The 72,089-nt window shown below is 42.6% G+C and overlaps 2 pseudogenes; both read right to left on the reverse strand.

Moving 5' to 3' along the window:
• Positions 1-36,093: 36,093 nt before the first annotated feature.
• On the reverse strand, positions 36,094-45,495 carry LOC149149999 (putative eukaryotic translation initiation factor 5-1; annotated as a pseudogene).
• Positions 45,496-50,104: 4,609 nt separating this feature from the next.
• LOC149150000 (uncharacterized protein At2g39910 pseudogene) lies at positions 50,105-51,373 on the reverse strand (annotated as a pseudogene).
• Positions 51,374-72,089: the final 20,716 nt, after the last annotated feature.

Raw genomic sequence — 72,089 nt, forward strand, 5'->3', positions numbered from 1 at the left:
ATGTATGGTTGCTTTTACTAGATTTCACGCTTGCGTTTGTTTCCTCTTCGTGTGTGCAGGTATCTATTCGCGGAGATCGCGAGGGATCGTGACCAGCTAAAGCGAAGGAGCGAAGGCAGCATCTCTTCTTCAAACGACAACGCTGGAATCCAAGTAGGTGCTCTTTACCTCTTGTTTAATTGTAATTAGGAACATGCATAGCAGCATTGTTTGATTGTTGCTAGACCCTTGCTGGGCTAGTAGGGATTGCCTCTATCCGTAGAGGGGATTTACCTCTCCAACAATTTGGCGACTCCACTGGGGATCAGCCTTTTTGTCTCTTGAGTCCACTTTTGTGTTTGACTTTGATTGGTCTTTTTTCCGAGATTCTGGGATTGTCTCTCTGCTTATAAACTTTCTGGGTACATCTGGGAAGTGTCTTGATTGTTAGAAGGTTTTTGCTTTTGGTTTGGGAAGTTTTTGCTTTGGCTTTGCTTGTTTTTTATCCTCAGCGCGTTTTAATTCAGAACAGTCGCGCTGACATCGCGCCCCTGTTCCTTTGGTATCCTTTTCATCGCGCCCTTACGTCTAACAGTCGCGCTGACCTCGTTTTTAGAGACAGCGCGCTTTATTCGTGTCCTTCCGCGCTGGCATCGCGTCCCCGCTTCTTTGTGATCTGTGTCATCGCGTCTGTGTGGTTTCTTTCCGCGCTGACCTCGTTTTTCTGAGACAGCGCGCTTTATCCTTGTCCTTCCGCGCTGACGTCGCAAAGTTGCTACAGGGCTCCTCCTGTCAGCGCCGAGTTGCTGAAGGCTACCCGCGCTGGTCCTGTAAAGTTCATTTTTGACCAAATTAGCCTCCTGAACCTCTTGCTTTGACTATCCCTTCTTCTCTCCACCTGCTTTGTGACTTTCTTTTCACTGTCTGAACTCTGAACTCCTTGATTGCGAATTCTGGATCCATAGGGTTCCGTTTTTGCTTAGTTTTTGGTTTTGTGAACACCTTCCCTTTTGCTTTCGCTGCTTGGTTTGTGTTTACACTGTCACTTTTTCGATTGCTGAATGGTTTTGAGTCTCTAATTGACTGGTTGTAACTCTCATCCTTCGGGTGTTTGCCCTTTTTTGTTGATTTTGCACTCTAGCCCTAGGGTATCTAATGGCCGTGTGCGTGTCAAGCCTTCCGTAGGGATCTTGTTTGCTTGTTTGATCAGCCAACTTCAGATTCGTTTGTGCACTTGTTCAGTGATTGTTGAAGTGCTTTGGGTTGTGTTTCCGAGTGTTTTTCGCTCTCTCCTTGCTTGCAATCCTTGCTTGATTTTCCGAGCTTAGATCACATAGCTCGTGCAGAACTTGATTTTCTCGTCGATTTGGAAATCTTTGTTGGGTGTTTTGGGAACTTTGTGTGCTTTCATTAGGCAATTACATTTTGCTTGGTGTTCTAGTTCCTCCAAATTATTTTAGATGCTTTGTGTCACTGAAAGAAAATCAAACTAGTGGCTTTGCTTTTAAAAATTGAAAAGGAAAAGAATGTTTCATTGATTTGCATTTTCAAAAGAAAATGTTTCCTTTCCTCGCTTTTAGTTGCATTAGGCTGTTTGATTGATTGATTGTGTTCGTTTTGTTTGATTGAAATCTCTTTACCCTTCTATAGCTAGAATTCATCGAACAAAATGATTCTCTTTGACATGTAGTTTGCATCTAGGTAATTGTGAGAGAACATACGATAGGACCTAAAATCGAAACTTAATCTCAAGATCAACTATAAAATGAACCGAATGAATCTAAAAATGCATTGGAACTAAACGCAAATATCTAGAGGTCTAGGTTAGAGACGTGTTCTGGAGTCTTTAAACATAGTCACTGTTGTTTCACATTACGGTTGGGTGATTCCTCCTTCTGTGACTCGATAGTGGTCTAACACGGACTGTGCTCCCACGTACCGTCGCGTATATAGGGAGACCCCACTAGGCTTTTATCCTTGATCCATAGGAAGCCGAGTCTGCCGCCTTACGATTCGCAATGTAGTGAACACAGCATTCACAAAGATTGACCACCCGTACCCTAAAAAGTATTCTGTGGTTTTGCGAAAAGTCTGGCACACCTTTTACCTAGAATCTCCAGAGCAGTCACTTTTGATCCTTTTCGGACTCCCTAAATGAAAAGGTGTAAGTGAGCGTCTTGTCACTTCGTGCTCATTAAATATTCGAAGGAGACTGGAGTCATCTTTTCGTCCTTTTCTCGACTCCTGAAACATGAAAAGGTCAAGTTTGGTTCTTGTGTCTTAAAATTAATTCGGCCACGATAACACCACCTGATTAGATCTTGTGTGCGTTAGTTTTGAGTAGGGTCTTTATCGTTAGTTTGCTTTAGGTTTTCTAAGGGGTCTTGTCATCCTGGCTGACCCGTCAACTCTCGGTCCGAGTGATCAAGGTTCTCCATCTTCTGTTGCTCCAGAGGTACCAGTTGTAAGCGGTACTCTTCCCATTGTTCCGAGTATCCAGCCTATCAACGTGCGTGCCCCAGGCGACGAAGACTATATAGAAGATTGGAATCCTATCTGGGAGCCCGATTATACCCCTCGTACCCCTCGTACTCCTCTTGGTATGTCATCTCCAATGTCTACTTCCCCCATGGATGAGACAGCTTCCAGCACCGGTGAGACGCCCGTGGTGACGGACATTGAGACTCCGATCCTGGCTTCCTCCCCGCTCCCTCCACGATATCAATCAGTGAGGGATAGGATAGCCGCTAGGACTACTTCTACGACTATATGGGATCCTAGTCTCATCGCCTCCACCGGGCCCTTCGTTTCGCAACCCCTTAGTACACCCCTTACGTCAGGGCTTAACACGCCCGTTACCTCAGTTCCCACTAGACCCACCGTCTGTGTAGCACGTTCGACTCCGGTCGTCAGTGTTGTACCGGCGTCCTCATCTACAAACCCTGAAGCTGGTCCCTTTTCTGGTGGCATTCCAGGAGCAGGACCGTATGATGCTTTTGGGCAACCCATTACGGACCCGGATTACGAAGGTCCCCTCTTTTATTATGATGAGAATGGTGAGTACCTCGAGAGCATTTCAGTCCTTCCTCATCGTCCTTTCGACGAAAATGAGGAACCTTTGAACATGAGGTACGACCCCACCTCTCATGTTTTTTATGGGAACCGGGATCCTCCCGTACAGCCTCACGGACCACCCAATCAAGGCCAGCCGCCTTATGTGCAAACCCCTCAAGGGCAACCACTTTATGGCCCGCCTTACCCAGGACAATCTGGGGGCCCACAGGGACAACCCTACCAGGGACAACCCTCGGCCATTGGAGGTCCGTCGTATTCGTATCAAGGTCAACCTACTGGGTATCCAGGGCAACCTGGTACTCAGCAAGGTTACCCGACTGGACAACCAGGGCAGCCTTACGTTCAGCAAGGCCAACCCGGTTTCCAGCAAGGGTACCCATCTGGACAAACTGGGTCAGCTTATAATCCTCAAAATCAACCAGCAGTCCAGCAGGGATATCCTCTTGGGCAGGGTGGGCAACCCTATGTTCAGCAGGGTCAACCCACTGCTCAATCCATGAATCCTTCTGGGCAAGGGGGGCAACCTGCTATACAGCAAGGCCAACCCTCTGCTCAGCCTATGCACCAAGGAGGGCAGCCTGCTATGCAGCAAGCCCGGCCCTCTGCTCAGTCTGGTCACCCTGGGGGGCAAACGGGCCAACCTTCTATGCAGCAAGGTCAACCCGCTGTCCGCCCTAATCGTCCAGCTGGACAAGCTGGCCAACCTCGGCGTCAACCAGCTATCCAGCCGGATCAGTCATTCGTTCCGCAAAGACCACCCTTGGTGGCGCATGGACAACCTGGTGCCCAGCAAGTTTATCCTGCTGGCCAACCAGGCCCATCTCAAATCCAACCAAGTCAACCTTCGGGACAGATGGTTCAACCCCAGCCGGTTCAAGGACATTACCCTGGGCCTCAAACTCAAGCAGGTTATCAACCTCCTTACCAAACGTAACCTGCCTATCAGGCTCCGTATGGGGCCCAGCAACCATATGGCTACCAGCAACCCCAGGGGCAGAATCAGTTTGCTCCTTATCAAAATTATCAGCAACCACAGGTCACTTCTTACCAAAACTATCAATATGGTGCACCTGCGGGCCAAGCTGCTAATACATGGGGTGCTGGGGGGCAGTATCAGGGTCAATCGTCTGCATATGGACAAAATCCGTATGGACAGAACCCCTCTGGACAAGGACCCTACGCGCCCGGCCCTTTTGGGCCAGGCCCGTCGGGAGAAGGTCCTTATACGCCTGGCCCTTTTGGGCCAGGCCCGTCGGGACAAAGTTCTTATGCTCCAGGCCCTTTCGGGCCAGGTCCATCTGGACAAGATCCCTGGGGGCAACCACCATCTGGTTGGAACCCTAATACTGCTTCGAACCCTCAGCCTCGGATGTCCTTTAATCCTCAGCTGCCATTTTTAGCGACGTTGGAACTTCCGGATGTGTCCAAGTTAACAAATGATCCCATTTTGCATAATCCATATTGGCCGCCGGTTCCAACTAAAATACCTGGTGATTGTCCAAAGTTTGACGGTAAGGCAGGAGAGGATCCTCAAGCACATGTTATGACTTATCATCTTTGGTGTTCATCGAACTCATGGCTTGATGACTCTATCCGGCTTCGCCTCTTTCAGAGGACTCTCACCGGTGCAGCTGCGAAATGGTATATTGAGCTGAATCGCAGTATGTTTCAAGACTTCAACTCGTTAGCTATGGCATTCTTAACCCATTTTCAGTTGCCCATTCGGTACGAGACCGGGACTAATCTCCTCATGTCTTTGAAACAGGACACGGCTACGCATATCTCTAATCATATACATGAATGGAGAAGGCGTCATCGTTTGATCAAATTCTAGATTCCTGATCAACTCCTGACCGACTGGTTTACAACCTCCTTTGTGCCCAAAATTGCAAAAGATATTGCCATGGGAGCTTGTGTAACTGAAGAGCAAGCGATCGCGCGAGCTCAGTACCTAGACTTAGTCTATTCTCAGTCAGGTACTCTATATGAGTATTTGCCAGACGCTCCGAGGCCTGGGCAGACCAAGGCTCCGCCGAAACCATCAGTAGATGGAGTCATTGGCTCTGTCAATTCGTCGTCAAAGAAATCCTCCGCAAACCCTGGAAAGCAAAAGCAAAATGCTTCCAATGAAAATGCTTCTCAGGGCCCATCAAATTCTGTTAGTACCTCAGAGGTTAACGTCGTTCAGTCCACCGCGGCGGACAAATCCTCGAAAGGGAATGGAAAAGGAAAACCGAAAAATGAGAATAAACAACCCCAGCAGGAACCTTCTAAAAATTCATCTGAAGATGGAGCCAAGCGAAAACCTAAGTACCCTTGCCTCATCTGTGAGGAGGATCACTATACCAAAGACTGCCCTAGGCGGTCCGAGGTTAGTCGGTTATTGAAAGGCGCTCCTGGACCTCCTGCCATGTTGAAAGAACCTTTCCCTTCCCAACAGACACATCAGGTGGCTGACCCCTCTCAGTCCTCTTCCTCGTTCAGTTCTCAAGTGTTCATGGCTGGCACCATTCCCATCCATGTTTCGACTCGAGCAAAAGATTATCCTTCTTCAGCCGGGAAAGAGCCGGAGATTCCCTCCAGCGCTCCTCCGTCCAGTTCTGGTCCCCTTCACATCGAATGGCCCAGCGCTGAGACGATCCCCCGACCCCCTCCTAAAGGAGTACTCAGGAAGTCATCCTATAACCCCAATGCTCGTGCCGCCCAGCACTATAGCATTGTCGAGGACTTAGCTCAGGCTCCGTCTGCTATGTCCGCATTAGAAGTCCTCCAGAGCTGCCCCTCACAGAGGAAGTCCCTGCTATCAGCCATTGGTGGCATCGACCCGGCAGATTCGGATTTGATTACTTTTGACCTCGAGGGTTTTTCCCAGAGGCTGCCTCACCAAGTAGCATTCCTTATCCAGGTCATCATTAATAGCAAAACGATTCACCGTACCGTTATTGATGAAGGTGCCTCAACCTGTATCATGTCAGTCGCTTGCTAGAAGGCTATTGGTTCCCCCGCTCTGAGTCAGTCTCCTACGACCCTAGCAGCGTTCGATGGAAGAGAATCTCGCCCTTACGATATTCTCCAACGATTACCCATTTCCTTAGAAGGTAAGACAGTCGAAGTAGAGGTAGAGGTCGTTGACGCAAATCTCACGTACAACCTCCTCCTCGGCCGCAGCTGGACTTATGCCATGCAGGCCGTAGCGTCCTCCTTATTCCGTGTCATTCGTTTCCCTCACCAAGGAAAGATTGTCACGGTGGACCAGCTCTCTTTCTTCGCCTCTTCCTCCGAAGGTAATGTGCCATTTGTGGAGCATACCTCCAAGTCCTTAGAATGTGTGGGAGCCGGACTTTTCAAAGATCCTACTTTGATGGGAGTTTTTCCCCTCCCATCTCCCAATTTCGCCTCTGTCAATATGATCTCTGTACGTTCAGATCCATGGGTTCTTCCTCCCCCAAATCAGGAAGACTCTTGGGGCGATATGATGCCATTGAGTCCTGCCGAGCTCAATTACATCGAGATTGTCGCTGCATCGGCTCCACCCCCTGAACCTGCTTTTTCAAGCCGTGTTCCCGATTCATATGATCATTTCCCATGGTTAGGAGATGAGCCTACTTCGGACCCTTTGAAAGAGATTTTCTCGTCCGATGAGGCCATTATAGAGATTATGTCTCTAGAAGAGCTCCCTTGGTCAGATCACCACCATCGCTCTTCGTTTCTCCCTCCCCATCCGGAAATGGCCGCATGTCTCGAGCGGTTTGCTTCATGTGTCCCATCTCCGCCTCTCCAAACACCTATCCAGCTATATCAAGTGTCGTCGGAGGGAAATTTGGGAAATATAACGCAAACCCAGCCAATCGACATCTCTGTCAAACCAGGGATTGTCGAGCATATTCATATTGGAGTCACTTGTACTCCAGAGGAAGTTCAGCTTTATACCGCTTTATTTCGTGAATTCCGGGATGTCTTTGCATGGTCTTACGAGGAAATGCCCGGCATCGACCCTAGTATTGTGGTGCACGAAATTCCTACTTATCCAGGCGCTAAGCCTGTTCGTCAGCGCTTACGTCCAGTGCACCCTCGAAAGGCTACAGCCATCAAGGCCGAAGTTGAAAAGCTTCTTCGGGCTGGTTTCATTTATGCCATTCCCCTCACGGAATGGGTATCCAATATAGTCCCTGTAAATAAAAAGCAGGGTACTATTCGGGTCTGTGTTGACTACCGCGATATCAACCGCGCCTGTCCAAAAGATAATTTTCCTATGCCTTTTATTGAGCAGCTTATTGACGACTGCGCAGGAAGTGAGATTTATTCCTTTATGGACGGCTTCTCTGGTTACAACCAGATCAACATAGCCCCAGCAGACCAGCACAAGACAGCTTTCATTTGTCCTTGGGGTACCTTCGCTTATAAGAAGCTCCCTTTCGGTCTCAAAAATGCCGGTGCCACTTTCCAGCGTGCGATGTCGTATGCTTTTCATGATATCCGACACATCGTACAGCCTTACCTGGATGACCTCCCAGCTCATTCAGCTAAACGTCAAGACCATCCATCTCATTTACGCGAAATCTTCCTCCGCTGTCGACACTACCGTATTCGACTTAATCCGCACAAGTGTGTCTTCTGCGTGGAAGCTGGCCAACTACTCGGGTTCATCGTCTCCCGAGAAGGCATCCGCTTGGATCCCCTCAAAGTTGAGGCCATTTTGAATCTTCCTCCCCCTGCCTCTTTGCAGCAATTGCAGAGCTTGCAGGGAAAAGCTAATTTTCTCAGACGATTTATCCCGAATTATGCCGAGGTGGCTAAAGGCTTCACGCGATTATTAAAGCGAGACACACCCTTTCGTTGGGATGCCATCGCCCAGGAGTCTTTTGAGCGCCTTAAAGACCTTCTTGTCTCAGCTCCGCTCTTAAGACCTCCGAACTATCACCGCGACTATATTCTCTATTTAGCTGCCGCTGACACCACCATCGGTATGGTTCTAGTGCAGGATGATGATGCTGGCACCGAGCATGTTATCTATTATCTTAGCCGCAACCTTCTGGATACAGAAACTCGCTACGCATACGTCGAAAAGTTGGCATTGGCAGCTATCTGTGCCGTCCAACGATTCCGGCATTATATCCTGTTGCGCACAACGACCGTGATCTCTGATTGCAACCCCATGACCTACATTTTGTCACGTTAGCTGCTGGGGGGCAAATACTCGAAGTGGATTGTAATCCTCCAAGAGTTCGACTTGGAATTCACTGCAGCCAAGTCTAAGAAATCTCTGGTCTTTGCTGAACTGCTCTGTTCCTTACCATCTCACTCTGCACCATCCCCCTCAGAGGAGCATATTCCGGATGAAACTTTGTTTCTCATCAGCACCCTCGACCCGTGGTACGGGGATATTATCGTATATTTACAGACGTCTTCGTTCCGTCCCAACGTATCGAAAGATGCTCGACGACGAATTCGTCACCAAGCTCAACCATATCGTATCTTGGGCGATACCCTGTACCACCTCGGCGTCGATTCTGTTCTTCGCCGATGCTTAACTCTCTAGGAGGCTGAGCGAGTCTTGAATGACTGCCACTCCGGCACTTGTGGTGGCCATATGTCCGGATATGCTACCGCCCAGAAGATCCTCCGGGCTGGTTATTTCTGGCCTTCCATCTTCAAGGATTGCATCCTTGTTGTACGTGCATGTCACGAATGCCAGGTTTACCACCGGAAGATGCGTGCACCTGTTGCACCACTGCACCCTGTTGTAACCGTAGGTCCATTTGCCAAATGGGGCATCGATTATACATCCTGTAACCCTCGTTCGGCCGGGGGGCATGGGTACATTATCGTTGTTGTGGATTATTTCACCAAGTGGGCCGAAGCGATGCCTACATTGAACGAAGACGGTCACACAGTGGCGCAGTTTTTATTCAATCATGTTATCACTCGTTTCGGAGTCCCTCAGGCTATCGTTACAGATCATGGAAAGCATTTCCGAAATCATATGATGACGGAGCTAACGACCCAACTAGGCTTGCGCCAAGATAGTTCGTCACCGTACTATCCACAATCTAACGGTCAAGTTGAAGCCGTGAACAAAGTTTTGATCACCATGCTTCAGCGCACCGTCAATACGCACAAGTCTAACTGGCACCTTATGCTTTTCCCAGCCTTGTGGGCCTACCGGACTTCTGTGAAGGATGCCACCGGTTTCACTCCTTTCCAGTTGGTTTATGGACTGGAGGCTACCCTTCCCATCGAATGCGAGATTCCTTCATTAAAATTAGCTGTCGAGTTACTTCCCAACACCACTTCGATGGAGGAACGGCTTCTTTACCTAGAACGGTTAGACGAGACTCGTCGTTTGGCTTCTCTGGCTATCGAAGCATAGAAGAAGAGAGTCAAGGCTCACTTCGACCAGAATATTCATCCTTGTTCCTTTGTTGAGGGAGATTTAGTACTGCTCTACGATCAAGCTAAGGATAAGCTGGGGGCAGGGAAACTCGAATCTATGTGGTTAGGTCCCTACATCGTGAAAAGAGTTTTACAAAAGGGCGCATATGAGTTGATTGATTATGAAGGAAATCCTCTTGACAAGCCCCGCAACGGGCTGTATCTGAAGAAATATTATGCATGACTTCGCGCACTCACTTTGTATATACGTGTGTTTTGTGTGTTGTGCATGATTCCGTTTTTGCTTTGGTGTGAAGGCGTGTTTTGCCTCTTATTGTGCTCTCTTTTTCTTGTGCAGATGTCTAGTGCACCCTATGTTGGTTTCGCTGATGGCACCTGCCGCAGCACTTGCAATTTGTCATCTGCGGCGTGGGTGATCTACGATCCTCACGGAGAATTGTTAGACCTTCAGGGTGTCTGCCTAGGTCGTACCACTAACAACGTTGCCGAATACAGCGCTGTAATTGAATTACTTGCCGAAGCGGTTGACCTCGGCATCCGAGAATTAGTGGTGAACCTGGATTCCCAGCTGGTCGTCCATCAGCTTAACGGGCGATATTTCGTCAGAGACCAATGCATACTAAGGTTGTACCTACGTGTAAGATTGTTGGAACGGAACTTTGATTACATTACTTATCAACACATTCCAAGACGATTGAATACGTTGACTGATGCATTGGCAAATCATGTGTTAGATAGACATTTGCGTAACAGATAACATCATACAAGAAGACATAGAAAGCATAATAGAGTAAAGCATATGTAAATAAATCATTTCAAGCATAGTTTGCATGTGTGTGCCTTTAAGCTTGTTTAAAAATATAAAATACATGGGTCATGTGTCGTGCAAATTCATACATAAGATCACAGTTGTACTGAACAATTGCATAACATAAACAAAACATCATCACATGTAACCATGATCCATCCAAAAAGCCGGTATGTATATATATATATATATCGTGTGGCGCACTAAGGCGCTCAAAAATAAGTGTATATGTCCAAAATCAGTGCATCTGAGTCATGTGTCTCAAAATAACAGTGGAAATAAAGCCTAGGCGACTATTGATCCGGGTGGTGCTCTCTGTAGTACACAGCCGCTCGTGCTACCCGCCTCAGAAGGCGGTGCACCCTGGGTTCCACCCCCACTGTATGGATCTGGTGCCCTAAAGGGACCTCCTCGACCCCCTGGTAGTCAGGCACTCCCTCCAGCAACCCCTCAAGGTTGCGAGCTACAGTCTCTGACGTGTCAACCCCTGGAGGGACTAAGGCCAGGGCTCCAGCTCCCTGTCCCTCTCTCCGTGCCTCGGCAGCCAGGCCAATCGGTCTAGTGGGCCCCACATCTGCACACCATGACATTTATTAGGACATGTACATGAAAAATTCAAAAACATTACAAAACTCAAAAAGTCAAGTGTTATACCTGCATCATCCCACTGTTCCCCTGGGGGCAGCACCATATCAGGGTCATTGCGGAAATCCATACCCGCGTATGGCTAGTCCTCCACGAAGACAACCTGCTGATCTAGCCAGTCCCGGAAGAATGCCCCCCAGGCATGTGGCCAGCCACCACCTCCGCGTGGCATGATGCGAGCCCATCGTGTGGCCCTCGTCTCCCGAGGATCCCTAGGAGCATCCACGACCATCGTCTGCAGCCGCATGGCTGGCACTCGCTCTAGGATAAGTGGGACTAAGATAGACCCGTAGCCAAACTGCTTCGTCTCTCCGCGACGACAGTTGCTGAGCTGCCTCTTCATGTTGTTGGTCACCGCTGTGGCCCAATCGAACACAGTAGGCTCAAGGCAATCGAGAGCTAGCATAAGGTGAGTCTTCGAGGCCTCGTGGTTGGCCATGCTTCCCGCTGCCCGGGTCACCATGAACAGGATGGTGCGAAGGACTATGTTTCTCACCGTGGGGATTGCCACTTTCCCACTCTGTGTCTTCTCGGCTTCTGGACATACTCGAGCCATGAGATCGTCTAGAGGACTGCCGCCAGGTCATTGTCCCTCTATGATGGGCCTTGCACCCCGGCGTGACAACCCAGTCAGAAAGAAAATGTCCATATGGTCGAATTCAATGTCTTGGCCCCGGATGGTGAATTTCCCATCCACCGGGTTCCATGCCCTGATCAGTAGCTCGAGGAGATCATGCTGGGCCCTTAGGCGCGGTGTGAAGAAGAACTTCATGAACCCGCATGCCCGCATGGCATTGCAGCACTCCACACTTGCAAATGCAGCTATGTCCTCAACCTCGTGCACTCTTTCCTGCCATTGGAAAGCCATTGCGTCCTGCACAAGCCATGAAAAGAAATTAGAAGTGCTGGCATGAAATTTTTCACGTTCAAATTGAAACAAAAAAAAATTTCCGCGCCAGCGCGGCTGTTTTAAAAACAGTCGCGCTGTCCATGACAGCCCTGTGTTATTTTTCAAGGTCAGCACGGAAGCGCTGACCCGAAGTTGGGTGCGTTTTGTCCTAATTCGGCCAGCGCGGACCCGCGTGGGAAATCCGCGCTGACCGAGAGCGCATCCATGCGCCAAGAATTTGTCCGATTGGGCAAATTCGACCGTTAAAATCCTAAAAAATATGATCAAAATGCAGGGCAAGGAGAGGAGAACCTACCTGGAAGAAACGGTTCGAAGAATGGTGTCCGTACGAGCTGGAAATCGCTCCGTCAACTTTCTGGCTTCTCCACGTCCTTCACGTCCAGAAATGGTAAAATGGTAAAATGATCTTTCACCCCCCCCTATTTATAGTAAAAACTCATAAATGTCCATATTTTTGGGTTTCTACCATCTTTTGCCATAAATTTAGCCCTAGATTTATCAAATACATGTTTTAATATGTTTTTTTACACATATCGAATGGATTTATGCGGGTAGTGCTCTTGTGCAGGTTCGAATAAAAGGTGAAAATCATCATGGTCCTGAAATCACTTGGTCCCAACAATGTCGTCTTTGAGCTCTTTTCCGACATAAAACAAGAAAAGATGGCCGAGCCTCCTTTCAGCTCATTAAAGGGAACGAGAGGCGGTCACTTTAAGCTCTTTTTCCGACCGTGTAACTTAAAAAGATTGCCGGGTGTTTGTCGTTTCGCACTCGTTATTGGCCCTAAAACGACGTGTTTTCGACCGCTTTTTTACTTTTTCGGGTCAAGAACACTATTTACGAAAAGTACTCCTCGATCGTAATGGTCGGGCGGTTCTTTCGAGCATTGTTTTATACTTTTTCGGGCTCGAGAGACACAACTGTACGAAAAAGGACCCCCCTGGAGTCTTCTTTTCTGCTGTCTTTTCAGGCTCTCTAAACAAGAAAAGACGCCGAGTTTTTCCTTTGTCAGGCTCGTTAAACACTTGGTGACATCGGATATTGTCGAAATGACACTCTTCAAGCATATGCTATCCCCGTCAAGCTTGTCATCCAAAAATAACCGGGGTACCTGCCAGAAATGGTGGGGAAAATGGAACTGTAATCATAGTCGTGTCGGCAGTATGTCGCTCTTGAACATGGCACTCTTCTGCTTCGTGTCTGGGTGGGACCATCTCATCTTGTTTTTCACTGGCCTCCATGGGTTTGGGTTATCCTATTCGACCTCTCATCTGCCCATCGCCATCATCACTATACCCTTTGCTCATTTGATGTCAAATACTGCCAAACCCGCTACAGTGCCACCGATATGTTCGAGAGAAGTTGACCTCTGCAATAATACAACCTCATCTGCTATCTCACACAAATCATTTTTCCTCTGTCTCGCGTCGATGATGTGGGAAACATCATGGCCCACCTTCGATCAAGGTCACTTCCTGTCGACTTCAGCTCATTATCCGGGAAGGTGACTTAGAGACTCCCTTCAGGTGCCTTAGAACCTGCATGCCTCAATGGCAGGTTCTTCGTGTTCGACACGAGGTTTACATCATTGGCCTCCGATCGAATGATTCCGTGGGTGTTCGACACCAGCTCATTGATTCACATACCGCGGATTGTACCTATAGTACCTTGAGGGCCATTGTCATTATTGGTGGTACCTCTCGCGTCTGTTAACAGTTTTCATCATTGACTGGTAATCAGACGATGTTCATGCATGTTCGACTTCAACCCATATATTCACATGCTTGAACTTGTACTTTGTTCGGATCGGGACGGAGCGCAAGACCCTGGATCCCTGTCTGTTATGGTCCAGGTTGCGATTTTGTGGATGATCATTACATGACTCATTGATGGATGGCTGTGCCCATACCTGAGTCGTCATGGATGGCTGCGACCATACCTTATCATTATTATGGTCTTTTTAGCTGGATGGCTGCGCCCATGCCTAGACTGCATGTACTTGATTATCAGAGATATCTCGGTCCTTCCTGGTGGTGTTCCAGTTCGGCGTGTGTTGTAAAGCATTTCACCCCTCCCACTCTCTCGGTCTTCATGCTTTAGGGGGCATCTGTTACACAGTAATTTGTCACTGCCTTCCTGTCAGTCACCCTGTTGTGCCAATCACTAAGCTTCATGCCTTCTGAACTGGCCTAAAAACCCATTTTTCTAAAGTTTTATTCATCAGCGCGTCTGTTTGCAAAATACCCGCGATGACTGGCGCTCCATAGTATATTCCGCACGTTGCCAGCTTGGAAGGACATCACTTTTCCGCGCTGGTCGCCAGCGCGCCTTTTCCGTGTTCTTCCGCGCTGACATGACTGTCCCAGTTATGTAGACGCGGCGACATCGCGTCAGTTGCCTTATAATCTGCGCTGATCCAGTTTGGGCGAATTTGTTCAAACAGCCAGCCTTCCAGATCACTCCAGGCTTGGTTGTTAGCTTTGTGAATGTCGACTCCCTTCTATGGCATGTCTGTTCGACCCTTTGCAACAACCTTCCCTTGAAGATAAGCTCATCCTTCCACTCTTTTAGGAGGCTCCTTCTCCTACATATACTTCCACCATTACCATGAGCAGCTAGTTAGACATAGCTTGGATTATATAGAGCTTATAGTGCTCAGATTGATGCTACTATAGGTATTTGGTGTGCTAGGTGTGGAAGTGATTGATTGCTTAGGGAAGGTTGTTTTGTGTTGCTTGTGTGTGAGAGAGAGTTGTTTGTCTTGGCAGAATCATCCTCAAAGGTGAATGCTTGAGATACATGCTGACTGGCCCCTCCTGAGAAGGTTACCGACGTCAGAACATTTGGTTGTACTCTTCTCTATTCTGATTAATAATAGATGACTGCTATTATTGTTCCATTCTCATTTGTACTTGCAATGGTTAAATGTGAATTACATCTTTTCTGACTGATGTATGGTTGCTTTTACTAGATTTCACGCTTGCGTTTGTTTCCTCTTCGTGTGTGCAGGTATCTATCCGCGGAGATCGCGAGGGATCGTGACCAGCTAAAGCGAAGGAGCGAAGGCAGCATCTCTTCGTCAAACGACAGCGCTAGAATCCAAGTAGGTGCTCTTTACCTCTTGTTTAATTGTAATTAGGAACATGCATAGCAGCATTGTTTGATTGTTGCTAGACCCTTGCTGGGCTAGTAGGGATCGCCTCTATCCGTAGAGGGGATTTACCTCTCCAACAATAACAATAGTGGGCTTCTATGGGTTAGAACAATAACAATATGGGGGAAACACTAACAATAAAAATAAGGGGTCTACACTAACAATAACAATAAGGGGGTTACACTAGTATTATAGGAACCTAACATACATATACAGAAATCAACGCTTGCACATGCACATATATGGAGATCAAATTCTATATATGTGTGGTATAGTCATCAACATCCAACATTGATATCGACATCATATTTATCATCAAGGGGTCTTATATTCTCTAGAAAACTCTGGAGGGATATAGACAATGATTATATGAAACCCCTTGATGATGATGATGATGTCAATATCGATGTTGTTGTCTATATATGTGTGCACACATGAGGCCATGCATATGCAAAATCTAACATTTGTATATGTGCATATTGGAAGTATATTTTGTTTATGTAGGACTTCCATATATGTGTGCATATACGAAAACCATATTTTTTATATGCAAATCTTCCATATATGTGTGCATATGGATTCCCACTCATGTATATGCACATAAATATGCATATATGGAAATGTAGGCTTTTGTATATGTGCATATATAAAAGCACTTATGTAAATGCACATTTACACAAGTCAACTTCCCTATATGCACCTTTCATATATGCACACATACAAATGTAATATTTCATATATACATGCATTTATAAAAGCCTCGAATTCCATATATGTGTGCATATATGGAAGTTGTGCATATACAAAAACTAGCTTTTGTAATGCATGGCTTCCACATATGCACACATACAAATCTCTGAAAATATATGCATGTGTAGAAGCACTTTTGTAAGTGCACATTTATGAAGTCAGCTTCCCTATATGTGCACATACAAAAGTGGACTTCTATATGTGCACTTTCTATATATGCGCACATACAAAAATCAACTTTCATATATGCATAGACATATATGAAAGTTGAATTCCATTAAATATAGCTTTTCTATATGCATGCATAGCTTATGTATATATGTGCATATGCAAAAGTTTGATTCCATCTATAATATATCAAAGTCAGTTTTTGTATATGCACACATATGCAGAAGCCAGCATATGCTTCTATATATGTATGCATATCTAGAATGTGCACATATATATTAGAAGTTGGTTTCCATATATGTTTACATATACAGAAGTTGACTTCAGTGGAAGCAGACTTCTATATATGCATATATACAAAAGAAGGCTTCCATATATGCATGTATCTGGAAGTGGGCTTATGTATATGTGCATATATGGAATCAAGCTTCTATATATGCATATATATGGAAGCACACTTCCATATACGCACATATCTAGAAAGTGAATTCCATGTATGTGTAGCTTCTATATATTCCTACATATATAGAAGTTGGCTTCCAGATATTTGAGCATATATAGAAGTAGGCTTATATATATGCACATTTACAAGAACATGCTTATATATATCTATATATATCTATATATATATATATATAGAGAGAGAGAGAGAGAGAGAGAGAGAGAGCGCTTTGGTATATGCACATTCATTAACTCTTCCTCCAACATGGTATTCTTATGGAGCAATATCATAGATAATAGTTAGTTGGTTCTACCTCATTAATAGTGTTTGCATCACCAGTGGAAGGGTCAAATTCCCCTTCCTTAAGCTTAGTTTTCAAATAGATGGGGACCTAAGATGAGCCAACCATCTCTTCCTTCAAAATATATTTTTTTTCTAAGGGAGCCCAAAGAAAGATCTGCTGACTCTAATTACAACATAGCATTTCCATCGAGTAAATACAAGGAGAATGGTTGTTTGATCCTTTCTAAAGCATAATATTTTATTCTAAGTGATCATAGGGAAGGGTTGAATTACCTTTCCTTCATTATATCATTTTCATAGAGGGTGAGCACAAAGAAGGGAAAACCAACCATTCCTATAGTATGGTATTGACATTAACGGGTATCCACTAGAAGGGTTGGTCAAACCATCCTTAAAAAAATATTTTATGTAGAGGGTGATCTTACAAAAGGGTTATTCAACCCTTCCTCTAGCATATTAGACTAAGGGTCAACTAATCCTTCCTCAATGATGGTATTTTCATTATAAGGAATGTAGTGGAAGGGTCAACCTATCCTTTAGCAAGCATAGATTTTCCATAGAGACAGATTCCAATAAAGGGTTTGCCAAACCTTTCACCAAAATAGAAATTGTATCTAGGGGAGATAAAAGAAGGATTGTTCAACCTTCCCACTATCATAGTATTTTTATTGAAGGGGTGCATAGGGAAGTTTAAACCAATAATTCTATTTTAGGGGATCATGAGGAAGGGTCAACTGATACTTCCTCTAACACAGTATTCTCATGTATGTGGAGCACAAAGAAGGGTCCTCAAAGATAGCATTTGCATCATGATGTTTTTGGTGGAAGTGTCAGTTGACCCATCCTCAATCATAGTTTTTTCATAGATTTGAATCCCAGGGAATGGTTGGCCAACCCTTCCTTGAGGATAAAAATCTCATTTAAGGAACCTAAAGAAATGTTAACTAACCCTTCTTAACTATGAAGCTACCAAAATCCAAGAGGGATTATATATCTCAAGATGAAAATATTTTTTTTAGTGAAAAACTTGAGAAAACATTTGATCTTGAGAGATTTGATCCCTCTCAACATTTGATAGATTTGGAATTAATATGGAATGAGAATTTGTATTAATAAGAATTTGTGACCATAACACACATAAAGTACATCATAGTGACTACTACAAATAAAACTTCTTCCATGAATCTAAAAAGAAAGGAGCTAAAATTCATTCTTTGCCCAAAAAAGGTAGGGGGTAGAGATCCAATACTAGACCTTTTAATGCTTGCACCTACTACCTCTTGAGAATATGAGTGGATTCTTACAAATTGAGACTTACACAAGATGATGCAAAACCAAAACATTTCTATTTGAGAGAAATCAACCCACCACTAGACCCATGGGAGGCAAGAGAATTCTAGGCCCCAAATTTCAAGGATTTCTTCCTTCAATATTTCCTACTTCTTGTTAAAGGACAGGAAGAACACGAATTATTTTTAGCACATATGAATAGGAAGGAGAAGAATAGGGGGGTTGATCTCCACCTCGTCCTCTATTCCAACTTATTCTTCTTTATTTTTTGTAAGAGGGATTTTGTAAATATCCTTGGATGAATATTTCCTCAATGGATGAATTAATATTATTTCGAGACACTTGATCTGGAACTAATTCATCAACTTAGGTCTCATCGCCCATAACTTTTGCCTCAAGGGACTTCAAATTCTTTTGAAGTGATCTCACCTTCATTGTCTGACCTTATGCTTTTGATTTTTCAATTAGTTTCATTCTCATCCATGGATTTGAACTCTTTGAACTTCTAAAAAGCTTCAGATTTCTCTCTGAGGAAGGAAACCCACATCATCCTGCTAAAATCATCAATTATTAGCATAAAATATAATTTACTTGTGGGTGACTGCATTCTGGATGGTCCACACAGATCCATGTGTACCAGTTGCAATGGCTTTGATGATGATTTTTGTTTTTATTTGAATGAAACTTGATCTTGCTTTCCCAATTGGCAATATTTAAAAATTGTATTCTCTGGTTTTCAAAGCCTAGGAAAATCCTTGACAACATTTTTCTTGCTAAGCTTGACTATTTGATCAAAGTTCATGTGTCCAAGTCTTTTATGCCATAAACAATTCTCATCAATATTTTTCAAGCAACACCTCTTTGTCTTCTCTTTGAGTAGATAAACATTATTATATGTTCTCATAGCTTCAACAACTATCTCACATGTGCTTGTAGAATTGATTTTCTAGTTTTTGGCTTTAAAGATCACATCATAGCCTTGATCACACATCTACGATGCACTAATCAGGTTATGCTTCAACCCATCAACATATAAAACATTATTGGCTTTACCTTTTCCATTTGATAAATTGACCACTTTCCAAGGAGCTACTACCCCTTATCTACAAGCTACCACTTTCTAGCCTTGCTGATCCATTTTTCATCCATTTTCAAACTCATATCAATAAGCCTTCTCTTCTTTCAAAATAATTGAATTCCTCAATCACCAACACCTTCAACAATCTCTGATTATTGATGCAAACACCTTCAGCATTCTCTTATTACTGGAAAAATCACCTTCAGCAATTTTTCATCACTAAACACACCTAATTGATCAAATCACCAACCATACATACCTGCAAGATCAATCACTAATCCACTCTTTTCCTTTTCAAACACTTTTGAGACACCAAGGTTGTTGTAATGCCCTACTTAATCTTATCATGCAAATTATACTAGTGTTTAAATTACCTGAAAATATTGACTTATAATTATCAAGAAATATTAGTACATACCTACATGGGTGAAACTGTGAATGTAATACTGATATAAATTTTATTACTATTCCCAACCTACCTCCTCAAATTTAAATTTTGATAGGATATGGTCTCCTTCCATTTATTCCAATTTATATATTCATATCTCATCCCCAAAATGTCCTCTCAAATTTACTTGGGAGAAGACATGGTCCTCTCCAATTAATTACCAAATTATATATTCATATCTCATCCCCAAAATGTCCTCTCAAATTTACTTGGGAGAAGACATGGTCCTCTCCAATTAATTACCAAATTATATATTCATATCTCATCCCCAAAATGTCCTCTCAAATTTACTTGGGAGAAGATAAGTCAAATGTAAGGATGAGGGGGTAGATATAACATTAATGATAGGTGGCTGAGGTGGAGAAGAAAAGGGGGCATAAAAGGGGAAGGATGATGGGAGGAGAGGGGGATCCTTGATCTTGGTTTTGGTTTTTTTTTTTGGTTGTGGTTTTGGAGGGTTTTGTTTTAAGAGGAAGGTGAAGAAAAGAGAAGAGATAAAAGGAGAGTATTTGTTTAACTTGAACACACTACATCTAGTTGGACTTGGACTTAGAGGGCTAGGGAACCTGTGGAGGATTCCTGGGCTAGGAAATACTTCCTAGTTGGCTGGGAGTCAAATCCATTATGGTAGTCAAGAAGAGCATCCCAGCAGGATCAGGAGCTCAGGGCCATCTCAACTAGGCTATTGGAATAGGTATTCTTATGTTTATAGATTACTCATGTAAGTGATTACAATGAAATGTTTACTTATTTAATTGTGGGAAATAAATTTTAATGGTAAATTATTGTTACACAGTAATTTGTCACTGTCTTCCTACCAGTCTTCCTACTGTGTCATGAGTCCAATTAATCATGCTCATGCTCTCTAATGTTGCCAAATGACCCACTTTGCCAAAGTTTTACTATCATCGCAACTATTGTCAAAATAAACGCGCTGACGGGCGCTCCATAACAGACCGAATGCGCTGCTAGCGCAGAAGTACACGTGATTCCCGCGCTGGTCGAATTTCATGAGACAGCGCATCTGTTATTTATATCTGATCGCGCTGATGTGACTTTCTTTGTTATTCAGCAGCGATGTCAGCGCTCCAGTGCAATTATGAACCCGCGTTGATCCAGTTTGGGCGAGTTTGTTCTAACAGTCAGCCTTCCAGATGACTCCAGACCTGGTTGTTGGCCTTGTAAATGTCGCCCTCCCTTCTCTGGCATGTCTGTTTCATCATTTGAGCCACCTTCCTTGGAGATAAGCTCATCCTCCCACCATTCATGGACACTCCTTCTCCTACTTAAACCTCCACCATTGCCATGAGCAGCTAGTTTTTGAATTGATAGTGCTTGGAGTGTTGCTGCTAGTGTGTGAGCTTGATAGGTAGTTGGTGTGACAAGTGTGGGATTGCTAGAGAGCTTGAGGAAGGTTGTGAAGTGTTTCTTTCTTGTGTAAACTTGTGTGAGAGAGAGTTTTTTTCTTGGGAGATCTACCTTCAAGGGTGAACGCTTGAGAGACTTGCTGGCTGGACCCTCTTGAGAAGGATTTGACGTTAGAACTATGGTTGTATTCTTCTTTGTTTATTAATAATAGACGACTATCATTATGGTTCCACTCTTAATGTCTTTATGATGATGTTTGAGTTATATCCTTTCTGACTGATATATAGTTACATCTACTGGATTTTATGCTTGTGTTTGTATCGTTCTTTGCATGTGCAGGTGTTCGTGCACGAGGATCATGAGGATTGTGACCAGCTGGAGCAAAGGAACGGGAGCTTCAACTCTTCTACAAGTATTAGCGTTGGGATCCAGGTAGGCCTTCATCATTGGTCTTTTATTTGTAATTAGGAACCTGCGTGTTAGCATTGTTTGATTGTTGCTAGACCTTGTTTGGACTAGTAGGGATCGCCTCTGTCCGCAGAGGGGATTTACCTCCACAACAATTTGGCGACCATACTGGGGAGTTTTTTTTACCTTGTTGTTTGATTTGTAAACTTTAGACGGAGCCTGAAGCACAGCCAGATAGCCTTCGAAACGCTATTGCTCTGCATTAGCGAAGTAGATCAAAGCCACTTTAGTCAATCTCTGGTTTGGTTTACGAACTGAACAGCTTGGAGCTGGCTTTTGTCCTTTTGTGTTCATTTTTTCCTTGAGTTTGATTTTTGCTCTCTTTTCAAAGTTTGGGGATTAGTTCTCTGTTTTTGGATTTCCTGGTTCGACCTGGAAGGTGCCTTGATTGCTTAAAGACTGATTGTCTCGGTTTGGGAGTTTTTTGCTCGATTGTGCCCGCTTTTTAGCTTCAACGCAGTTTTTAATAAAATAGTCGCGCTGCCATTGCATAGCTGTTTCTTTGACTTCTTGATCATCGCGCTTATACACTGAATAGTCGCGACGGTTCTTGAAATCGGATCAGCGCGGTTAAGCCGTGTACTTGCGCGTTGACAGCGCTTTGTTGCTACGCGTGGTTTCTGATCAGCGCATTGTTGCTGTGTATCACCCGCGCTGATACCTATAGAATTGGATTTCTTCAATTCTGCCTCCTGAGCCTGTTGGTCTTGCTATCCCCTGCTGTTTTCACTTGGTTTATGACTTGATTTTCATTGTCTGAGGATTGAAGCACTTTCTTGTGAAGTCTTGTTGAGCGAATCTTGCTTTTTGTGTCTTGTGACCTAGTTTTGTCATCCCAATTTCTTTGGATCAGCTTTGCTTGGTTACTCGCTTACAAAGGTTCGTTTGCTGCTTGCTAGTGGTTTTGTGAAACCTTCCTCTTTGCTTGCTTCTGCTTGGTTGTTTAGGTGATTGTTATTGAACCAGTCTTCGCATTGTTTCGATTACTTCTCACTACCCGGACACGGATCACAGTTGTTTGGGGTCAACCGGCTCTTTTCACATTTGTTTGTTATTATTTCTCAAAAGTTTGTCTAATGCACTTTGCCATCAACAAAAAAAAAAAATCTCTTTTGCTTTGTATTGGTTAATGAGAACTAGAAGCTTTTCGTTTTGATTAAAGATTAGTGATCTTAAAGAAAAGATTGTGAATTTCCATTAGCTGCATTAGAGAAGTTGTTTGTTGTTTTGTGATCATTTCGTTTGTATGAAAGCCTTCTAACTCTCTCGTAATTAGCATTCATCGAATGGAATGACATATTTTGGCATATAGTTTGCATCTAGGCAATTTTGAGAGATCTCATACGGTAGGGCCTGAAAACCGAAACCTAATTCAAGATCAACCGTAAAATGAACTGAATGAACTTAAAAACGCATTGGAACATAACGCTCATTGTTTAGAGGTCTAGGCTAGAGACGTGCTCCGGCGTCGTTAAACCTAGTCACTGTTGTTTCACATTACGGTTGGGTGATTCCTCCTTTTGTGACTCGATAGTAGTCTAGCACGGACTTGAGCTCCCACGTACCGTCGCGTATATAGGGGAGAACCCACTAGGTTATCATCCTTTATCCACAGGAAACCATGTCTACTGCCTTACAAGCCGTAACGCACAAAACACAGCATTCGGGAAGATTGACTGCCGTACGGGAAGTCCTTGGTTTTCATATGACTGCCAAGGTGTATATGTAGTTTTGCGGATTTGTTTGGTAAACCCTTTGCCTAGTCTCTCCAGAGTAGTCACTTTTGATCCTTTTCGGACTCCTTAAAAGAAAAGGCTCACTTGAGCAGTTTGTCACTTCGGGCTCACAAAACATTCGAAGGCGACTAGAGTCACCTTTTTGTCCTTTTCTCGACTCTTAAAACATGAAAAGGTCAAGTTGTGTCCTTGCGTCTTAAAAATTTATTTGGCCGCGATTAACATTACCTGGTTAGATCTTGTGTGCGTTAGTTTGAATAGGGCCCTTTATCGTTAGATTCCCTTACGTTTTGTTTGAAGTTTGTCATCCTGGTTGAACCATCGACTCCCATTCCAAGTGATCAAGGGTCTCCGTCTTCCGTTGCTCCTGAGGTACCGGTTGTAAGTGATACTCTTCGTGTTATCCCGAGTATCCAACCGATCAACTCTCATGCCCCGGGCGACGAGGATTACGAAATTAATTGGAACCCTATCTGGGAGCCTGAAGAGGACGATATTCCTTTTACCCCTCCTGGTGTTTCGTCTCCAATGTCTACCTCTCACATGGATGAGACATCCCCTAGAGTAAGCGAGACACCTGTGTTGTCGAATATCGACACTCCCATCCCAGCTACTTCTCCGCTCCCCCCACGCTATCAGTCGTTGAGGGATATGGTAAATGCCAGGATCCTTGCTTCCACTATGTGGGACCCCCACATCACTCCCACCATGGGATCTTTTGTTTCACAAGTCCACAGTACACCTGTCACGTCAGTTCCAACGAATCCAACTGTTTGTGTAGCACATTCAACTCCGGTTGTTAGTGCCGTTACAGCGTCTTCAGCTCTGAATACTGGTGTTGGTCCCCCTCACGGTCAAGTGAGTAGTGGCCAGCCGGCACACACACCCAAAGTTGTTCACCCTGCACAAAGTGCACCACCCTCTTCTGCTCCCGTCCCAGGAGGGGGGCCGTATGATCAGTATGGGCAAGCTGTTCAGGATCCGAACGCGCAAGGTCCTTTCTATTATTACGATTCTACTGGACAGTTCCTTTATCGTTCCGGACCCTTGCCTACTCAACCTATTGTTGAGGTCTCGGTACCATTATCTGTTGCTTGGAACGCCACCACTTTCCATGGGGGCCAAGCAATGCCTGCATAGCTTCAGGGACCGCCTAACCAAGGCCAGTCGTCTTATATGCAAACCCCCCAAGGGCAGCAATATTACAGCCAATCTTACCCAGGACAACCTGGGGGCCCACAAGGACAACCCTATCAGGGACAACCTTCGGCCGCTGGTGGTCCATCTTTTACTTATCTGAACCAACCTTCTGGTTATCCAGGGCAACCTGGTACCCAGCAAGGTTACCCGTCTGGACAACCAGGACAACCTTACATCCAACAAGGACAACCTGGTATCCAGCAAGGTTATCCCTCTGGACAAGCAGGACAAACTTATATTCAACAAGGTCAACCGGCACTCCAACAGGGGTATCCTTCTGGGCAAGGGGGGCAGCCTTACGTACAGCAGGGCCAACCCACTGCCCAGCCAGCCCATCCTTCTGGGCAAGGGGGGCAGCCTTACGTACAACAGGGCCAACCCACTGCCCAGCCAGCCCATCCTTCTGGGCAAGCGGGTCAGCCTTCCATACAGCAGGGCCAACCCACTGCCCAGCCTAGTCATCCTTCTGGACAGGCTGGCCAACCTCAAGGTCAACCGGCCATCCAGCCCGCTCAACCATCTGTTCCGCAAGGACAACCCTTGGTTGCACAAGGACAACCTGGTACCCAGCAAGCTCATCCTTCTGGGCAAACGGGTCCATCCCAAACCCAACCAGGACAACCTTCTGGCTAGATGGTCCAAGCTCAACCTGTTCAAGGACATTCTTTTGGGCCCCAAACTCAAATTGGTTATCAGATGCAAGGTGGGTTACAATCCCAACCTTCTTACCAAGCACAGCCTTCTTACTAGGCTCAGTATGGAGCCCAGCAACCGTATGGTTACCAGCAACCCCAGGGGCAAACTCAGTTTACCCCTTATCAAAATTATCAACAAATGCAGGTCACCCCTTATCAGAATTATCAGCAACAGTATGTTGCACCTGCAAGTCAAGTTGCTAATCCATGGGGTGTTGGGGGGCAGATCCAGGGTCAGCTGTCTGCTTATGGACAGAACCCCTATGGGAAAAACCCTTATGGTCCAGGCCCGTCCGGACAAAGTCCATGGGGGCAACCACCACCTGGTTGGAACCCTGGTACTACCTCTCTTCCATGGCCACAAATGTCCTTTAATCCTCAGTTACCCTTCTTAGTGACATTGGAACTGCCAGACGTGTCCAAATTGACAAATGATCCCATTCTTCATAATCCATATTGGCCACCAGTTCCAACTAAGATACCCGGTGATTGCCCGAAATTTGATGGCAAAGCTGGCGAGGACCCTCAAGCCCACGTCATGACCTATCACCTTTGGTGTTCATCCAACTCATGGCTTGATGATTCCATCTGGCTCTGCCTCTTCCAAAGGACTCTCACCGGCTCGGCCGCTAAGTGGTATATTGAGTTGAATCGCGGAACATTTCAAGATTTCAACTCGTTGGCTATGGCTTTCCTAACTCATTTTCAGTTACCCATTCGGTATGAGACAGGGACACATCTCCTTACGTCTCTCAAACAAGACACGGCCACGCATATATCCGATCATATACATGAATGGAGATGGCGTCGTCGCTTGATCAAATTCTGGATTCCTGATCAGCTCCTAACCGATTGGTTCACAACCTCCTTTGTCCCTGCGATCACGCGAGACATTGCCATGGGAGCTTGTGTAACTGAAGAGCAAGCTATCGCGCGTGCTCAGTATCTCGACTTAGTTTATTCTCAGTCAGGTACTTTATATGATTATTTTCCAGACACCCCGAGACCCGGAACATCCAAAGCTCCGCCAAAACCATCTGTTGACGGTGTTATTGGCTCTGTAAACGCATCTTCAAAGAAATCATCCGCGAACCCTAGGAAGCAAAAACCAAATGCTTCTAGCGAAAACACTTCTCAGGGTCAATCTAATTCTGGAAATACTTCTGAGGTTAACGCCGTCCAGTCCACCACGGCGGATAAATCCTCGAAAGGGAAAAAGAAAGGGAAAGCCAAGAATAAATCCGAATAGCCCAGACAGGACTCCCCTAAACCTCCACCCAAGGAAGGAGCCAAACGTAAACCTAAGTATCCTTGTCTTATCTGCGATGAGGATCACTACACTAAAGACTGCCCCAGGCGGTCCGAAGTTAGTCGATTGTTGAAAGGGGCTCCTGGGACTCCTGTTGTGCTTAAAGAACCTTTCCCTTCACAGCAAACTCAAATGGTGGCAGATCCATCACAACCCTCTTCTTCATTCGGCTCTCAAGTATTTATGGCTGGGACGATCCCCGTCCATGTCACTACTCGAGCAAAAGAATATCCATCTCATGCCGGGAAAGAGCCTGAGGTCCCCTCCAGCGCTCCTCCGTCCAGTTCTGGTCCACTCCACATTGAGAGACCTAGCACTGAGACGACTATCCGACCCCCTCCAAAAGGTGTACTCTGGAAGTCTTCTTACAACCCTAATGCTCGTGCCGCCCAGCACTACAGCATTGTTGAGGACTTAGCTCAGGCCCCGTCTGCTATGTCCGCTCTAGAAGTGCTCCAGAGCTGCCCCTCCCAGAGGAAGTCCTTGCTATCGGCCATCGGTGGCATAGACCCGGCTGACTCGGATCTGATTTCTTTTGACCTCGAGGGCCATATGCCGAGACTGCCTCACCAAGTCGCTTTCCTCATACAGGTCATTATCAACACTAAAACGATTCATCGCACAGTCATTGATGAAGGTGCCTCAACTTGCATCATGTTTGTTGCCTGTTGGAAAGCTATTGGTTCTCCGACATTGAGCCAGTCTCCTACCACATTGGAAGCCTTTGACGGAAGAGAGTCTCGTCCTTATGGTATCCTCCAACGGTTGCCCATCTCTTTGGAAGGGAAGACGGTAGAAGTGGAGGTCGAAGTTGTCGATGCCAATCTTACCTACAACCTCCTCCTCGGACGTAGCTGGACATACGCCATGCAAGCCGTGGCCTCCTCTCTTTTCCGTGTCATTCGTTTCCCCCATCAAGGGAAGATTGTCACTGTGGACCAGCTCTCCTTCTTCGCCTCCTCTTCCGAAGGCAACGTGCCTTTCGTGGAGCATACCTCCAAATCGTGTGAGAGTGTGGGAGTCAGACTCTTTAAAGATCCCGCCCTGATGGGTGTCTTTCCCCTCCCACCTCCCAATCTCGCTCCTATTAACATGATTTCCGTGCGCTCTGATCCGTGGGTCCTTCCTCCCGCCGATCAGATAGAATCTTGGGGCGATATGATGCCGTTGAGTCCCGCCGAGCTCAACTACGTCGAAATCGTTGCTGCATCGGCTCCTCCTCCCGAACCTGCTCCTTCGAGTAGTGTTCCCGACTCGTATGTTCATTCCCCTTGGCTTGGAGATGATGCTACTTCGGATCCACTAAAGGAAATATTTCCTTCCGATGAAGCCATTATAGAGACCATGTCTCTTGAGGAACCCCCTTGGTCTGATTATCACCACCGTTCCTCGTTCCTCCCTGCCCATCAGGAAATGATCGCCTGTCTTGAATGGTTTGCTTCTTGTATCCCATTTCAACCCCTTCTAACACCTATTAAAATTTATCAAGTGTCTTCTGAAGGCAATATGGGAAACATTACGCAGACCCAACCCATCGACATCTCTGTGAAACCAGGGATTGTGGAGCACATTCACATTGGAGTCACTTGCACTCCAGAGGAAGTTTAGCTCTACACCAATCTTTTTCACGAATTTCGTGATGTCTTCGCTTGGTCCTATGAAGAGATGCCCGGCATTGACCCTAGCATAGTGGTGCGTGAGATACCTACGTATCCAAGTGCTAAGCCTGTTCGTCAACGCCTACGCCTTGTGCACCCCCGAAAGGCCGCAGCCATTAAAGCAGAAGTTGAAAAGCTTCTCAAGGCTGGTTTCATTTACCCCATTCCACTCACGGATTGGGTTTCTAATATAGTCCCTGTGAACAAAAAGCAAGGTACTATTCGAGTCTGTGTTGATTATCGTGACATTAATCGCGCCTGTCCTAAGGATAACTTCCCCACACCTTTCATCGATCAACTTATTGATGAATGTGCAGGAAGCGAAATCTACTCGTTTATGGACGGTTTTTCTGGGTATAACCAGATCAATATTGCGCCCGCTGATCAACATAAGACAGCTTTTATCTGTCCTTGGGGCACTTTTGCCTATAAGAAGCTCCCTTTCGGTTTAAAGAATGCTGGTGCTACCTTCCAACGTGCAATGTCTTATGCCTTTCATGACATTCGTCACATTGTACAGCCATACCTGGATGATCTTCCAGCTCATTCAATCAAGCGTCAGGACCATCCTTCCCATCTTCGCGAAATTTTTCTCCGCTGTCGACACTACCGTATCAGGCTCAATCCTCATAAATGTGTCTTCTGCATTGAATCAGGCCAACTACTCGGGTTTATCGTCTCCCAAGAGGGCATCCGTCTGGATCCCCTCAAAGTCGAGGCTATTCTGAATCTTCCTCCCCCTGCTTCTTTGCAGCAGTTGCAGAGCTTGCAGGGCAAAGCAAATTTCCTAAGACGATTCATTCCGAATTATGCCGAGGTGGCTAAAGGTTTTACACGGTTATTAAAGCGAGACACACCCTTTCATTGGGATGCTATCGCTCAGGAGTCTTTCGAGCGTCTCAAGGGTCTCCTTGTTTCTGCTCCATTATTGAGACCTCCGAATTACCACCGTGATTATATTCTATATCTGGCCACCGCAGATACCACTATCGGCATGGTTCTCGTGCAAGACGATGATGATGGCAATGAGCACGTCATATATTACCTCAGCCGCAACCTCCTGGATACGGAAACTCGCTACGCTTACGTCGAGAAGTTGGCATTGGCCGCCGTTTGTGCCGTCCAACGCTTCCGACATTATATCTTGTTGCACACCACGACCGTGATTTCTGACTGCAACCCGATGACGTACATTTTGTCACGTCAATTGCTGGGGGGAAAATACTCAAAGTGGATCGTCATCCTCCAAGAGTTTGACTTGGAATTTACTGCTGCCAAGTCTAAGAAGTCCCTGGTCTTTGCTGAGTTACTTTGTTCTTTGCCATCTCCTTCTGCACCTCCTCACTCAGAGGATCATATCCCGGACGAAACTCTTTTTCTGATCAGCACCCTCGATCTCTGGTACGGGGATATTATTGTCTATTTGCAGACGTCCTCTTTCCGCCCCACTGTGTCTAAGGATGCTCGGCGGTGGATCCGTCATCAATCTCAACCCTATCGTATCATCGGGGACACCCTGTACCGTCTCGGCGTTGACTCCGTCCTCCGCCGATGTCTAACCATCGAGGAAGATGAGAGAGTCCTGAATGACTGCCACTCTGGCGCCTGTGGTGGTCACATGTCTGGATATGCCACAGCTCAGAAAATCCTTCGCACTGGTTATTTCTGGCCCTCCATTTTTAAGGATTGCATTCTTGCCGTCTGTTCATGTCATGCATGCCAGATATACCAGCGGAAGATGCGTGCGCCACCAGCTCTGCTGCACCCTGTAGTGACCGTTGGCCCTTTTGCAAAATGGGGCATTGATTATACAACCTGTAAGCCTCGCTCGGCCGGGGGGCATGGGTTTATTATCGTTGTCGTCGATTACTTTACAAAATGGGCCGAGGCGATGCCCACATTAACTGAAGACGGTCATACAGCGGCACAGTTTTTGTTCAATCATGTTATTACACGGTTCGGAGTTCCACAGGCCATCGTCACAGATCACGGAAAGCATTTCCGTAATCACATGATGACTGAACTGACAACCCAACTAGGCTTACGGCATGATAGTTCGACCCCGTACTATCCTCAGTCCAACGGACAAGTTGAAGCCGTTAACAAGATCTTGGTTACGATGCTTCAACGTACTGTTGACATGCATAAGTCTAATTGGCATCTGATGTTGTTTCCTGCCTTGTGGGCCTACCGAACCTCTGTGAAGGATGCCACCGGTTTCACTCCATTTCAACTAGTTTACAGACTGGAGGCTACCCTTCCTATAGAATGTGAAATTCCTTCGTTGAAAATAGCCATCGAGTTGCTTCCCAACACTACTCCGGTAGAGGAACGGCTTCTTTATCTAGAACGGTTGGACGAGACCCGTCGCCTAGCCTCCCTAGCTATCGAAGCTCAAAAGAAGAGAGTTAAAACTCACTTCGACCATACCATCCATCCTCGTTCCTTTGTTGAGGGAGATCTAGTCCTGCTATACGACCAAGCAAATGACAAGCTGGGGGCAGGCAAACTCGAGCCTATGTGGCTAGGCCCCTATATTGTAAAGAGAGTGTTGCAGAAAGGGGCATATGAGCTAGTTGACTACGAAGGTAATCCTCTTGATAAGCCCCGCAACGGGCTGTACTTGAAAAAGTACTATGCATGATCCCATGCACTTCGATTTATACATGCGTGTGTTTTAGCAAGTGTGTGTGTGTGTGTTTTCATGTTTTTGGCTTGGTGTGAAAGCGTGATTGCTCCTTATTGTGTTTTTTGCTTCTTGTGCAGATGTCGGGTGCACCTTATGTTGGTTTCGCTGATGGTGCCTGCTACAGCACTCGCAATCTGTCCTCTGCGGCGTGGGTGATCTACGATCCTCACGGTGAGTTGATAGATATTCAGGGTGTGTGTTTAGGTTGTACTACAAACAATGTCGCTGAATATAGTGCTGTTATTTAATTATTAGCCGAGGCGATTAATCTCAATATTCGTACATTGATTGTTAACCTAGACTCTCAACTTGTCGTCCATCAGCTCAATGGGCGATATTCCGTCAGAGACCGTCACATTTTAAGGTTTTACTTACGTGTTAAATTGTTAGAAAGGAATTTTGATTTTATCACATATCAGCACATTCCACGACAATTAAACACATTATCTGATGCATTGGCTAATCATGTATTAGATAGACATTTGCGTAATTTATAATTAAAACATCATACAAGCAAGCACATAAAAGCACAATAATAAACCATAGGAACATGTATATATATATATATATATATATATATATATATATATATCGTGTGGCGCACCAAGGCGCTCAAAAAATAAGTGTATATGTCTAGATAAGGCCTGCGTTCTTGGTACATCTGAGACACATGTCTCTCAAAAAACCATCAGTAGGAAATAAAGACCTAGATATCTACTGTGGTGGGTTATGCTCTCTATAATCTGCAGCCGCTCGTGCCACCCGCCTCAAAAGGCGGTGCATCCTAGGTTCTACCCCCACTGTATGGATCTGAGATGCTATGGGGACCTCCTCTATCCCCTGGTAATCTGGAATCCCTGACAGTAAGCCCTCGAGGTTCCGTATCACGGTCTCCATCGTATCGACTCCCGGAGGAGCCAAGGCCAGAGCTCCAATGCCCTGTGCATCCCTCCGCGCCTCTGGGGCCAAGCCAAGGGGTCTCGTCGGTCCTACATCTGCATACCATAGCATTCATCGTTAAGACATGTACATAAAAAAATCAAAAACATTACAAAAATAAAAAATCAAAAAGAGATCAAGTGGCTTACCACCATCGTCCCACTGCTCTCCAGCAGGCAGCGGCATGTCTAGGTCTCCACGGAAGTCTATGCTAGCATATGGCCAGTCCTCCACAAAAATAGTCTGCCGATCCAGCCACTCTCGGAAGTATACTCCCCATGCCACTGGTCGGCCGCCACCTCCTCGTGGCATGACATGGCCCCATCGTGTGGCCCTCGTCTCTCGGGGGCCTCTAGGTGGATCCACGACCATGTCCTACAGCTGTAATGCTGATACCCGCTCCAGCATGAGTGGGACTAAAATCGACCCATAGCCAAACTGCTTCGACTCTCCACGTCGGCAGTTGGTCAGCTGTCTTTTCATACTGGTTGTTACCGCCGCTGCCCAGTTGAATATGGTAGGATTCAAGCATTCGAGAGCCAATCGAAGATGGGCCTTCGAGGCCTCGTGATTGGCCAAAGAGCCCACTGCCCGAGTCACCATGAAGAGTATGGTTCGAAGGACGATGTCCTCCACCGTAGGAATAGCTACTTTCCCACTCCGCGACTTGCGTGCCTGTGGGCACACCTGGGCCATCAACATATCCAGAGTATCACCACCGGGTCGCTGCCCCTCCAGAATGGGCATCTCACCTCGACGTGATAACCCGGTCAAAAAATAGATATCTATATAGTCAAACTCAATGTCTCGGCCTCGGATCACAAACTTCCCATCAGTGGGATTCCAGGCTCTAATCAAGAATTCAAGAAGGTCAGGCTGTGCTCGCAGGCGCGGAGTTAGGAAGAATTTGAGCAACCCACACGCCCGCATTGCATTTCGGCACCCAACATCGGCAAATGCTGCTATGTCCTCATTATCATGAGCTCGCTCCTGCCAAACGAATGCCATTTTACCCTGCATGATCAAAAAAAATTCATTAGGGCCCTGTCCATAAAGTTTCATACGTTCAAATTGTTAAAAAACTTGTTGCGCGGCGTCAGTGCGACTGTTTTTAAAATAGTCGCGCTGATCATGGCGCCCTTTGATATTTTTCCTGGGTCAGCGTGGAAGTACATCACTCTTCCGCGCTGATCCGGGGGTGGTCTATGTAAATCTTTTTCGATCAGTGCAGACCCGATAAGGAAATCCGTGCTGACCGAGAGCGGATTGAGTTTCAAACAATCCGCCCAAACTATCACTTCCCACCGTTGAAATGCAGCTAAAATACTTCAAAATGGAGCGTAGAGGAGGGTGAACCTACCTGGAACAGACTGCAGGATGGTTGATGTGCGTACGGAGTGGAATTCGGCTCGTCAACCTCACAACTCCAGACGTCCTCCAAAGCTCCAAATGGTAACAATGGTAAAAAAACTTTATTTACCCCCCTATTTATGGTAAAATTTCATAATTAAATATTATTTTTCATAAATGTGGGATTTTTATGATGATTTTTACCATGTGCTTGGTGCCAATATAGTTTTACTATGTTTTTATGCATGTGGTCCATATTATCTCGAATAGGTTTACGCGTGCGGTGTTTCTTGTGCAGACTCTCATGCCGGTGGAATTACGACAGTTCTATACACACTTGGTCCCGAAACATCGTCTTTAAGCTCTTTTTCGACGTGAAATAAGAAAAGATAGCCAAGTCCCCCTCTCGAATCGTTAAAAGAAACGAGAGGCGGTCGCCTTTCAAGCTCTTTTTTCGACCGTTTAAACTAAAAAAGATCGCCGGGTTTTTGTCGTTTCAAACTCGTTATTGGCTCCAAAACGACGTGCTTCTGACCGCTTTTCTACTTTTTCGGGTCGAAGTCACTCCTTACGAAAAGTACTCCTCGATCATATTGGTCGGGCGGTTCTTTCAAGTATTGTTTTATACTTTTTCGGGCTCGAGAGACACAACTTTACAAAAAAGGACCCCCCTGGAGTTCACTTTTCTGCTGTCTTTTCAGACTCTCTAAACAGGAAAAGACGCCGAGTTCTTCCTTTGTCAGACTCGTTAAAACTTAATGACATCGGATTCTGTCAAAATGACGCCTTCCAAGCATATGATATCCCCGTCAAGCTTGTCATCGAAAAATAATCGGGGTACTCGCCAGGAATGGTGGGGAAAATGGAATCATAATCATTGTCGTGTCGGCAGTATGTCGCTCTTGAACATGGCACTTGTCCGCATTCGTGTCTGGGTGGGAACCTCTCATCTTGTTTCACACTGGCCTCCGTGGGTTTGGGTTATCCTGTTTGACCTCTCATCTGCTCATTGCTTTGTCACCATGACCCTTGATCATATAATGTCAAATACTGCCAAGTCCACTGTCGTGCCGCCGATATGTTCAAGAGAAGTTGACCTCTACCAGAATACTCAACCTCCCTCTGATACCTCACACAAAATATCTTATCCTTCTCTGTCTCGTGTCGATGATGTGGGAAACATTATGGCCCACCTTCGATCAAGGTCACTTCCTGTCGACCTCAGCTCCTTATCCAGGAAGTTGACTTAGAGACTCCCTTCAGGTGCCTTAGAACCTGCATGCCTCAAAGGCAGGTTCTTCGTGTTCGACGCGAGGTTTTCATCATTGGCCTCCGATCGAATGATTCTGCGGGTGTTCGACGCCAGCTCATTGATTCACACGCCATAGATTGTACCCATAGTACCTTGAGGACCATTGTCATTATTGGTGGTACCTCTCGCGTCTGTTAACAGTTTTCATCATTGACTGGTAATCAGACGATGTTCTTGCATGTTCGACTTCAACTCCCATATTCACATGCTTGAACTTGTACTTTGTTCGGGTCGAGATGGAGCGCAAGACCCTGGATTTTGTCTATTGAGATCCAGGTTGCGAGTTTGTGGATTATTATGATCATTACATGACTCATTGATGGATGGTTGCGCCCATACCTGAGTCTTCATGGATGGCTGCGACCATACCTTTGTTATCATCATGGTCTCTTTAGCTGGGTGGCTGCGTCCATACCACAGACCTCCTTCGTATGTCTTTTGGATGGCTGCGCCCATGCCTAGACTACATGTAGTTGATTATCAGAGATATCAGTTGTACATACGTGCAGGTTCTTCCTGGTGGTGTTCCAGTTCAGCCAGTTTTGTAAAGCATTTCACCCCTCCCACTCTCTCGGGCTTCATGCTTTAGGGGGCATCTGTTACACAGTAATTTGTCACTGTCTTCCTACCAGTCTTCCTACTGTGTCATGAGTCCAATTAATCATGCTCATGCTCTCTAATGTTGCCAAATGACCCACTTTGCCAAAGTTTTACTATCATCGCGACTGTTGTCAAAATAAACGCGCTGACGGGCGCTCCATAACAGACCGAATGCGCTGCCAGCGCGGAAGTACACGTGATTCCCGCGCTGGTCGAATTTCATGAGACAGCGCATCTGTTATTTATATCTGATCACGCTGATGTGACTTTCTTTGTTATTCAGTAGCGATGTCAGCGCTCCAGTGCAGTTATGAACCCGCGCTGATCCAGTTTGGGCGAGTTTGTTCTAACAGCCGGCCTTCCAGATGACTCCAGACCTGGTTGTTGGCCTTGTAAATGTCGCCCTCCCTTCTCTGGCATGTCTGTTTCGTCATTTGAGCCACCTTCCTTGGAGATAAGCTCATCCTCCCACCATTCATGGAGACTCCTTCTCCTACTTAAACCTCTACCATTGCCATGAGCAGCTAGTTTTGGAATTGATAGTGCTTGGAGTGTTGCTGCTAGTGTGTGGGCTTGATAGGTAGTTGGTGTGACAAGTGTGGGATTGCTAGGGAGCTTGAGGAAGGTTGTGAAGTGTTTCTTTCTTGTGTAAACTTGTGAGAGAGAGAGTTTTTGTCTTGGGAGATCTACCTTCAAGGGTGAATGCTTGAGAGACTTGCTGGCTGGACCCTCTTGAGAAGGATTTGACGTCAGAACTATGGTTGTATTCTTCTTTGTTTATTAATAATAGACGACTATCATTATGGTTCCACTCTTAATGTCTTTATGATGATGTTTGAGTTATATCCTTTCTGACTGATATATAGTTAAATCTACTAGATTTTATGCTTGTGTTTGTATCGTTCTTTGCATGTGCAGGTGTCCATGCACGAGGATCGTGAGGATTGTGACCAGCTGGAGCAAAGGAACGGGAGTTTCAACTCTTCTACAAGTGTTAGCGTTGGGACCCAGGTAGGCCTTCATCATTGGTCTTTTATTTGTAATTAGGAACCTGCGTGTTAGCATTGTTTGATTGTTGCTAGACCTTGTTTGGACTAGTAGGGATCGCCTCTATCCGCAGAGGGGATTTACCTCCACAACAATTATCATCAATTTAAAGTTTAGTTACAAATAATTTATTTCCCGTTTTATTGTATTTAAAATTAGAGGAATTTAGTTTTGTTAGAGGACCCTAGGATGGAGCCTTACATGTGGTATCAGAGCGGGTTCAAATTCTAGACCCAAGACCCACAAGACACAAATCTCCGTTAATTTTTTTTATAAAAATTATGTGGAACTGATTTCATTTAAGACTAATTTAATGATTTTTTTCTCCACTGCCTCTTTTGAAAATCCTCTTCCAACACCCTCGAAAAGAGCTTCAAAATAGGCATTCATGATTTCCTGTGGAGAACCATTTGAAGATTGTATGTAGGATTGTAATTGTTTCAGAGAATCTCCAGTCTTCAAGTGCTCCTTGAAAGCAAGGAGAAGCTCATCATGAATGCTCAATGTGTTCAATTTGGTCAAAAGAGTCTCCTCCTCAATATCCTGTTGAATGGGCTTCTCAAATACCTCATCACCATTTTCAGCTTGAGTTTTGTTATCAAGTTCACCCTTTTCATTCTTGACACGCTTCTTAGACACCCCATCACTGTTTTCAGCTTGAGATTGTTGGAAATAATACTGAGAGGGGGGTGAATCAGTATTATCAAGTTCTTTTAATAAATCTTCCTTATTTATTCTTTGAATTATTTTTGCATGTCAGTACCATAAAATAATGAGCATGAACAAAGAAAACAGATAGTCACACCAAAGAACACAAGATGTAAGGTGGAAACCCAATGTGGGTGAAAACCACCTGTTGCAATATGTCTCTATCTTCTTTCAAATTAGAAACTCCTTTTACAATGGTTTTGTACTGGTGCAGTCCTTTACCAGTACGCAGGCTGCAACTTGCAGAGAGCTACAACTCTCTCTCGTTTTCCAGTCTCTCCTGGAAGGGAGCTACAACCCCCTACTTCTTTTCTTTCAAGGACCACTTTTCATAAATTTTCAAACTGGATCCAAGAACATCAAAAACCCATCAACTACACTTGCATCATCAATCTCTGATTTCACCAAAGCCAACCCGCATACAGATCTGCAAATATTTCCTTATAACTTTGCAGTTGTTACATTAGACATACCCAGATCATAACATGTGTACAATAAAACATGCATCAATAATTCAGACCCAGATTATTAGATTTATAGATCAAGCGTATGCCACATATCATAGATCAAAATCATATAGAGATACCACTATTCCAGCCTTAAGATTTTGACCCATCAATAGAACTTATCCTTCTCCTTACGCTCAGGTTCCTTCTTCATTCAGATCCAGATCTGCACCAAAACCCAATCACAATATTCCAGATCTAGCACTTTATCAGATATTCGATAATTCAGAAGATGCTTTGCCAAATGATCTCCTTCCTCTTTTATAGTCTTAGGCCTTTCACAATACCACGGGCCAAAACCATAGGATCAAAAAACTGTTGGACTAATACCATGAACCAACCATGAAAGTACGTGAGATCAACACTTTTGGATGCAATACCACGGGCCAAAACCATAGGATCAAAAACTGTCGGACTAATACCATGAACCAACCATGAAATTGCGTGAGATCAACACTTTTGACGAGGTACCATGGTCCAAAACCATAGGTTCAAATACCAAGGACTAACTACCATGGACCAAAGGTAAGTTCTCCAACATATACGCACTTTTCCTTGCATGAAAGTGCGTGAACTTTTTCTCTACATGAAATAAACTTTTCTCTACATGAAATAAACTTTTCTCTGCATAAAAGTGCGTGAACTTTTCTCTACATGAAATAAACTTTTCTCTGCATATAAGTGCGTGAACTTTTCTCTACACTATAATTTATTATCTGAGATGAGTGGGTTGCCATCAAGTACAACATATGTATCATAATGCCAACAATCTCCCCCTTTGGACTTGATGGCAACAACAACCAATCACTCTCCCCCTTTGACATCAAGGGCAAAGGGTTATGCTCCCCCTAAGAACATGCTCCCCTTGACTATAAACCAGATCTGCAAAGAAGAACCATAATCCATGACCATGAAAGAGATAGAGACGTATTGCAGCAATATTCAGACCAGCATCCATGATCTCCTTCTGTACTTCCTCCATAATGCCAACAATGCATGATATGCTCCCCCTGAACCTGTGCCATTCGATCTTTGACCAATCCGCAACCCAGCACATGTACGCATATACTGCAGATGAACCTTGCGTACAACCAACAATCAGAAGAGATTCAACAACAAGATGATGCATCAACAACCCCCAGCTTTTTCCTGAGGTATTCAAAGGTCTCCCTAGGCAATGGTTTGGTGAGTATATCAGCAACCTGTTCCTTAGAAGGAACATACTCCAACTTGACCTTTTGTTCAAGCACTTGTTCCCGAAGAAAGTGATACTTGATTGGTATGTGCTTGGTTTTTGAATGCATGATTGGGTTCTTTGAAATGCTGATTGCACTTGTATTATCACATAAGATGGAGATGGGTGGTGTACAAGTGATTTGAAAATCCTGCAAGGTCTGCATCATCCAAAGGAGTTGAGTGCAGCAAGATGCAGCAGCAACATATTCTGCTTCAGCTGTAGACAAGGCAATCGAACTCTGTTTCTTGCTGAACCAAGATACTAATCTGGAACCCATAAAGAATGCACCACCACTTGTGCTTTTCCTGTCATCCACGCTTCCGGCCCAATCTGCATCTGTATAAGCATGAAGTGTGAGATCTGTATCTCTAGGATACCATAAGCCATAGTTTTGAGTCCCTTGAAGATATTTGAAGATTCTCTTTACTGCCTGAAGATGAGTTTCCTTTGGATTTGCCTGAAATCTTCCAACTATTCCCAGTGCATGCATGATGTCTGGTCAGGTACCTGTCAAATAAAGTAGACTTCCAATCATAGATCTGTAAGTTGGTTGATGCACTGTTGTTGATTCATCATTTGCACTGAGGTTACATCCTGTGACCATGGGTGTACATACTGGTTTTGCTTCTTCCATACCATATTTCTTCAAAATCTGCTTGAGATACTTGGTTTGAGACAAGAAGATCCCTCCTTCATTTTGTTGGATTTGCAAACCAAGAAAATATGTCAATTCTCCCAGCAAGGACATTTCGAATTCTTTCTGCATCACCAAGGCAAAGCTTTGACTCATAGCTTCTTCATTGCTGCCAAAGATAATGTCATCTACATACACAACAAGTATCAGCAATTTGTCATTTTCAACTTTTATATAAAGATTGCTGTCTGCTGATCCTTTTGAAAAACCTTGTTGATGAAGATATTTGTCCAAACGATAGTACCAAGCCCTTGGAGCTTGTTTGAGGCCATAGAGAGCCTTTTTCAATCTGCATACAAGATTTGGATCATTTCCAAGAATGAAACCATCTGGCTGCTCAATGTATACTTCTTCTTCCAAGTCTCCATTCAGAAAGGCTGATTTCACGTCCATTTGAAATACTTTGAAGTTTTGAAAGCTTGAGAGAGCAAGGAACATTCGGATGGCCTCAAGTCTTGCAACAGGAGCAAAAGTTTCTTCAAAATCTATTCCTTCTTGCTGCGCATACCCTTTACAAACAAGTCTGGCCTTGTTTCTAATTACTTCTCCATTTTCATTCAATTTATTTTTGAAGACCCATTTTGTTCCTATAACATTCTTATCCTTTGGTCTAGGAACCAGCTCCCAAGTGTTGTTCTTTTCGATCTGCTCAAGTTCTTCATCCATTGCTTTGACGCAACATTCATCTTTGCATGCCTCTTTCACATTTTGTGGTTCAGTGGAAGAGAGTAATGCCAAATAGCTTGAAGCTTCTGCAATTGTTCTTCTTTTTTGTACACCTGCTTCTTTCTGTCCCAAAATCTGAGATTCTGGATGATTCTTCTGAACATATCTGGATGGAATCTTCTCTTCTATCCTTATCTGCTCCTCTGGTTCTTCTTGAGGTTCTTCTTCTTCATCATTATGTCTTTGAGGATGGCCTTCATCTTCTTCGATATCTTCATGATTTACTTGCCTAGGAATGTATCCCTTCTCATCAACCACTACATCAATGTTGTCAACAATTCTTCCAAGTCTTTTATTATAGCACTTGTATGCTTTGTTGTGTGGAGAATAACCAAGAAGGATGCCTTCATCTGCTCTAGGTTCAAGTTTGCCAAGTTGCTCATCAGTATTTTTAATATAGCATTTGCTCCCAAAGATTTTGAAGTGCTTTAACGAAGGAGTCTCACCATACCAGAGCTCATGAGGGGTTTGAGTGCTGTTCACTCGGACATTTGTTTTGTTGAGAATAATAACCGCAGCATGTGCTGCTTCACCCCAGAAAGTTGCGGGAGTTCCAGATTCATCAAGCATAGCACGAGCCATTTGTTGGACAGTTCTGTTCATTCTTTCCACCACTCCATTTTGCTGAGGAGTTCTAGCTGTAGAGAATTCTCTTCTTATCCCATGTTCTTCACAGAAATCGAAAAATTCATTTGAGGTAAACTCCCCACCTCTGTCGGATCTAAGACACTTAATTTTGTATCCTGATTCATTTTCAACCAAGGCTTTAAAGGATTTGAATTTTTCGAATGCTTCATCTTTGTGCTTCATAAGTCCTAACCAGACAAACCTGGAGAAATCGTCAATGAATAATATCAAGTATTCTTCTCCTCGAGGTGTCCTTTTCCTGAATGGACCACATGTATCTGTATGTACTAGCTCAAGAGGCATGCTAGCTAATCCTTCCTTTTCCGGAAAGGTAGTTCTGGTTTGCTTTCCAAACTGACATGATTTGCATATGGTGTTGTCTGGAACTTTGATATCTGGAAGACCACGAACTGCCTGATATTTGCATGCTTTCCTTATTTGTGAAAAGCTTAGATGCCCCAACCTCCGATGCCATAACCAGTGCTCATCATCCTTGCTCAGATAGCATTGTTGTTGTCCTTCTTCAAATATGTATAGATTATTTGGAGTTCTTTTACCTTTGATCACTGTTTTACCTGTATCAAGATCACGAACAAGACATCCATTTGATCTGAATATCACCTCGGTTCTTTGATCACACATCTGGCTGACACTTAGAAGATTATGTTTCAATCCATCAACATACAAAACATTTCCAGCTTTGACCTTTTCTTTTAACTGAGCAGTGCCTTTTCCTTTTATAGTTGCAGGAGTATCATTTCCAAAAGAAACTTTCTTTCCTTTTTCTAGAGCAGAATATGATTCAAGTTTTTCTTTATCACCTGTCATATGCTTTGAACATCCACTGTCAATGTACCATAGATTTTCCTGTCCCTCTGCATAAAATGCTATCCCACATCTTTCTGTTTGTGGTTCCTTTATTCTCCATGTTTTGGTGCTTGAGGCTTGTTCCTTTGTCTGCTGAAACCTGCTCCTGCATTCAGAATCTTCATGACCAAAGTTATTGCAAATAGAACATTCAACTTCATTTTCAAGAACCGAAAAGTTGTTATAGGTCCTTTTTGTAATCCCGGTCATACTTCTTTGTTTTTGAGCTTCTCTAGTCATGATCGTTTTATATGCAACACATTGAGCTGCTTTGTGACCAAAGTTATGGCAAGAAAAGCATTGTCCATTGAAGAAATATCTACGGTTATCAAATCTTCCGGCCAAACAATTGTAATTTCTATTGTCATTCATTCTTGAAGCAAATTGAGAGGATTTTACCTGTGGCTGGTTGTAGCTTTTGTTCATCCTTAAGACAGATTGCCCCTGATTTTCCTGATAGTCTTTGTTTGTAATTGGTCCCTGCTTTACTTGGTGATCTCCATTGTGCTTTTGCTCATTCCTTCTTGCTGCATTAAGATAACTCTTTGAGGTGGATGCTTGAGAAGTTTCTCCATTATAGCCCAGACCTATCTTGTTTAGAGGAGAGCGCTGTACATTGATGATCTCATCCAGAGTTTCAGATCCTTTGACAAACTTAAGATTAATAGCCTTTGTTTTCTCAATCTCTTTTCTAAGACCAACAATTTCGCCTTCTAACTTTTCAAGATATTTTTCTTTTTCATCAATTTGAAGTTGTAGAGTATCAATGATCCTATTCTTTTCTTCTATACATGTCTTGAGTCTAGAAATTTCTTCACAAAAGCTATCCACATCTATAGCATCCATGTAATCATCATCTTCAAATGCCATTAAGAGTTTATAGTCATTACCTCGTTCATCTTCGTCACTATTTGATAGACCATCACTATCTTCATGAGTGTAGTAGCTTTTCTTATTTGCAATCTGTTTCTTGTTCCATCTAGCAGGTTCTTTTCCTTTATCCTTATGAGGACATTTTGCAGCATAATGACCTACTCTTCCACAAGCAAAGCATTTAAAAGGTAACTTACCTCTGAACCTTCCAGTTCCCCTTTGAAGATTTCTGACAAAATTTGATTCTTCTTCTTCTTCTTCTGGCACGTGACTTGCTTCATAATAGTCTCCTTTGCCTGAAGCCTTGAAAGCAGCTTCTCTTCTGTCTGATGGACCTCCCTTTCTCATTTCATAAGCAGTTAGAATTCTGTGTAGCTGAGACATAGTAAGAATTCGTAGATTTTCCTTTTCTTCTATTGCAGACACTTTAGATTCAAACTTGGGGGACAATGATCTTAGAACTTTTTCAACCACAATAGCCTCTTTTATTTCTTCACCCAAGTTTTTCATGCAATTAACAATCTCATCTACCCGAAGGAAATAGTTAGCCACACTTTCATCATTATACATTCTGAGATTCTCATACTGAATTCTGAGGGTTTGAAGTTTAGCACGCTTTACCTGTTCATCTCCTTCGTAGCTCAAGACAATCTTGTCCCATATTTCTTTTGCGGATTTATATTGCATAACCTTCACGAATTCTGTTTGAGATAAGCATCCCAGCAGAGTATTGACTGCTTTAGCATTTGTTTCATATTTCTTCTTTTCGGCCGTATCTGTAGGAGTAGCTGAAGGAAAAGTGTAGCCTGTATCTATGATATCCCAAACTTCTGTACCAAGAGATTGAAGATAGGCAGTAACTCTTACCTTCCAATAATTGAAGTTTGTCCCATCAAAAATTGGTGGCCTGATTGATGCTTCCCTCTCGTAGTTGCTCATGATGAATGATCTTCCTTCAAGCGATCAAGCTTCTCTGAAGAACCTGGCTCTAATACCAATTGTTGGAAATAATACTGAGAGGGGGGGTGAATCGGTATTATCAAGTTCTTTTAATAAATCTTCCTTATTTATTCTTTGAATTATTTTTGCATGTCAGTACCATAAAATAATGAGCATGAACAAAGAAAACAGATAGTCACACCAAAGAACACAAGATGTAAGGTGGAAACCCAATGTGGGTGAAAACCACCTGTTGCAATATGTCTCTATCTTCTTTCAAATTAGAAACTCCTTTTACAATGGTTTTGTACTGGTGCAGTCCTTTACCAGTACGCAGGCTGCAACTTGCAGAGAGCTACAACTCTCTCTCGTTTTCCAGTCTCTCCTGGAAGGGAGCTACAACCCCCTACTTCTTTTCTTTCAAGGACCACTTTTCATAAATTTTCAAACTGGATCCAAGAACATCAAAAACCCATCAACTACACTTGCATCATCAATCTCTGATTTCACCAAAGCCAACCCGCATACAGATCTGCAAATATTTCCTTATAACTTTGCAGTTGTTACATTAGACATACCCAGATCATAACATGTGTACAATAAAACATGCATCAATAATTCAGACCCAGATTATTAGATTTATAGATCAAGCGTATGCCACATATCACAGATCAAAATCATATAGAGATACCACTATTCCAGCCTTAAGATTTTGACCCATCAATAGAACTTATCCTTCTCCTTATGCTCAGGTTCCTTCTTCATTCAGATCCAGATCTGCACCAAAACCCAATCACAATATTCCAGATCTAGCACTTTATCAGATATTCGATAATTCAGAAGATGCTTTGCCAAATGATCTCCTTCCTCTTTTATAGTCTTAGGCCTTTCACAATACCACGGGCCAAAACCATAGGATCAAAAAACTGTTGGACTAATACCATGAACCAACCATGAAAGTACGTGAGATCAACACTTTTGGATGCAATACCACGGGCCAAAACCATAGGATCAAAAACTGTCGGACTAATACCATGAACCAACCATGAAATTGCGTGAGATCAACACTTTTGACGAGGTACCATGGTCCAAATCCATAGGTTCAAATACCAAGGACTAACTACCATGGACCAAAGGTAAGTTCTCCAACATATACGCACTTTTCCTTGCATGAAAGTGCGTACCATGGTCCAAAACCATAGGTTCAAATACCAAGGACTAACTACCATGGACCAAAGGTAAGTTCTCCAACATATACGCGCTTTTCCTCATAGGTTCAAATACCAAGGACTAACTACCATGGACCAAGGGTAAGTTCTCCAACATATACGCGCTTTTCCTTATAGGTTCAAATACCAAGGACTAACTACCATGGACCAAAGGTAAGTTCTCCAACATATACGCGCTTTTCCTTGCATGAAAGTGCGTGAACCTTTTCTCTACATGAAATAAACTTTTCTCTGCATAAAAGTGCGTGAACTTTTCTCTACATGAAATAAACTTTTCTCTGCATAAAAGTGCGTGAACTTTTCTCTACATGAAATAAACTTTTCTCTGCATATAAGTGCGTGAAATTTTCTCTACACTATAATTTATTATCTGAGATGAGTGGGTTGCCATCAAGTACAACATATGTATCATAATGCCAACAGAGATTTCTTATCAAGCTCAACCTTTTCATTCTTGCCTTAAGGCTTCTTTGGTGATTTAGACTTTTGTTCTTCCTAATTATCCAACATGACCATTTCAATTGTAGCAGTTGTCAACTACTCTCTGATACGTTGTTGTGCAGCTTCAATGGAAGTATTAGTAGCCCATTTCACATCATCATTCTCGTCCGGCTCCTCGTTTTCATCAACATGGATTCTGGGAGGAGAACGGTCTTCGTCAGAACTAGTTTTCTTCTTAGCAACCTTGGATGCATCCTCGTGGCCCTTTTTCTTGGATTCTTTCTTAGATTTTTAGCTTATTCATCAATAGCCTCTCCTACATTCAAATGTTCATTTTCTTCTCTTCTCATGGACTTCTTATCTTTGCCTCCCTTCTTCTACTCTGGCGGATTCTTCAAAATAAATGTAGTAAGCTTGTCCCTCATATCAACATCCGAAACATATCCACATGCAGCACACTTTAGTGATATCATTTGTGTTTTTAAAATATGGATCTCTGTCTCTGGATTGCCACATCCATAGCACTGCACATACTTCTTGATAAAAATCTCCAACAAAGCTACAAGTTTAGCACTATCATGAGCACCATTGACAAGAGCAATCCCAGATTTTTCATCGAACTTTGATTGCGCACCCAGTTCACAGTCAAAATACTTTGTTGTATATGAAGGGGGTCTGGCAAGAGCTTTAGCCACATCTACCATATTGACAAGATTTGTCTTTATGCCATTACCTCGTCCCTCAATTTTTGTAATCATCTTAGGCATCTTATACCTGTAAAAGGCATCATCTTTGTTGCCCTTGCCAATATTTAGAAGAGCCATATTTTATAATCAGTGATTAAGTGGAAGGTTGTTAGGTCCCTATACTACTAGTGTAACCCCTTATTTTTATTAGTACAACCCCCTTATTATACTATTGTGCCCATGTAATCCCCATATTGTTATTATTATGCCCCATAGAAGCCCACTATTTTTATTATTGTGCCCTTACATTATTATTGTTATGGCGACTCTGATTATATTATGACCCTTAGACTCCAATATAGAATGGAGGTCTTGTCATTTGTATCATCCAAGAATTGCATTTGTGTAATGTAAAGGAGGTTGCCCCTCGAAGAGGCTTATTTCTAAGGTGTTTATCTATATTTTCTATCTTTTTGTGAGCTGGTTTCATAACATTTGGTATCAGAGCTTTGGATTCTAGGGTTTCGCTGCTCCAAATAGGTCATCGTGGAATTTTCGCTATAAATTTTGTGCTACGAAGTTTCAGAATCTAAAACCAAAACCCATTTGAGAAGAAATCGGTCTGAACCTCAGGTCAGAATTTTAGATCTTGTCACGCTATATTTTCAGAGATATGATCTGAGGAAGTTATGGTTTTTGTAAGCTCCAGAATTTCATCTCAAACAGGTCATCATGGAATTTTCGCTATAATTTGGTTTTTACAAAGGTTCAGACTCTGAAATGAAAACCCATTTGAGCCAAGATCGTGGGGAAGCTTGGGCCCAAATTTCAGATCTTGTTTCGCTATATTTTCGGAGATACGGTCCAAGACATTTAGGGTTTCTGCAGGCTCCCGAATTACATCCCAAACAAGTGACCTGGGGAAAATTTTCATAACTGTCTCTCGGAGCATCAAATTGAAATTTCGTAAGAAGTTACAGAAATAGGACGGACTGTAGTTTTCTATGTATATTTTTCAAATCTGAAGGTCGAAACAGTGATACGTGTCACTTCGTACAAGTTCACTCTACTAAAAAAGTATATAATTAGGTCATCTTGGGAGATAGGGCATAACTCTTTCTTGGAGATTCCAATTTCGATCAAACTTATGGCATTGGAAATAGGATGCAGAGGGATACCGCAGGTCGCAATTGCAGACCTTGGAGATCATAAATTTCAAAGATACAACATATTCAAGGGTGAGCTCCTAAAATCAAGAAAAAGAGATATGAGGAAGTTTGATGGCAAGGATCCGGTAAATTGGATACTACAGATGGAGAAATATTTTGATATACATGAGGTTCAACTGTTACAAAGGTACATATTGCATCTTTATATTTAGAACCAAATCAATTTTTATGGTATAAACGGCTTTGTTCTCGTAAAGCACTTGTCACTTGGTCAATTTTCACGGAAGAAATGATAGCACATTATGAGGATACAAAGAGTAACACCTTATTTAGCCAATTGATAAATCTCAAACAAAAGGGTTCAATGGAAGAGCACATTGAGGAATTTAAAAAATTGAATATAAGGGTAAATTATATTCTAGAGAAGCAAATGATTGATGTCTTCATATGGACTTTAAAGGATAACATTCAACATGAGGTTCATCTTTGGGAACCTGATCCATTGGAGAAGACATTCACGTTGGCAAGAAAAATTGAAAGTGAAATTATGGAAACAAGGAATCCAACCACTCACGACTATAATTATGGAAGTGTTTTTTCTCCTAGCCTTCCACAACCTACAAGGTTTACACCACAACAATTGGAAGAAAAAAGAGAAAAAGGGCTTTGTTACAATTGTGATAGCAAATACACTAAAGGTCATAAGTGTGCTGAGAATAAATTATTTTACATAGATTATGAAGAGGAGGAAGAAAAGGATCAAGAAACATCAAAAGAAGAGGATATACACCAGGAACCAACCCTAGAGAAAGAAGAAATGAATCCGACCATATCTTGTAAGGCATTGGCAAGAATTACCACTCCTCAAACTCTCAAGATAGAAGGAAATATCAAGAAGAAAAAGGTTCAAGAAGTGAAAGATCGCATAGAGAAATAAGAAATGAATCCGACCATATCTTGTAATGCATTGGCTGGAATTACCACTCCTCAAACTATCAATATAGTAGGACATATCAAGAAGAAAAGTGTTCAAGAAGTGAAAGATCACATCGAGCATCAAGAAATGAATCCGAACATATCTTGTAATGCATTGGAAGAAATTACCACTCCTCAAACTCTCAAGATAGAAGGACATATCAAGAAGAAAAAGATTCAAGCAATGAAAGATCACATCGAGCATCAACAACAAGTTCTCCAACTTTTAAAGGATAACGCCACTTTGGTGCAGAATCAAATGAAACAACAAGCATATCAACATCGTAGTGAAAGAAGTTTTGATGTAGGCGATTGGGTATTTTTATGGCTACATCTCAAGAAAGCTATTTATGAGAAGGAAATGTTGGCAATACTACATGCACTTAAGAAATGGCGACCTTACCTAATGGGAAGACACTTCAAGGTAAAAATGGATCATGATAGTCTTAAATACTTTTTAGAACAAAGATTATCTTTAGAAGAATAGAAAAAATGGGTCACAAATATGTTGGGTTATGACTTTGAAATCATCTACAAAAAAGGGAAGCAAAATGTTGTTGCAGATGCACTCTCAAGAAAGGATGAGGATGTGGAAGCATTATTTTGTGCTATTTCTATTATCCAACCAGATTGGATAAACAAAGCAAGGGATGAATGGAAGAAGGATGAAGAAGTGTGGCCACTCATTCAAAAGTTGCAGAAGATCCCAGTTCAAACAATATTTCCAGAACTTGATGAGGAAGGAAAAATCATATTGGAACCTGGAGTAGTCACAGAAACAAGAAACCGACAGCTACGAAATCAATCAATTTCAGAGTATCTCCTCAAGTGGAAGAACTTACCCACTGAAGGTTCCACATGGGAGGACAAGAATTTTATACAGAAGCATCAAGAACTACTCAAGCGTTGAGGACAACACTTTTTGAAGGAGAGGGGCATGTTAGGTCCCTATACTAGTAGTGTAACCCCTTATTGTTATTAGTACAACCCCCTTATTATACTTTTGTGCCCATGTAGTCTCCATATTGTTATTATTATGCCCCATAGAAGCCCACTATTGTTATTATTGTGCCCTTACTTTATTATTGTTATATCGGCTCTGATTATATTATGACCCTTAGACTCCTATATATAGAATGGAGTTCTTGTCATTTGTATCATCCAAGAATTGTTTATTTGTGTAATGTAAAGGAGGTTTCCCCCTCGAAGAGGCTTATTTCTAAGGCGTTTATCTATCTTTTCTATCTTTTTGTGAGTTGGTTTCATAACAAAGGCAAGAGTGAATTTGGATTTTGAAGAACTATTTCTATCAAGAGTTAGATACTAGAGTATGTAAAAGGCCACCAAATGCCTGCTGGGAAAATGGACATTCTCTATGATGTTTTAACACTCCACCTTGCACGTGGAAAAATGGGTGCATCCAACTGCAAACCCAAATCAACCTCGACTTCTGACTTGGCTTTGGCTGCATACAGCCAAAAAAATTTGCTACAAAGACGAAGTTGTTTATTCTTTTCTTTGATGTAGGACAGTATTCGCCAAGCAACCCAATCAGCCCCAAATATGAACAAACAGCTTCAAACATAAAATAATATTCAACATGTACGTTGTCCACTTTGAATGCGATTGACAACTGATAGGACTCAAATTGAAATCTGGACCATACAAGTGCTGAAAAAGATTAGCCATGAATAATAAAAACCTGATAGTACAATTCCATATAAATCACAAATGATAATATAAAAAAATCATAACATTAAAATACGACAAAAGGGATCATAGACAATGTCATAAGAATTTGTTTATAGATTTCACATGTGGGCAATAATGGATGCAAGTTGGATGAAGATAAAAGATATGTGACAAATTTAAACAGTAAGAAAAAATCTAAACAATCAGAATTTAGCAAAAGATGCAGAACTCAGAGATGCCTACGCTGCAGAGAGAGCAATCAACGTAACAAGTTTCAACATAGAGTAAAAAAATCTGGGCAATCTACATTATAGCAGACAATCATGCATTTCTACATTATCAAATTGACAATAATTGATATTTAGAACTTCTTTTATCATACTATGTGTATTTCTTTTAGCCATTTATTAACACAGGCCATATGGTGCTCATGGTGATAGGAAAAAACCCGGATTTTATCTCCTTCCTCATATTCTACAAGGAAAATGTAGCACTCTGTTGCTTCATTATTTACATTTTTATTTTTCTCAAGTTTCTTGTGATTCCTGATGTGGAATGAGTTGACAGCAGACTCAGGTGCTGTCGGTGAAACATGAGATAATGACGTTGTTTGTGAAAGAGCAACTGATTATCTAGGAATCTCATCTGGTACCTCAAACAAGGCCTCTGCAAGCATCACTACCTTGAATGCCCAAAAGAGGTTCCGTCAGAACCTTGCTCAATCTTTGCAATGCCCAGACCTGGGATCTGAAACACCATCACCTTTCTGCATTACCAACCTTTAGCTTTTGAGAATCATTGATGATTTTATTTGCTACAGGAATCTAGAAATGAAAATAACAATGAATCTCCAATCTTCCTCCCCATTCCCTTTGTGTGCATAACTAAGATATCGCAGTGGTCCAAGATAACACATCTTGCTTAGGCATTTGTCAAATTATTGGTGCGCCTCCTCAATTCTCCCGAGACTTGAACAACAGAAGTACGAATATCAAAACCGTATTTCCGTGATGATGATCCCTTGTGTGCAAGCACTAGTTCTTCCACCAACCTTTCCACATATGGGGTATTACGCATCCACGTCAACTTAGTGATGGTGAGAATCCTTTGAATAACCAGTATCATTGTGGCATCATCCTTTGCATGCAACTAATCAAAGAAAAGGGGAAATAAATGCCTAAAATAAGCTAGGATAACCAATCCCATTCCCTCAATTAGTGGCTCAATATGTTGGAGCCATACGATGCAGTGTTCCTTATCTCCAGTATGCCTCTCCATCTCTCCAAGCATTTCATTGAATATTTATCCATACCAATGTCCACGAGGGTTCCTCCACTCAATACAAGTGACAAGTGTCACATACATTTCAACTACGGATTACCAAAGTTGTTCAATACCAGATATATTCTGGCAAGTTGCATTGAGTATCACATCCTTCTACCAAAAGAGCTCAGCAAAATTCAAATTCTTTGCTAAATGGACAAGAGCTATCATACCTTGACCCTTCACTTCAGGAGACCAATGATCTAAGGTTGTCAATGCCCAAGGGATAACCAATGTACATAATGGTCCTATATATGGATGTTGAATCTATTTCAAACACCAATGCATCTAGTGTGATGCTATGACCGAAGGAGTTACTGATGCACCGCGAAAGTCTGCATCCAATTCATCGTCCTTAAAATTACTGCAGCTACTTTTAATGGAATATTTTATCATCGGAAATATTATGGGTATTAACTCTATGACTAATCTCTTTTCGAACCCTATTTTTTTCAAATCCAAACCCTTGTCACTGTATGAGATTGAATAATTGCCAACAACATTCAATGGGTTTTGCTCAGGATCAGAATAAACAACCTCTGATAAGTCTCTAATTGTCTCAACTGCAACAACCTGCAATTTTTTTGGAATCCATGACATCAGGGCTGCCATGTTGGCATTGGATGAAGCTAGTGCTGCACAGCAAAGAAATAAGCCTGTTATTTTTTGTGTTTCTGTAGTGTCTTTCAGCAACCACTGCCCATCCTTGACTGGCAAAAGAGACTCCAAAGCAGATTTTATTTCTTCACTTTTCCCATCAGAATGATTTTGTTGGGTTGAAGATAGTATTTCTAGTATTTTGAAAGAGTCTTCAACTAGCCATCCCTTGGAATCTTTGAGTCTGTGCAGGCTTCTTTTGGTCTTCATTGTTATTTTTCTTTAGTTTCACATATGGTTGAGCCAAAACTGTCTTCTGTGTTTCTGAGTCTTTGAAAACTTTGATCCTTGAAGATTGAAAACATGTCTGACAATGTTTGGGTATGAAACACATTGCTCTAGGCATGGATTAAACTCATTTTTGTGCATACCAAAGCTATGCCACTCATTCAAGATATGGCTCAATATTGCAACCTCACAGCCATCTCTTATGTACAAAAAATAAATAAAAATAAAAATAAAAAAATCTATCGAAATTAAGTCAAAAATATTGACCTAAAAGCTTCTCTCAATTCCATTAGTTTCGATGAGTTAAGAAGTTATGAAAATTATATGTTAAATACATTTTGAAATTGAGATTTATGTGTTTTTCAATTATATAAGTGATATTAATTTTCATTCTCCTTTCTATTAATATCACAAAGTGGCATTCTTTCATCCCACAATATTTTAGATTTTGTCTATGAAGCTAGTAAGAAGTCACATTTATTTTGGCAATGTAATTTTTCTTCTTTAATCTAATTATTGCAAATAGGTATATATATATATATATATATATATATATATATATATATGCATTCATAATTTCTTAGGAACCTTGCTTCAAAGACACAGCCTCTTCAGGAGGTGAGACCAATTGTTTATATGTCTTATAGGAGGTCCCAAGATTCATAAAATGGACATAAAGGATTTTAAAAAACATAATATAAAGGGTGGGAAGGAACAACTAATGGCCATAGAAGGAAGACATGACTAAAAAGGGTATTATTCACATTAGTATTTAACTTAATTATTTGAATATATTAAACCAAGTTATTAATTAGCTTAATATTAAATTATAGCTATGGTACTAAAGAAAACAATTTGTGTTAGAGCGTGACTTACAAGTACATTGCACCAATACCCTAGCGAGTCTCAAGAGAAAATTTGTAAGTTATGTAGAACTCACACATGAGAGGATTTGGTAGATCCTTGGGAATCTTCTCAGTACTAATAATGCTTGTTTACGAGCATAGTAAAAGAAAAACTTATGACTATCGTTATACACATGTATGTGAGTTAGCTAAGAGGGACAAGTCCTAGGATGGATTAATGAGTCTTGTGTATCATACAGATATTTGAACAATTCAAAATGGTGAGGACGCAAAGAAATCAAGGTCAAGGAGAGTCATCACAAGGACCTCCTACAAATAACCCATTACCTTCATCAGAGTTGACTCTCATCTTGCATTCCCTAGAAGCAATTAATGAGACTTTAAAAGGGCGCCAAACAAATGAAGTGGAAGCAGAGCAACCTCCATTAGGGTTAGGAAATCTCAAGGGATCAAGGACTTTGATAGAGGACCTCCAATTGAGGACATTACTAGGGAACTCCAAAATATTAAGCTCTCGGAGTTTGCCGGAGGTCGTGTCAGCGAACGTGCAGAAGCCTGGTTAGAAGGAATGAGAAGGTGCTTCGCACTAAGGGATTATAATTCCAATTCAAAAGCTAAAATAGCAATATTCCAACTCAGAGATAGTGCTCTGAATTGGTGGGGTAACTTAGAGCATCAACTACACCTCACTCCGGACACAGTTACTTGGGAGTTATTCGAGGAGAGATTCAGGAAAAAGTACCTACCAGCATATTATGAAGAACAACAGGTAGGAGCCTTCCATGCCTTGGTACAGGGAAATCGTACGATAGAAGAATATGAAATTAGATTCATGGAATTGGTCAAGTATGTCTCCTACATGGATACTGACCAGCGCCAAGCAGATCGTTTCATTTATGGATTGAACCCTAAGATTAGGGCAATGGTGTGGATGTGGAAACCATCCTCAGTTGCAGAAGCTGTGGAACAGGCTCGTTATGTGGAAGAACACTTAGACTTAAAGGGGGGAAACAAAACCATTTTTCCATGCCAACCAAGGTTTATGGGGAATGCCCCTTGTACCTTCCCCAGGGGAGGAAGTTTCAGGCCACTGCCATATGGGAACAGGGTTGTACCCAGAGCACCAACGGTGGGGATTTCAATGGTTACTAGCAAAGCTTCACCCGCAGCTTCAAGGGCGCGTGCAAATCAAGGTCATACACAAGGAGCAACAAGTAGGGCAGAGGTCCCAAGGGAAAGAACTCCACAACATTCGGTTCAAGGTCAACCACACATCACTTGTTGGGGATGTAGGGGACCTCATTACCAACGTGATTGTCCTAAGTTACAAACTGGTCACACTCGTAGAGAAGGAAAAACACCAATGGGGGGCGTAAGTAGCCACCACGGAATCTGTGCAACAGTTGATAACCAACAAGTTGAACACCAGTCTGGCATGGTAGAAACCTCAGGTATGATAAATAAAGTAAAAGTTAAAATTTTGTTTGATTCAGGTGCTACAGATAGTTTCATTTCACCAGTTGCATTAGAAAAATGTGGTTAGTAGCCTATGAGCACGATGACTTTAAGCAAGTTGAGATGGCTTCTGGGATAAAACAAGCAGTAGAACCTAGTGTTGACCAATGTCAGGTAAACCTTGGGGTGTGTATGACTAAGTTGAAGGCATACATCATAGCATTGGGGACGTATGATGTAATTATTGAAATGGACTGGCTAGAAGCTCATCGAGCTTTGGTAGACTGTTTTAAGAAGAAGGTGATTTGTTTAGATGATGAAGGCAGGCCAATTGATATTTTTGGAATCAAAAGAGGAGTGTCACTATGATTCATATCCATGATGAAGGTAAAACGTTGTCTCCGACAAGGTTGCAAGCTATATGTGGTCGAGGCTGTAAGTGACCAGAAAGGACCCTCCCTAGATCAACACCCAATTTTGTCAGAATTCAAGGATGTTTTTCCTAAGGAATTGCCTGGATTACCTCTTGTAAGGGAGATTGATTTCACAATCGACGTAAAACCTAGTGCAGAACCAATATTTAAGACACTTTATAGGATGACAAGTTCAGAACTTTGTGAGTTGCAGATGCAGTTAAAAGAGCTCTTAGACTTGGGATTTATCAGACCTAGTATTTCACCTTGGGGTGCACCAATGATTTTTGTCAATAAGAAGGATAGTTCCTTATGGCTATGCATAGATTATAGGGACTTGAATAGAGCCACAATAAAGAATAGGTACCCGATACCTTGAATAGATGATCTATTTTATCAAATGAAGGGAGCGGCAGTTTTCTCAAAGATCGATCTACGATCTTAATACCACCAATTGAGGATTAAGGAAGAGGACATCTCAAAAACTGCATTTCGAACTTGGTTTGGGCAGTATGAGTTCGTAGTTGTTCCATTTGGTTTTACTAATGCACCAGCAGTATTCATGAGCCTCATGAATGGTGTGTTCAGGAAGTATTTGGACCAATTTGTGCAAGTCTTTCTCGACAACATTCTTCTGTATTCCAAGAATGAAAAGGAGCATGAAAAGCACCTAAGGGTTGTATTGACTTGCTTAAGGGAAAATCAATTGTATGGAAAATTGTCAAAATGTTCCTTCTTTCAGAAGAAAGTTCATTACCTTAGGCACATCATTTTAGGAGAAGGGATTTCAGTTGACACAGAAAAGGTGAAGGCCATAATGGATTGGCCAGTACCGAAAAATTCTCATGAGGTGCGTAGTTTTATGGGGATAGTAGGGTATTATCGCAGGTTTGTGGAAGGGTTTTTGAGGATTGCAAAACCCATCACCACATTATAGCGAAAGGGGGTCAGGTATGAATGGGCATATGAATGTGACACTACATTCACAGAACTAAAGAGGTTACTAACTAGTGCACCGATCCTTCGAGTACTGGACATGGAAAAAGACATCATTGTCTGCACCGATGCTTCGAAGAAAGGATTGGGCGCAGTATTGATGCAAGAAGGCAGAGTAATAGCTTACACATCTAGAAAATTGAAGAAACATGAAGAGTTGTATGCTACCCATGACTTAGAATTAGCAGTAGTGATGTTAGCTTTGAAACTGTGGAGACACTACCTCGTTGGGAGAAGATTTGAGTTAAGAATAGATCATCAAAGCCTGAAGCATCTCTTCACTCAAAGGGATTTGAATGCTAGACAAAGGCGGTGGAGCAAATTCATAAGTGAGTATGATTTTGAGATCTCATACATCAAGGGAAAGGAGAATGTGGTGGTTGATGCACTAAGCAGGAGACCACGAACCTTCTCCCTAGTAACCTTAAAGGTAAATTTGAGGGAACGTGTGTTGGAGACACTCTTTGAAGATAGTTGGTATCTAAAGGTTATCTCAGCACTCCAGAGTGGGAAGCAAATAGAACCAAATTTTGAGGGATATGTCCTTGAACCAGATGGACTATTGAGACTTCAAGGGAGAATGTACATACCTAAGGAAGGGGGTATAAGAAGTACCTTCCTCGAAGAGTCACATAGAGCACTCTATTGTGCACATCCTAGAGTGAAGAAGATGTACGCGTACACGAAGAAACTCTTCTTTTGGGCAGGCATGAAGCACAACATAGTCTAGTTTGTCACCAAATGTCTTGAATGTCAATGAGTGAAGGTTGATCATCGCCATCTAGCAGAACTCCTACAACCACATGACATCCCTATGTCTAAATGGGAGGTAATTTCCATGGATTTTGTTGTGGGTTTTCCACTCACGTCACAGAGGCATAATGCTATATTGGTTATAGTTGATAAATTGACCAAAAGTGCCCATTTCATTCCAGTAAGAGACACTTACGATGTTACTGATGTGGCATGAGTTTTTATAAGTGAAGTTATTCGACTACACGGGTTACCCACAAATATCATTTATTATATAGACTCTCAATTTACATCTAGGTTTTGGACAAGTTTGCAGTCAGCACTAGGGACTCAGTTGAACCTGAGCACTGCATATCATCCAGAAACAGATGGGTAGACTAAAAGAGTAAATTAGGTTATGGAAGACATGCTTAGGATGTACGTCATGGATAATTAGACTCAGTGGGAAAGGTACTTACCATTGGTAGAGTTTGCTTATAATAACAGTTACCATAGTTCAATCGGGATGCCTCCTTATCAAGCTCTATATGGAAGGCCATGTAGGACGTCGTTGAGTTGGGAAAAGTTGGAGGACCGAGTAATAGTTGGGCCATAATTAGTTCAAGAAATGGATGAACAGGTAAAACAGATTCGAAAAAGGTTAAAGGAAGCACAAGATAGACAGAAGAGCTATGTTGATTCACAAAGGATTGATCGCAGTTATGAAGTAGGGGACCAAGTTTTTATTCGTATCTGGCCCAACAAAAGCACCATCCAGTTTGGGAAAGGGACGAAGTTGTCACCTCAGTTCGTAGGACCTTTTAGGATCAAGGAGAAGATTGGACCAGTTTCCTATCATCTTGTACTTCCACCCCATTTTCATAAAACTCGTGATGTTTTTCATGTATCTATTTTACGACATTATGTTTCTGATGAATCTCACAAATTGGATTGGAGGGAATTGCAAGTCTCGAACATGGGAATCGTAGTGGTCGAACCATTACGCATATTGCACCATAGGGTTCGATAGCTCAGACGTTGCATGATGGACCAAGTTAAGGTCCAGTGGGACAAGTATAGCCCAGGATCTACTACCAAGGAGAATGAAGAGACTATACGCCGTGACTACCCCTCAATTTTTGAGCATCTGTGATGCCCATTTTTTTTACTTAGATAGCTACCTATGCTAAGGTTCTATTTTTCAGTTCCATGCTATTTATTTATGAACACTATGTGATATTGATGCATTTAGTTGGACACGAGAAACTAATTATATAAATCATTTGATGGATTAGGTATTGATGATGGAAATTTTTTATGTATGACCTAATGTATGACTTACTTGGTGATGATTTATCTAGTGCATGACTTATCAGAGTTATTGTTGTTTCATGTATGGCTTAAGTGGATATGATTTATTTAATGAATGACTTAGTGGAATTATGATTTATTTCCAGTATGAACTACAAAATTTTCACGTGGATACTAGACTTAATAACATGATGTTTAATATCACTTATCTATATATATCTTGTTGTTATATAAATGCATGAATGAGAACTAACCCACAGATTGGAAAGAACTATATGATAGCCAAGATCTAATCTTCCATTGGGGAAGGTCGAGACATCTAATGAGGAAAGGTATGATGTACATTGTTCTATTACATTTTGTATCTACTGGATATGCACTCTTATGACATGGGTTAAATGTAAATGGTAGGTGACAAGACTACCTGACTGGATTATTCGATGACAAGTATCCAACCAGCGTTGTAGTGTGGTCCATATTAGGGTGTTGACCCTAGTTGTGAGGAAGGGTGGAGGTATTTCCCACCGTGTAACCTCCAAACCTGGAATCGTGGGAGGGCAGTGATGGACACACTCCCCTAGACGTGTGATGACAATTGCCAGTTTCCTACTGGGGAAGTTAGGTCGATATAGTCGATGCTTCTGCCATATTGGTCTTATCAGTGGTTAGATTGGTATAGTCGATGACACAGTATATAGCAGCAAAGGATGGATAGGGTGGGAATGGAAGTAGGCTAGGAAGGATAGGAGCATATAGATTAGTTGGAGACTCTTGATGGGATGTGATGTCATTGTCTGACTTATCAAATTTTACTACTATAACTCTCTCTCTATTTGTTATGCCTTATTATCAAACTGCTTCGAACTCCTTGTATATTTTTTCACTCTAACTTCGAGATGAAGTTTTCTGAAGGAGGGGTGTATGTAATTCCCTACTTAATCTTATCATGCAAATTTTACTAGTGTTTAAATTACCTGAAAATATTGACTTATAATTATCAATAAATATCGGTACATCCCTACATGGGTGAAACTGTAAATGTAATACTAATATAAATTTTATTACTATTCCCAACCTACCTCCTCAAATTTAAATTTTGATAGGATATGGTCTCCTTCCATTTATTCCAATTTATATATTCATATCTCATCCCCAAAATGTCCTCTCAACTTTACTTGGGAGAAGACATGGTCCTCTCCAATTAATTACCAAATTATATATTCATATCGCATCCCCAAAATGTCCTCTCAAATTTACTTGGGAGAAGATAAGTCAAATGTAAGGATGAGGGGGTAGTTATGACATTAGTGATAGGTGGTTGAGGTGGAGAAGAGAAGGGGGCATAAAATGGGAAGGATGATGGGAGGAGAGGGGGATCCTTGATCTTGGTTTTGGTTTTGGTTTTGGTTGTGGTTTTGGAGGGTTTTGTTTTGAGAGGAAGGTAAAGAAAAGAGAAGGGAGAGAAGGAGAGTATTTGTTTAACTTGAACACACTACATCTCATTGGACTTGGGCTCAGAGGGCTAGGGAACCTATGGAGGTTTCCTGGGCCAGGAAATACTTCCTAGTTGGCTAGGAGGCAAATCCAGTTGGGTAGTCAAGAGGAACATCCCAACAGGATCAGGAGCTCAGGGGCATCTCAACTAGGCTATTGGAACAGGTATTCTTATGTTTATAGATTACTCATGTAAGTGATTGCAATGAAATGTTTACTTATTTAATTGTGGGAAATAAATTTTAATGGTAAATTACCATCAATTAAAAGTTTAGTTAGAAATAAGTTATTTCCCATTTGATTGTATTTAAAATTAGAGAAATTAAGTTTTTTTTAGAGGACCCTAGGATGGAACCTTACAGTTGTTCTCTGATTCACCTTTGATGCATACCCAGAATATTATGCATCATGTTGCACCAATAACTCTCATCCACACACTCCTCTTTGCAACCTCATAATTTCGCTACTCGAATTTTGTTTATAAATAATTCTAGACTAATATTGTTGAATTGGACTTTAGTTATCTTGTTCTTCAAATCTTTGCATGAGTATCTAATTTTTTCCTTTGTCATGTTCATTTTTGTCTTCTACATCTTCTCTTAACTTCTCAATCTCTAATCTATTGTTTTGGGCTCAGTTTTTGAGTTAAACTGCTGATTTTAGCAATTTTGGCATTTTAACATGTTTTAGCAGTGCTGCTTCTAATTTTGTTTGCATTTAACTTTGGCTTAGCTGCTAAATCCACTGAAAAAACTTACAGTTTCAATTTTTTAGCTTAAGCCCCCTTTTCTCTGCTCCTTACCTATTCTTCTAGGATAGTACCAAGTATCTACAACCATTGGCTAAGGATTTTGGGTGCTAAGTCATTTTAAGCCCTTTGTGAGCCAAAATCCTTTATTAATGCCTATGTGCCATTGGTTTCATTTCTACATGAAATGACCATAAACTGGCATTAAGTTCAAAGCTCCCAAGCTCGACGCTATTAGCCTATGCCTCTTTTTATTCCACTACGCACTTGGTCTATTTCTACGTGAAATGACCAAGGGTCAGGGCTTTGCCCGTAACCCCTTTTATCCAAGAAAATTACCTTTGTGCCCTCTTTATAAATAGTTGGGGTCTATCCGTCAGGTAGACATGTCTTGTGAGGACTACCTCGATTCCTTTTTATTGATTTTTGTTGTGTTATCTATCTATCCTCCATTTCCCAGCGCTTACTTCCCGGTGCTTCCACTGTGATCTGTTAACAAACCCGTCGGGGTCTATCCTACAAGATGAGTTATCATGGTGGGGTCCTCCCATTGCAGCAAGCACTAATAGAAAAGCTCTTTGGGCTAAGTTAGTTGCCTCATCATCCCGACGCCTATTTCCCGGCGCATCCCTTCAGCGCACTATTAACAACTTGTCAGGCTCCATCCAGTAGGATGACATCATGCTAACATCACCTGTGCTACGTTTCGGTTTGTGATAGGTGACATGTCTCACTCAAATATCATCATTTCGGATGCCCAAAAAAAATCCAAATATTCCTGTCATGTGTTATACTCTAATTGGCTGGTACTTATGTCATCATCCTTTGTCATCTAGACCAATCAAATTCTGCCACCTGTCCTCTGTCAGAGAGGAGAGGAAAAGGGTCCAAGGCTAATTTTTCACCATCTTCCTTTATTAAATACTTTCAAGGGTTCGTGGCTTTTTCTTTGTTCTTCTATTGGGACATCTCTCCTTCGCTTGCAGCTTTGTTATACCTCTAGGCTATCCCTTAGCGGGCCAATCTTACAGGTGGGCTTGACCTTAAAAATAAAAATGATTATTCCTACTTTTCTGCACAATCTAGTGTGTCTCGGTCCATATCTCTCGACGCTTTCACTACGTGTGCCTTATGCAATGCTCCAAGGTGCACTCGTCAAGGTAAGTCTGTCGGGATGGAATCATCACCCATTCATATTGAAACTAAGACTTTTTCTCCATAACTATACAGTCGGGGTAACTCTATTGGGCCAGGTTGTTAGGTTTTCTCCTCCTGCACCAATAGAAATGCTTCATGTTGCTGCGTTGTCGACCATGTCTACCAAGAGCTTTGTATAGAAGCTCTTCCAACCTTTCTTGTTAGGTTTGGAACTTGTGCCAACTTTTTCTAGGTGCCAAAGGCTCATCCCATCACCTTTTAGCTCTATTATCATGGAATTAAGGTCACCAAAATTTCACTGGCTCTATCTTTTGATCCAAGAGGCCATTTTCAATCTTCGACATATCCTTGGAAATATTTTTTTGAGCTCTTTCCATTTGTGTGGGTTCCACCTACTTCTAATATGATCTACTTCTCTAAAATTGGCTCCAAATTCTCCACACCATTCTCATCCATGTTGATCTTTTTGTGACTCATCCTTTACCATGTTTTTTCTTTTCCACCTTTCCCATTGCCTTTTCCTTTTCCAATAATGACAACACCATTTATAGGGCTTTGCAATTACCATCTTTGTTACTTTTTCCTTTGTCACTTATGATAACATATTTACCAATGCATTTGCAGTCACCATTGCTTGCCTTTGTGATCCAGGTGGATATTGGTGGCCACCCGCTAATTCCACTTGGATCCCCTCTAGTGCTTCTTACAGTTTTTTTCAGTTACCTTAATTATAGCACAGTTTACTATTTTTAGCAGTTTTTCGGGTCCTAAACTTCCGGAGCCGTTTTGAGGCCCTAAACGACGTTTTTTTGGGAAATCCACCGCCAGCGATTTTTTTGATAAAAATCGTCTTTTCCGTCGTAGTCCTCGGAGAGATATTTCCAACGGGCTATCATGCACGTCAAACGGAGATAGTACAACCAATTCGCGACCCCGGGAAGTTGATGTACCAACTTACCCAAAAACGGGGCCCACAATTTGGCGTTTCATCTTCTAGGGTTAGGTTTTGGAATGTGAAGGGTTTTCCATTGTTTCTCAACAATAAATAGGCCTTCGAGCCTCATTGTAAGACAGTTCAGAGGCATGTAGCCACCACATCTCTTCTCAGAGATAAGCTACCATCGCCCTAGCTGGTTTATTTCCATTTCTGTTTGTAAGCATATTTCAGTATTTTACAGTAATGAATTGAGGTATTATTTCCACTGCATATCTGTCTTTATGGTTATCTCTATATTTTATTGCATTCCTGTTTAAATCCGGATCAGTGGTATCAGAGCGGTCTGCTTTTCTTCTCTGTTTTTCTTTGCATGTCCCCAACGAGGTCAGGATATAAGGAGTTAGGGCTTGAACTGGTCGAACCTTTGCAAGACCAGCCTCGCAAATCCTGACGGCCTCCCATGGCGGATGAAAAGAAAGACGAGGGGGCAGGAGATCCTATCAAAATCTTGCTCGAAGAAGCCCTCGAGCGACAAAGGAACGCGATGATGGACAACTTTGCCCAAATCCTTCAACGGCTACCCAGGGGCGATGCATCGGCTTCCAACAGCAACTCTGGAAATGCCACACCATTTAAGGTACAAGTTAATTTTGAAATCCCCATATTCGAGGGTCAGATAGACGCAGATGTCGTCGATAAATGGTTAAATGTGCTAGAGGGTTATTTTTCTGTTCATGATTTTTCCAGTCGGGAAAAGATTATTTTCGCTCTTCTCAAAGCAGCCCCCCACGTCAAGGATTGGTGGGAAACCTACTGCGAGGAGAAAGATGAAAGTACAGGCTCACTATTTTCAGTCGCACCGACTTGGGATTCATTCCGAGATGCCATCAAGGAGCAGTACTACCTTGTCGGAAGCTATGAGGATCAATACATAAAGTGGACCACGCTACGGCAGGGAAGGGACCAAGACGTACCAAAGTTTACCAATATTTTCCATACCCTTCACACAAAGTTGGGTATCAAGGATATAGAGCAGCATTTGGTACTAAAATACCGTGGCTGCCTGCACAAGTACATCCAAGAAGAAATAGAATTCCTGAACATCTCCTCGCTCGGCATGGCATACCGATATGCCGTCAAGGTCGAGCAAAAGTTTAAACAGAAGAAGCGAGACTTTGGGTCTGCGAATCTGAAACAAGGGAAAGGTGCCCCCAAACCACAGAACAAAGGACAAAGCCAAGGCGGGGCGGCCCAAGACAACCCACCAAAGCTGCAAGCAAAGAACAGCGCTGCGAAGCCGAAAAAGGACACCAGAAAGTGGTGTGAGTTCCATAAGAGCTCCACTCACAACACAAGTGAGTGTCGGGCCAAGCAGTCACTGGTGGCCGAGCTAAAGGTTTCAGAATCAGATGCGTGTTCTGACTCTGAGTCAGAACTCGATAAGGGGAATGACAAAGGGAAGCAGATTATCGATGCAGAGCCCAACGCCATTGTTGCCACCACGAAGATCCAGAAGGAGGAACCTGAAGATCCAGAGGAGGAGGAGCGTCTCTTCCACTCCCAGATGTGGGTAAAGGGCTCCCCGCTACAGTTCATTGTCGACAGCGGGAGCCAAAAGAACCTCATTTCGGCAGAGGTCGTGAAACGGCTGGGCTTATCGACCACAGCACATCCACAACCATACACCATTGGGTGGCTGCACCAAGGACGGGATCTTCGCGTGAGCCAACAGTGTCGCCTTCCATACAACATCAAGCCCTTCACGGATGAGGTATTGTGTGACATTGCACCCCTTGAAGTTTTTGATGTGTTATTAGGACAACCATACTTGTGGAAGCGACATGTTGTGTATGAGTCAAGGCCCCGTGCTGTTATTGTTACTTTGGGAAATAAGTTGTACAGGATACCAGAGGTAGCACCGCCTACCGCCATCTCTTTGGTTACTGCAAAACAATGCAGTAAGCTCATTTCCAAAACTAGGAAGTTTGTTTTCCTGATGATACGCCCTCAAGAAAAGAAGAAGACGGTGGCCACGACCTCCAGACAGGGCCCCTCCGCACGACAACTACAGATGGAAAAGGTCGTGGAGGAGTATGAGGACATATTCACCTCCCCCGCAGGGGTTCCTCTGCACTGTCAGGTCAAGCACTCCATTGATCTAACCCCAGGTTCGCCACTGCCCAATGGACCAATCTATCGGCGCTCTGTTCTGGAGAACGATGAAATCAAGAGGCAGATTCAGGAGCTGCTGCAAAAAGGTCACATCCGTCCGAGTTCATCGCCCTGTGGGAGCCCGATCGTGCTGGTACAAAAGAAGGATGGGACTTGGAGACTCTGTATTGACTATCGGGCGCTGAACAAGATCACTGTCCATAATAGGTACCCAATCCCACGGATTGATGACCTCCTGGACCAACTAAAGGGGGCAAAATATTTCAGCAAGATTGATTTGAAGTCAGGATATCACCAGGTACCAATCGAACCCTCCGATGTGTGGAAGACTGCCTTCAAAGCCAAGGAGGGCCTTTTCGAATGGTTGGTTATGCCTTTCGGATTGACGAATGCTCCTGCAACCTTCATGAGGCTAATGGACGACATATTGCGGCCATTCACCAACTCATTTGTAGTGGTATACTTGGATGACATCTTGATCTTTAGCAAGACTTGGGAAGAGCACCTCCACCACATCCGACAAGTTCTCCAAACACTGCGACAACACAAGTTATGTGCCAATTTGGAGAAATGCACTTTTGGCATGACCCAGGTTCAGTATCTGGGATACATTATTGATGAACGGGGGGTGCATGTGGATCCAGCCAAGATCCAAGTCATTCGGGATTGGCCATCTCCAACCACTCTGACAGAGCTTCGCAGCTTTCTAGGCCTTGCCAACTTCTACCGCAGGTTCGTGTTGGGATTTTCTCATATCACTTGGCCCTTGAGTCAGGTCACCAAGGGAGGAGCGAAAGCAAAAAAAAATTGGTCCGAATCTCAACAAAAGGCATTCACAGAGTTGAAAGATCGACTCTGCACAGCACCAGTTCTTGCATTACCAGACTTGCAACAACCATTTGAGGTCGAGACAGATGCCTCTAACTATGCTATTGGGGCAGTCCTTACTCAACACGGGCATCCAGTGGCATATCACAGTGAGACACTTTCAGACACAGTCCGGAAGTATCCCACTTATGACAAAGAGATGTATTCCATTGTGCAGGCCTGTCGACAATGGAAGCATTACATCTTGGGGAAGGAAACGGTCATCCACACAGACCACCGACCCTTGCAGTTCATACAGACCCAAGGGAAATTGCAGAATGATCGCCATCAGAAGTGGTCCACATACCTGCAACAGTTCCATTTGAATATCAAGTATAAGAAGGGCAGCACCAATAATGTCGCAGATTGCCTCAGTCGACCACCGATCATGGCATTAACCACCGTGCTCAACTCTTGTGGGCACGAGACTTCTGATTGGCCACTGCTCTACAAAAGCGACCCGGAATTCGGCCACACATACCAGACACTCTTGGAGGGTCAACATGTTCCAGATTTTCACCTCTAGGATGACCTGTTATGCCACCTGGGTCACCTTTGTGTTCCTTCAAGCGAGCGTGCCAAGATGATCTAGGAAGCACACTACAGTCGGGCCGTTGGGCATTTTGGGGTTGAAAAAACGGTGGCAGTACTGCAGAAATATTTCTATTGGCCGAATCTTCGACAGGATGTCGGGAAGTACATCAGATCATGCACTGCTTGCACCATTGCCAAACCGACCATCAAGAAGCAAGGCCTCTATACCCCGCTGCCTACCCCTAGTCAACCTTGGGAATCCATCTCCATGGATTACATGTCAGGCCTCCCTTCCACTAGGCATGGAAATGACTGTGTTTTTGTGGTCGTCGACAGGTTCTCGAAGATGGCCATTATGGCGGCCTGCAAGAAGAATATCACAGCAGAAGCCACTGCTAAACTCTTCTTTGAATGAGTATGGGTACACTTTGGGATCCCACAGTCTATCATTTCGGATCGGGACAGCAGGTTCCTCAGTACATTTTGGTCTAGCCTCTGGTCGATGTTGGACACCAAACTCACTAAGTCCACAGCCTTCCATCCTCAAACTGATGGCCAGACTGAGGTCGTCAACAGGATGATCGTACACATTCTACACATGTACAACTCAAAGCATCCACGCACATGGGACGAGAGCCTCCCCTATGTTCAACACAGCTACAACCGGGCTCTCCACAGCTCGACTGGCCACAGCCCTTTTCAGGTGGGATTGGGATTCCAGCCACTATGTCCCATCGATGTGGCCATGCCATTTGCAGCTACTCACGCAGATTCTGCTCATGTCCGGTCTGAAACAGATAAGGCAAACAGCTTCATTGAGCACATCCAACATATTCGCCAGCAGGTCCATGACATTCTGGAGAAATCAAATGCCAAGTACAAGCAGCGACATGATCAACATCGGGTGCTACACAAGTTTCAAGTGGGCGACAAAGTCTGGTTGCATTTGCAAAAGGAACGCCTTACCGGAGCCTATCGGAAACTCAGACCACTCTGATATGGCCCTTACACCATTACCAAGGCTGTGGGAGACAATGCATTTGAGCTCAGCATTCCCCCATTCCTTGGCCTGCACCCGGTGTTCAATGTCGACCGCCTTCGGCCATACTTTCCACCATTACTAGACACGTCCGACATTGCAGAACAACTCACACCCACAGAGTTAAATCCAGTTTGCATGGAACAAGCTGCAACTGATCGGATCATGGACACACAGATCAAGCACACTCGCCAGCAGAATATCCAACTGTATCGAGTTGTCAAAGCAGGACAACTCCTTCACCAGGGCAAGTGGCTCACCAGGGACCAAGTGCAATAGAAGTTCCCTCATCTCATGGAGGAACTCAACGCAATGGGGACCATTACTTCCTAAGGGGGGAGGAATGATCCAGGTGGATATTGGTGGCCACCCGCTAATTCCACTTGGATCCCCTCTAGTGCTTCTTACAGTTTTTTTCAGTTACCTTAATTATAGCACAGTTTACTATTTTTAGCAGTTTTTCGGGTCCTAAACTTCCGGAGCCGTTTTGAGGCCCTAAACGACGTTTTTTTGGGAAATCCACTGCCAGCGACTTTTATGATAAAAATCGTCTTTTCCGTCATAGTCCTTGGAGAGATCTTTCCAACGGGCTATCATGCACGTCAAACGGAGATAGTACGACCAATTCGCGACCCCGGGAAGTTGATGTACCAACTTACCCAAAAACGGGGCCCACAATTTGGCGTTTCATCTTCTAGGGTTAGGTTTTGGAATGTGAAGGGTTTTCCATTGTTTCTCAACAATAAATAGGCCTTCAAGCCTCATTGTAAGACAGTTCAGAGGCATGTAGCCACCACATCTCTTCTCAGAGATAAGCTACCATCGCCCTAGCTGGTTTATTTCCATTTCTGTTTGTAAGCATATTTCAGTATTTTACAGTAATGAATTGAGGTATTATTTTCGCTGCATATCTATCTTTATGGTTATCTCTGTATTTTATTGCGTTCCTGTTTAAATCCAGATCACTTTGCCATTACCTTTACCTTTGCCTTTTCCATCAATGAAAACATATTTCCAACAATAATATCAACAATAGTGTTATTTCTCCACTTATCCGACCAATAAACAATGTTATTTGGTTGGATGAGAATCATTAGCATCTAGAAGGGAAGTTAAATCGTATGAAGAGTCTCTTACTCGATATTAGTGATCAATTTCAAGATTGGTAAAAGAATCCCCCTAAGTCACTGCAAAATTATCTACGAAAGATGCAAGATGTAGATGGAAGAGAAAGAGAGTTGATCAATGCTCTCGAAGGTGCTAGTGATGTATCGATTGTTTCCTATGCAACCCTAATCTCTCCATAGAAATTTTAATATGGAAGGCAACTTTTGATGAGATCTTTCACAATCTTCAAACTGACATTTGTGTGCTTCACAATGCTCCACATATTGTGTCAATGGAACCACAAAATGCAAACTTACTACTTCAAGACGAAGTAGACACTGGACTTGTAAGGTTGGAAATTAAATCTACTGAGATGTGACTTAAGAGGTGGCTTAAAAATTCTCCTTGGGATCGGATATTTGTTGTATATGGGATGGGTGGGGTCAGAAAAACAACATTGATAAAAAAAGGTCAACAACAGCTACAAGGTGAGTGTCATTTTTATCAAGTGAATTGGGTTATAGTTGTTCAATTTTATATTCTAGAGTTTCATAGTCATATGTCTTATGTGACCAATTTAGGCCTTTCTAGTTGTTCTTATAATGATGTTGATACCCAGAAGATGAAGTCGTCAACACATCTCAGGACGAAGAACTTTTTTCTTGATTTTAGATGGCATGTGGAGAAAAATCACTCTCAAATAATTGAGCATCGAAATTGGAAAGAACAAAGGAAGAAAAGTTGTATTCTATACTCAAAATAAAGATCTAATTCTAGTGATGAATGCAAACCAGTCCATGCAAATATAGCCACTACCAACGTAGGAGACCTGGGAATTATTTTGCAAAGTAGCCTTTAAAGATGGGCATGTTTTGAAGGACATACATCATATTGCCAAAGTAGTCATGGAGGAGTGTAAAGGGTTTCCCTTGGCTATAAATGTAATAGCCTCAACAATGATTGGAAATTGGGACCTAAATTTATGGAACCTTGCTTTAAGGAAGATTCGGATAGTGGATTCAAATTTTCCAATTACTCATCCTCGCATTCATCGAGATCTGTATCAGTGATTGAGATGGAGCTATGATAGTTTACCCCATGAGAAAGAAATTGAAATTGTAGACATAGTAGTCATAAATACCCAAAATAATATTCTTTATTGTACACCTTTGCACTCAATTACCACATATTTACATAGTTGGTATCATATCCAACTAATTCTTACATTAGAGATAGGAGTTGAGATTATCTCTCAACAACCACCTACAAATCTCAAACCAACTCTAAACTCAGCATGGAAGCATTATCTCCAAGTCCCTCCCTTAACACTTACGTGTCAAATACTAAAAACACAAACTACAATAATAATATTGATCTTTGTCTGGATAGTCTTCATCAGCACTTACACTAACTCTAGTCTAATCTCGTAGACACCACTCCTTCTTCACCACCACAAATTTGAGCTACCACTTGACCTCCATATAAAACATAAATACCTCTGACCATCATTGACAAACTTGCAGAATTGACACTTCTTGATGTACCGAAGGAATATCTCGATATTGAAACACTTTATGGACTAACTTCCATCTATCAAAATTCAGAAAACTACAATTTTGATAGTTATATAGGTAAGTTGTCTGGGTATTTAGTGTATTCAGAAGTCAATTATACAATTTGACCTCTTTTGATATACAAATCTACATACAAAAATAACATGTAATGATGCTCCTGAAGCACAGAATAACAACAAGATCCATTAGCATATAACAAAATCACATAATCAAAGTAGTGATATGTTCTCTCAGCACCGAACAATGTCAAGAACTAGTAATTTAAATTATGCTAATATATGCATTGATTGGTTCTTTATTATAAAATTTTACAAACAAAATGATGATATATTATTAATTATTGTTGTCACTTCTTTCTTACACCACACAATAACACTGTATATAGGGTCTCTATCTCCTCACAGGGTTGAAGCTCAATATTCCATCCGCAGTTGACATAATTTCTTTGTATGCCTCCAAATGCATTGTAAATCACTCTGCGTATCCATTATTTGACTCAGTTTTGTTGCATAGGAATCAACGAGATAGCATGGCACAACACAAAATTACATTCTGCATTATTCTATGTTCTTTAAGCACTAGCAATGAGGACATTGCCACCATTGGTGGGAATAATCTTGTCAGATTCATAGATCTGATCAAGCGAGGGGCCTTCGAGCAACGTTAAATCATCCCAGGCACTGAAGCATGGGATCCATCATGTTCAGATGGAAAATAATGAAAGTGTGTCAGATTCTTTACACTCACAATAGGACTTTCCCTTCAAGAACACCCATTGTAGTTGATTACTAATTCATAGAAGTGATTGATGAATTTATATTGTAAAATCATTTCATAGTCTCACCTTTCCATGCACTTCCCACACCTTGGTTTTCCTTGTGAAAGATTGCATATGTGAAATAACATGTAGTAAATGCAGATTCGTTCTCCATCCATGGCTAAGGAGACCCACATCCACTATTACAATGATGTTGCACCAGATTTCATTAAGGACGTCCACTTCACAGATGTATTTCTCAATGATGCCACCGACATTGAAAATAAGTCGATCCTTTGAATATATAATAATGACTCTCCTACATGCGACTTTGCTTTAATGATAAGTAGATAACAAGACTCTTATGTAGCCCTTTTAATGACACCCAGAAATTGAAAACCATCCAACAAGGGTGTGTGTTAATAGTGTTATACAAAATATTGTCACCATGACTATTTGCAGTCAGTATGGGTCTATCATCATTCATACTGTCCTCCTAAGCAAGTCTCAAACCTCAGCTCTTCATGTCAAGCTTTGGAAATGAGAGAAAGACCTTAAAAATCAACAAAGCTCTGGTTCCACACTTTCTCTCACTGTTTCCTGCGGTCCCGCACCCCCTGTTCATATTACCTGTGGACCTGCCTGCTCTGTCTCTAAAGGAGTGGGTGCGGACCCCTGTGAAAGTCAAAAAGGCGCAAGTTTATTCTAAAAAACTCACTTTGGGTTAATTCTAGATGATTCTAGAAGGAATTTTGACGTGGATGGTTCGCTCTTAGGTGGTTCATGCATCCCAAAAGAGAAGGAGATAATCCCTTGATGAGAGGAGCTATCCCTTTGAAGGAGGGCTTTATCCCTTTGAAGGTGGACCTAGTAACTTCCCTCCATTGCACTATAAATTAAGGCATTGGGCTAGTTGCTAGGGAGGTTAGAAGTTGAACATTTTTTAGGGTAAATGTTGGTGGAATTGAGACTTCCTCGTTAAGCTTGAGAGGAGAGATTACATACCTGTGCCTTGATCATCATGATACGTATGCTTTATTATATTGGCTTTTCAGGTGCTCTTTAATTTGTGTGCTTGTTTGGGTTTGCAGATTCACTACAAGGGAGCTCATTTGGATCAAAGGAGCGAGGCTTCCACAAACTTGCATTGGACCCAAGGTAGGCCTAAAACACTTGTTTGCCTTTGTTTATAAATCGCATACTTAGAGAAATATAGATTTGATTGGCTTGCTTGTCACTAGATATCGTTAGATACTAGGGAGGTCGATATTTTCCGCAAGAATGGCTCATTCTGTGTGACAAAATGGCGACTCCGCTGGGGACTTGATTTTTTGATTTGCTTTACTTTGACTTGAGAAACTGTGTTTTTGTTTCTGTTTTTGGCTTGTTGTATGTGGAATTGGGTAGATTTAGTAGATCTTGGATCATTTTTTGTTTTTCATACTTTTGGGAGAGGACCGCACCCTCTGCTTGTAACACAGTGCGGACTTGTCCGCACTTTTGCTTTACACACAGAGCGGTACCGCACCTGTGTGGTCTGCGGGCCTGCGGACCCTGTCAAAATTTTGGAAAACTTAAGATTTTCTCTTTCAGTCAGCTTAGGATTTGTTTAGGTGTTGTTATCCCCTGCCCAGACCTGCATGTGACTTGTCAAGAACTTTCCTTAGGTTAATTCCATTGGTGTTAGGGTTTTAGGTGAAATTCCTAGAAGTTTTGGTTGTCGGGCTTGGTTTTCATTTTGGTCTTGTAGTAGCTCAGAGCTTAGAAGCCTTAGAAGCCTCAGATCACCTTGGTTTTTACTAGCCTTCTTATGAGTCTGACCATTTGCAAAATCTACCTTTGTTGAGGAATCCATCTTGTGTTTCTCTTTGCGAAACTTCGAAAAGACTTGTGTTAAAAGTTTTGGATTTCATTTTTAGAAAAGAAAACAAAAATTGGTTTTTTTTTTTACTGATTTGTGATTCTGGACAAATTAGTCCTTAGTTTGCTTATAGCTAAGTAAAACATCCTTGAAAAGAAATCTTGTAAGCTTTTACTTCAAATAGTTTTTAAAATTTATAGATCTCAAGATTAGATTTTTCCATAGTTTTGAGTGTTTTATAAAAAATAAAAAATCTCTTTTGGAAAAAAGTTTGTTTTTGTAGTATTTGAGTGTTTGAAAGAAAAGGGAAATTTTTGTGAGCATAACTAGTTGTCTCATTTTGAGTGCATTGGAAAAGACAAAAAAGCTCTTCTTTTGATTTGTTTGTTAAGGAAAAGATTTGTTTTTACAAGCATTTGCATTCTCAACTCTTTCCTAGCTAGAAATTCATTGAAGGGAAAAGATTGCTTATCATCTTAAGTGCATTTTTTAGTGATTTCGAGTCAAGTCTTCACACCATAAATTTCATCTCCGCACCTCTTGACTTAAAGAAAAACCAATAAAAATAATGCTTAAAGTAAAATCTATCTAGTAATCTTTTTATTTCTAGGGCTCTATTACACCAACATAGCTTAGGCTAGTATCTTGGAGTAGGGAGTAATTAACTCTCCAAGATA

This window comes from Pinus tabuliformis, chromosome 9 (genome assembly GCF_031772625.1).
Source record: "Pinus tabuliformis cultivar Carrire ecotype Pingquan chromosome 9, CPIR1, whole genome shotgun sequence".
NCBI classification, from domain to species: Eukaryota; Viridiplantae; Streptophyta; class Pinopsida; order Pinales; family Pinaceae; genus Pinus; species Pinus tabuliformis.